This window comes from Lampetra fluviatilis, chromosome 14 (genome assembly GCF_964198595.1).
Source record: "Lampetra fluviatilis chromosome 14, kcLamFluv1.1, whole genome shotgun sequence".
Taxonomy (NCBI): Eukaryota; Metazoa; Chordata; class Hyperoartia; order Petromyzontiformes; family Petromyzontidae; genus Lampetra; species Lampetra fluviatilis.
Genome location: NC_136288.1, coordinates 14291129 through 14353834, shown reverse-complemented (window position 1 = coordinate 14353834; position 62706 = coordinate 14291129). Strand labels below are relative to the sequence as shown.

The following is a 62706-nucleotide window of genomic DNA, read 5'->3' as shown; positions in this document are numbered from 1 at the left end:
CAGCACCACGCCCGACCGCCTTTGTCTTCCAGTGGAGATGTTTACTAGGCACCGCACCAGGAACTCATTTGAGGCCGAGTCGACCGAGGGGAGGCGCAGGAGCGGTTCAGACAATCGTCGCTGGTTGTTGATGGCCGTGAGCGGGAATCGAACTCGGGTGTCCGGGTTCGTAGTAGCGCAGCGTGGCGCTAACCGCGGCGCCACCGTTCCCCCACACGCGAGACCCAGGGCGAGTGTGGGAATTCCTCTCCCGCAGCCTCGCGACGAGGACAAAACACCAGAGGAGGCATCACACGAAGGAGCTTTTGTTCCACTCCCTTCACTGTCATCGTCATTTTCGTCTCTCCCACGTCTCGGGCGCTCGCCGCCTCGGCCATCGCTCGCTCGTCCGTGCCGCCGTCTGTTTGGCCGAAGGAAATTGCACGCGGGAGAGCAAATGTTGACGCAGGAGGAGGAGGAGAGTCGGGCAAAGCGCAGGGCGCTTCCGTGGAGAGACGACGGGGATCGACGTGGAGACAGACGAGCTGCGGCTGTGTCGCCATGGCAACTGACGGAGCAGTGGAGCGATGAGCCACGGGCGCCACGTGGGAGCCACGGGGACACTGGTCCTCGGTAAACGACTGCCATTATTGTTGTTGTCATAGGGAGTATTAAAGTTTACATGGGCAAGCGTGCTGTCGTTCCGTCACCATGGAGCGGGCAATTTGCCTCCGGTAACCATGGAGAGGGTAAATTGCCTCCTGGTGCTGGCCACCCACCACCCCTCGTGTGCCGTGCCGGCCTTCATAGGTGCTGATACTCGCTAACAGCACTTGCCCCTACAGCCTGGTATGGCCATATGGGGGATCTTTGTCTTTTGTGCGTGTGTGTAAGAGTACGGATGTGTTTGGCAGTCAGTCAACACATGGCACCTGGGTGTGTCGTGTGACCTATCAGCGAGCGTTCCACACTTCACGTGGCCTTAGAGTGCACCTAGCCTGGCACAAGCGCTGTGATTATGTCACCGCCACGAGGCGAACGGCGGCTGCTGTTTACGCGAATATTATTTTTTGGGAATCCTGAATTTCGCGTCTCGGCCCGATACACACAGGCACGCCAGTTCTGGTGTGTGTGGGTTCATATATATTCGATTTGCTTAATCGCTGTACTTAATTTAGTTTTGCTTTTATCATTCTGGTGACCCCAGGTCGCTCTTGCAAATGAGGCTCCTATCCCGGTCTCTGTTGAGTTTTCACAACCAGCTAAACAGAATCCACGTGACATTCTCCGTCCTGCGAATACCACGATCAGTCACCGCTGCACATGAGCTGCACACCTCCCGTTACCATCATCATCATCACCACCACCACCACCCCCACACTACCCAGGTCACTCTTGCAAACAACTCATCGTGCGCACTCGAGTCCTCTCACCTGGCGAAACAAACTCGACTTGGAACGATGCCCGCAGCGGCGCAACGCGCACACCAAACTCCCCCCGTCACGCGCGACGCTCAACGCTTCACGGACGAGACAGAGTTTACCGAAGGCACTGCAGTCCTGCTCTCCCAACTCCTTTATTCGGCAACGCTGATCCTGGACCGCCTTCAACAGCTCCCCATCGGCGCGTACTTCTCGCGCGAGACCGTGGCTGTCAAGTCCACAACGTAGCTCCAGTCCGACAGGGCACAACAGCCCAGACTTGCACGCACACACTGACGCATTCTCCATCGGCAAGACTGACACACACCGCGCTGATAACAAGACACCCGACGCGGAATTTCCTCAATGTGCCGAATTTGATGCCACGTTAGTCGCTACAAACTATGAAGGTTGCACTACAGGACGATCCATTTTACAGGCAACCCACAAATGATACAATTGCTTCTCAATTATCATTCACTGATCCAGGAAATACACGCCGAGTCGTAGGGCTCATGTTTAGGAGGGTGCTGCTGCCACATTGGGGTTTTTATTTGGGAGTTATTTTCAGCCAATTAATTTATCATGCCACGTGCAAGGAAACTGGACCACCCGGAGAAAACCCACGCCTTGCGTGAGGGGGCAACGCCCTATCCCCCTCAACCCCCTCCCCCGTACAGATGGAAACCGATGGCGATCAGTCCACATTTGCTGCAGCGCCTCCGCCTGGCCAGCCAGGAGTACGGCACCTCCTCGACGTCTACGGCGTGGGAGCGTCACACGGTGAGCGCCGTGATCCACCAACCCTCACTGCTACGTCCACAGCGTTGGATCACCGCCGCCACCGCTCACCACCTGACTGAATATTGTGGACGAGATGGTGCAGTCGTCGAGCAGAGGAGTAGGCGGTGGGAGATTCAACGAGTCGCATTGAGATTGCTGGGAGACACGAGGATTTGAAACGGCACGTTGTGCTCTCTCCGTCTCACTCTTCACGCATGGAGCTGCCTCCATATTCTCCAACTATTCCGATAATCGATAATCGATGTGAATCTTCCGACCGATGCACGACTTCATGTTTCCGCTGGAAGTGCCGCCGCTTCCGCGCGTTCCTGCCAAAGCTCGCGCCACGTGGCGTCTGAGCCTGGCGTGTCACAGTGCAGATGTTGCGAAAATCCTAAAAAAACGTTGTACGCTGAACCTCACCCGCGATTATTTTAGTGGGGTATCTATAAACGGATCCGCCTGTATGAATGAGGTCATTCGTCAAATCTTGGGCGCGGAAAACAACAACAGATAAAACAATCATCAATCTGCTTTAGTTTCTCGTACTAATTGAGGGTTTTTGTGTTAATTTTGGGAGGGGGGTGAAACTGGAGAAGGGGAAAAAGATCCCGACACTTGCAGGGGTCCTTCAGGACGACAGAGTGTGCATATGACAAGACAAAGATCCCCCGTGTAGCCTGAGCGGACTGTTGGGGCAAGTGCTGTTAGCGAGCACCTATGAAGGCCGGCACGCTACACGAGTGGGTGGGTGGGTAGCAACTACGCCCAGCCGCCTTTGTCTCCCCAGTACTGGTGATTTTACACAACAGGTACTCATTTGAGGCCGAGTGAACCTAGGGGAGAGTCCAGGATCGATTCACATCGTCGTCACTGATGTTGGGTGGTGGCCGTGAGTGGGAATTGGAACTCGGGTGGGTCGGGTTCGTGGTGCCGTGTACTAACCATTGCGCCACCGTTCCCCATCACACACGCACGTACCTTCAAGTACACACACACACACTAACACGTATCCGCGTACCAGGGATGTGTTCCCGACATTAATTCAGAAAAATACTAAAATCGGCCACCGGAAGATTCTCCGCATTTTTTGTTGTCGTTTCACATTCATCCGGACTGGCGGCGTCACAAGAAGTGAAGTTTTAAATGCGCGCTGTTAGTTTACTGATGTGGAACTTTATGTTAAAATTACAATTTGATTATTTAATGTTCATCATTGTTACGACGAGTGCGTTTAGACTATAAACAATTAGTTATTCAAAGTGTAACATATTTGAATCCAATACAAAATAAATCCGACAACCGATATACAACAAAGTTATATCTGAAACCCATCCCGAATGCACTCACACAGACTCTACAACAGCTGCCACTCACCAACCCAGTGGCTGTCGTCACAGCGCTTGTGCCAGGTTAGGTGCACTTTGAGAGGTCAAAGTGCATCTCAAAATACGCACACGGGCACGCATACAAACTCAACAGACTGTTGGGGCAAGCGCTGTTAGCGAGCACCTATGAAGGCCGGCACGGCACACGAGGGGGTGGGTGGCCAGCACCACGCCCGACCGCCTTTATCTCCCGATGTTTACACATCACCACCACCACATTCTATAGACGTGTCACTCAATCTCGTCTCTATTCGGAGTCAGCAGCAATCCTTCCTCCTTGCGAGCATCCCCGTCCACGCGTTGAGCAGCAGGTGCTGTGGCGTCCTCCACTCGTGACCACAGCGTCCCAGGACACATTGCCAACGTTGGGACAACGTTGGGCCACCGCTGGCAATGGGACCATCAGCCCAATGTAGGGCCAACGTCCCATGTCGACTGGGAGCAACGTGACCAGGGCTGAGGTCAGCGACAGAGACGGAGTTGTCGGCGGGGTCAGGGGTCGAGTCTGGCCCGCAGCGAGCACGCGTGTTTGGGTGCAGCCCCGGCTACGGTTCGGGTCGCAGCGAGTGCCGGTGGTGGTTTGGGTGAACGTCTACAGAGAGACGTGAACGCGGACTGCCCAGTTCAACACATAGTAGGCTTCCGCGAACAATATCATCCACAATGCAGATTGTATTTGTGTTAGATCGAGTAAATATATAAATGTGTCGTTAACACCCCCCCACTTTGCGCAGGAAGAGCGCACAAGTGACGTCACCACGTCTACGCCTATGTTTAAGGAACGAAACAGGAGGACTTCTACACAAAACTGGCTGTCGCCTGATGAAGCTAGTTGTAATTACTGGCGAAACGTCGTACTCAGATTGTAAATGTTGTGGCTTGGCTCTCCAACACACCGGTGTGCTGTACTAGTGACGAATTAGCACGTTCTGTCCACGTGACAACCCTTACGAGTTGGCCGTGTCGTGTGGTGGCGGGTTTTAACGACACAATATTTATATATTTACGCGATTTAACCCAACAATAAACCTGCATTACGGAGTGGCCATTCGTGCGATAGGCTGCAATTGCAGGGCTCGTGGCTGTTCGTCAGGCCGAGCGTGCACGAGGCTCCTAGCGCCTTGAAGCGAGGCGTCGCCGTCTTTCACGTTGAGCCCAGCGTTCGTCTCGCGCGATGCGAGTAGTCCCGCAACCATCTGCAAGCGATGACCGTGTTTTAGAATCGACCAACGCAACACCCCCCCACCCCATTTCCCCTGTCCTGACTACCCCCTCCCCCCCTACAAATACACGGAATGGCCCAGTCCAGCCACACACGTGCGCAATCTGGCTGGTGGTGGGCATCTAGGTCCGCTTGGCCTGAAATGAACACCCTACGGTGCGATTCTGTGGCCGAAGCCGCTTTTACCTGGGTTTGACTCCTGGCCGCGAAACCATCACCGGCGGCAACGCGGTGTTCTGCGCCTTCGCGGGGTCTTACCCCTGGGTTGGCTCAGCCTCGAATGAGTACCACGGGGTGGTGTGTGGAGGCGGCCACACGGCAGTCGTACCGGCATTAACAGGAGCTCGCTAGCACGACTCGCACCCCGACACGCTCCAGGGCTTGTGTCTGTCGATCCGTCCGCTCAACGTTGGGGTCCGTTCCCCTGGGACACCTCAAGCAATCCCGGGGAGGTCTTTGTTAAACAAGAAAAATCTTCATCGGCTCCCTGGTTGTAAGGAATATTTTGGGACCAGATTCCCATCTCGACGAGCGACCGTTTCAGCCTGATTTTTGTTGACATCGTACCGAGATCTCCATCACCGAAACCTCTATCACCGAAACCTCCGACACCGAGACCTCCGTCACCGAGACCTCCGTCACCGAGATCTCCATCACCGAAACCTCCGACACCGAGACCTCCGTCACCGAGACCTCCGTCACCGAGACCTCCGTCACCGAGATCTCCGTCACCGAGACCTCCGTCACCGAGACCTCCGTCACCGAGACCTCCGTCACCGAGACCTCCGTCACCGAGATCTCCGTCACCGAGACCTCCGTCACCGAGACCTCCGTCACTGAGACCTCCGTCACCGAGACCTCCGTCACCGAGACCTCCGTCACCGAAACCTCCATCACCGAGATCTCATCACCGTGACCTCCATCACCGAGATCTCCATCATCGAGACCTCCATCACAGAGACCTCCATCACCGAGATCTCCATCACCGAAATCTCCATCACCGTGACTTCCATCACAGAGACCTCCATCACCGAGATCTCCATCACCGAGATCTCATCACCGTGACCTCCATCACAGAGACCTCCGTCACCGAGACCTCCGTCACCGAGATCTCTGTCACCGAGACCTCCATCACCGAGACCTCCATCACCGAGATCTCCATCACCGAATCTCCATCTCCGAGATCTCATCACCGTGACCTCCATCACAGAGACCTCCATCACAGAAACCTACATCACCGAGATCTCCATCATCGAGACCTCCATCACCGAGATCTCCATCACCGAGATCTCATCACCGAGATCTCCATCATCGAGACCTCCATCACAGAGACCTCCACCACCGAGATCTCCATCACCGAGATCTCATCACCGAGATCTCCATCATCGAGACCTCCATCACAGAGACCTCCATCACCGAGATCTCCATCACCGAGATCTCCATCACCGTGACTTCCATCACAGAGACCTCCATCACCGAGATCTCCATCACCGAGATCTCATCACCGTGACCTCCGTCACCGAGATCTCCGTCACCGAGACCTCCATCACCGAGACCTCCATCACCGAGATCTCCATCACCGAATCTCCATCTCCGAGATCTCATCACCGTGACCTCCATCACAGAGACCTCCATCACAGAAACCTCCATCACCGAGATCTCCATCATCGAGACCTCCATCACCGAGATCTCCATCACCGAGATCTCATCACCGAGATCTCCATCATCGAGACCTCCATCACAGAGACCTTCATCGCTGACAAAGCGACACATCAGCGGTAAACATGACATGGTTTAGCCGCGCTGCACTAGGGATTGTGAATTGGGCCCGAATCCCGAAGCCATTTCCCTCCAGCGACGCAAACGACGCAGTGAGATCCTTCATCTGCCCACGTGCGAGTCCGTGGGTCACGGCTCGAGTGGAGTTCATCATACCGAGTCGAGTGAGGCCCCATCCTGCCCCGAGGGAGCCAGGTACCTACGACGTCGACGATAATCTGCGGACTACCCTAACCTTTGACCTCGGTTCAAATAAAGAACGTCTCACGATATTAATCTCACGCGGTCTCGGTAATGTCCCAACCCTCTTCGCATTCCTTCACTTCGTCAAATGTTGGCGATGGCTCGGCTCAAACGCGACGTGGAGGAGATTCAAAACGGTCACATCTCATCGGCATTCACGACAAGGGAACTTAGGGCAAGGGGAATGTCCCGGCATCATCATCATCAATCGTCGTCGTCATCGTCACCAATCTCAGCAGCAAAGATAAAATGAGGCACTTTCTGACGGAGCGCGCTTTCGTGAATTCAGTGACGCGGCGCGCACATGCGCACACGCGCACACACACACACGCGCGCACACACACACGCGCACACACACACGCACACATGCACACACACGCACGTAAACACGCACACAAACACGCACATGCACACTCACGTACGCGCACGTACGCACACACACATGCACGCACACAGCCAATCACGGACACACACGCACGCACACACACACACACACGCACACACACACGCATATTATAACTGTACACAGGCAGTGCTGTCGTTTGACATAAATCACGGGCGACTCGTCCGAAGAACAACACAGCAACCCGATCGCCGTTCCATCGACGGAAGCGACGGTGGGCTCGTACCGATCGCCCCCACCCCACCCGCCCGCCGCCCCGTTGGGGATCATCAGCAAGCCGTCGTAGTTGCATATCACGTGACCACGTGCACACGGAGTTTCGCTGCGGCAATCGCCGGGTCGAACCCCTTCGCCCCCCCCACCGCTCGTACCGTTTCCGCGCCCAGCCGGGGGATGAGCTCACACCCTGCTGCGGCACTGTGCACAAAAGCGCGGTACAATGACACGAGCGTGTGTCAAGAAGCACACCGCCCCCCCCACCCCCCCAAAAACGAATTGGCCCCCTCTTCACTGCGCATGAACAAGGCTCATGGCCCGGAACGTCGTCTACCACTCATCACGTTTTTTTCCTCCTTTTAGGGCGGCAGCATTATTGACGAATGAGTTGCATCCTTGTTTGCCAAGTTATACTTTTGTTGTTGTTGCGGTTCTGTATTTACAATATAAATGTGTTTGGGGCGGAGTGGGTGGGTGGGGGGTTATATACAGATGCATGAGGGTGGAGGGGGGGGCAAGTAGTCATGGTGGGCCCATGGAGGGGGTCCAGGTAGCCAAGGGGAGTCCATGGAGGAGGGGACACAGAGGTGGGGGTTAGGGGGGGTTTGGTCCCCCACGGAGCAACAGTTGAAGGGGGGGGGGTGGGGAATTCGTCCGCTAGCACGACCCACGCTGGAATTGGCGGAATTAATTTTGCCAGATTCAGATGGTGCTCACGGTGGTGGTGGTGGTGGTGGTCATGGTGATCGTGGTGGTGGTGGTTGTGGTCATGGTGGTTGTGGTGGTGGTGGTCACGGTGATCGTGGTGGTGGTCATGGTGATCATAGAGATCGTGGTGGTCATGGTGATCGTGGTGGTGATCGTGGTGGTTGTGGTTGCGATCCAGCAATGCGGAGGCAAAGATTTTGTGAAACTCGAGGTGGCCGGGATGTGGCCACACAGCAGTGGGTTTTTGAACCCATCCGTGCGGACCTTTAAGTGCGATGCCCTCGTTTGCTTGCTGGGTTTTCTCTGGGGTTCTCCGGATTCCTTCCACGGCCCTCACTGAAAAAAATGGAATTGGCCGAACATCCAAATATAGCAGGACTCTCGTGAAACCAATATTCATCATCATCCATCACCAGCGCATCATTGCAGCCGGGGCTGTCCGGATCGCCGACCTTGAATATGATTCCACGCCCGGCACACCATATCTGGAGTGTCCCTCTCGCGATGAGCCGGGGCCACCACAGGCCCCGCACAGCCTTCGCCGGTCTCACCGGGCGAGAGAGAGAACCGCAGACCAATCTCCGGCCGTCACAACTTGGGCCTCCATCCTCCCACGAACTGCAGCACCTTCTTGGCCTGCAGCTTGCTGAGCCGGAAGTCCTGCAGCAGCATCTCCTCGGTGAGCTGCGCCAGCAGCGTGCCGTCGACGCACTCGCGTGCGAACAGCCCCACCGCGTCGTCCGAGAAGCCGATGAACCTCAGCGACCGGCAGACGCCCTGCACCGTGAGGCCCGCCAGGTCGGCCGGCGGCTGCCACGCCATGCCGTCGCCGCTCGACCTCCCCTCCGACCCCGCCGACGGGGTCGCGTCGCCTGCCGCCCGCGACTGGACCGGCGCCGCGACCGGCGCCGTGCGGAATCCCCCCGCGTCGCCGAAATCGAAGGGGAGGAAGGGGTTCCCGTTCTTGGCCGGAAGCGCCGGCGGCGCCGCGGGAGGCGCCGCCGGCGCCGGCGGCTCGGACGGAGGGAAGACGTCCGGGCTGAGTGGAGGGGAGCGCGCGGCAGGGGGGGTCGCGCCCCTCTCGCCGCACTCGCAGTGGATCGTGGGGGGCGTCCCCCCAAACCCGGGGCTGCCCCCTCCTCCCCCTCCCTTCCGCCTCCTCGAGTCGCACTCGCACGGCCGCGAGGCGCGCAGCGGGGACGCTGTCTCCGCAGCTTCCCTCGACGATGCGGCTTCTCCTGCTGATGATGCTTCTCCTGCTGCCGCCGCTTCTCCTGCTGCCGCTGGCGGCGGCGGCGACGGCGGCGGCGGCGAGGATGTGAAGGCGTCGCCACCGTTGCTCCTCCTCAGCGTAGGGCCCGGGCGAGCGGCCCCAGCCGCGTCCGGTCGCGGCGCATCGGCCGCGTCGCGCGACCCCGGCCGCGTCGAGCAGCCGCCGGTCGGCGCGCAGTGGCCGGGCGGCGGCGGCGTTTGCCGCTCCTCGTTCCCGCAGCCGGGCGCCGCCACCGCCGTCGCCACCGTCGACTCTGCCCGGTGGCCGCAGGGGTCGCGGGTCAACGGCACGTCGGGGTCGGCGGAGAACGCTCGGCTCAGCTCGCACCAGGAGCGCCGGGCGGAGGACGAGGAGGAGGAGGATGATGAGGAGGTGGACGAGGTGGATGAGCAGGAGGGGGGGCGGCCGGTGTGGGGAGGCGCGGAGGTGCGCGGGACGGGGCGAGGAGGAGACGGCGCCTCTCCCACCGACACGGGGCGGCTCGCGAGCTTCCTGCTGCTGCTGCTGCTGCTGCGGTGGTGCACGGGGACAGCGAGAGAACACGGTGGTGATGATGATGGAGGTGGTGGTGGTGGTGAGGATGGTGTGGTGTTAGTAGTGCCCATACTATAGAGAACGCGATGACGAAAACAATAAAATCTGCTTCCTGTAAACTCTGAACTTGCATCACCTACATGGAACACATAATTAAGTTCTTCATCATCATCAAGATCATCATCAACCATGTTCTATCCACTGCAGTGAATATGTGTGTGGGTTCATGTTGCCTTGAATGCCATAGTGTACGTGACATTGAGTAAAGTCGTGCAAAGGGAGCCCGGTTGGAAGAGAATGAATGAACGAACGGATGAATGATATAATTATTGGTCGACGTCTGAATGAAACAGGGACACGTGGTCTTGTGGTGAACGGATATAAGCCACCCGGGCCTCATCCAGCAGTGGATTGAGAGTGGCTGTACATGCACATGTAGCTTAATAAACGATCATACTAATTAAATTAATAGTGATCGCACAGACAGACAGACCAGGAGCCTTTACTACATAAAACAAAACCAGAGTGATATCCAACAATTGAAAACAACATTACATAATCTGATGGGGCTATGGGAATATTAAATCAATCCTCCGCCACCTCCACCCTCCACACGGAAATGAGCTGCTCCACTCGCCCTGTCTCTCTTCACTGCCTACTGCAGTTGGAATGGTCCACTTTCAGCTTTATTTGATGCGGGGGGGGGGGCGGTAGATTTGTGAATAACAGCGAAGACATTCTGTGGTGAGGGCGAGTGGAAACGCGAATACAAATGAGGGTGAATGGGGACGCGGGGGGAGCAGAGGGGGGAGGGAGTCAGGGGATGGGGGATGAGTTGGCCATGTGGGTGGGGGGGGGGATCAATGGTGAGGATGAGAGAGTGGGAGGGGCAGGGAGGGGGGTGGCGGGGAGGGGGTGAGGGGGATGCTGCAGTGTGAATGTGGATGGGGAGGCGAGCGGAAGGTGGTGGACATGATGATGTCGTCTTGAAAATGATGATGGTGGTGATGATGATGATAACGATGGATAGTGAATTATTAAGGATGTTGCTGTTTAGGGCAATGTTACAAATGTTGTTCATGACGATGTCGGTAAGGTGATGATGTCGCTGACGATGCTGTTGGCAATGTAGGTGACGACGTTTTAATGTTTAATGTTGATGATGTTGACCGTGACTTTGACAATAACGATAATGACGATGTAGTTGATGATAATGATGTTGATGAAGCTAACGATGACCATGAAGTTATAGATAATGAAGATGTTGATGAAGTTAACGATGATGGTGGAGTTGATGATGAAGATGTAGTTGATGATGACAATTTAGTTGATGATGCTGACGGTGATGACAATGTCGATGACCACGATGATGATGACGATGATGCTGACAATGACGACGATGTCGATGACCACAAAGACGCCGATGACGAAGATGACGGCGTGTGCTCACAGGCGATGCAGGCCGGAGGAGTAGAAGGAGAGATTGGGGCTCTGTGCCCAGGCGGGGGGTTCCTGTGGGGGCGCGCCCAGCAGGAGCCGCGTGCCGGCGCCACCGCGGGGGGGCACGGGGGGGCTGGGGGCGGCAGCGGGCTTCGTGCTCCGGGGGGGCACGGGGGGCGCGTTCAGCAGACGGCACTCCTCCCGCACCTCAGAGACAAACAGCAGCAGCAGCGTCATCATCAGCAGCAGCGTCATCATCATCATGATCAGCAGCGTCATCATCATCAGCAGCAGCGTCATCATCATCAGCAGCAGCAACGTCATCATCAGCAGCAGCAGCGTCATCATCAGCAGCATCATCAGCAGCAGCAGCAGCAGCATCATCATCAGCAGCGTCATCGTCATCAACAGCAGCAGCATCAGTATAAGCATCATCATCATCAGTAGATGGCACTCCTCATGCACTACAGAGACTGACATCATCAGCAGTCGACATCATCATCATCATCAGCAGCAGCATGCGCATCGTCGTCGTCGTCGTCGCCATGAGTGACGGCCACAGCGATGTCCGTCTCGGCACTGCAACCCGAGCGCCGGCCACCGTGACCCTCTCCCCGCTACTCACGGCCTCGGACTTGGGCGGCACGGGGGGCGGCGGGGAGACCCCCCTTTCGGGGGGGGGCTCGGGCTCCGGGGAGACCCCCCCGGTTCGCTCGGGGGTGCCGCGACCGCCGCCGCCGCCGCAGCCCCCCGCAGACGCCGCCCTCGCCAGGGGTCGCAGTCCCCCCCCTCCTCCCCCCCCTCCTCCACCCGCTCCGCTACCCCCCACGGCGGTGGTGCCGGAGGGGTTCGGGGGGCAGCTGGGAGCTGCGGGGGGCACGCCCAGGGGGGTGTGCACCCCCCAAGCGTCCGCGTTGCGGGGGTTTGGTTCCGACCACAGGACCTCGTACGGGAAATCGGGGGGCCTGTGAAAGGGGGAGGGGGGGACGGGGGGGGGGGATGGGGGGACGAGGGGGGAGGTCACATTGCAGACACTGCCACGCTACGTCGCGCCGAACACGCTGGTGCTGCACCACCGCAATGTCCCGTGGTGTTGTACTGTACTGCTTTCTCACACGGGGTCCCAGCGATCTCCGCCGCTCTAACGAGCATCGGCGCTTATCTCCCGTTTACTTTCCACGTTCCTGTAGCAGGGCCGAGTCTGTTTCATGCTGAGGACAAACGCTGCCGACTGCACCACACAAAGCAGTACTAATTTTATCGTCCCCGGAGCAATGATGGGCCGACTCAAGAGCCCAAACCAGGGGTTGGACTTCCGACGCATCCCTACGGTTTGCGGTTTGGGATCCCACAGGTCGCCATGTTTCACAACCGCGGTGGCGGTGGCGGCGGTGTTGGCGGTGGTGGCGGTGGTGGTGGTGGTGGCGGTGGTGGTGGTGGCGGTGGTGTGCGTGGACCGTGTGTAAACACGCCGCTCGTGAGCCCGGCGCCGGGTCACCCCGTGCTGCACAGGGACAACTGCCACCGGGGGCGGCCCTTTCAAATGGGGCCGGGGGTTGGGGTACCAGGGGCGGCTCCTCCATCGCACTGCACGGATCGCTCCGACGACGACGGTGCGCTCGCCGCCCTCCTCACCTCCCGGTGGGCGCCTCCTGCGACCGCGAGTGCTCCCCCCCCCTCCTCCTCCTCCGCCGCCGCCGCCGCCGCCGCCGCCCCCTTGGCACCCCCCTTGGCACCCCCCTTTGCGCCCCCCCCCGCACTCCCGCGGGGTCCTCGCCGATCGCTCTCGGGCGGCCGAGGGGCTGCTCGACTGCCCGCGCTCGGCAGCGGCGGCGTCGAGGTCCGAGACCCCGGCCGCCCCGAGCCCGACATTCCCGGACATCGGCGCCGTCCCCGGCGCCGCCGGCGCTCCCGGCTCGGCGGAACCGCCGGGCGGGCCGGCCGCGCCGGCGGCGGCGGCCCCGGCGGCGACCCCGGTGTTGGTGCCGGCGGTGGTGCCGGCGTGCAGGCTGCCTCCATAGACGCACACGGAGAGGCGGTGGAAAGAGCGCGTGAGCTCGTCGCGCGCGTAGTGCAGGGACGTCGGCACGGAGGCGGAACCCGATCCGGAGCGCCCGCACGCGCGCTGCATGCGTTGTCGTCGTTGTCGTGCGTGACGGGGAGAGGGGGAGAGGGAGAGAGACAAAGACGGACGGGAGAAGGAGTGGCACAGGAATGGTAAGCGAGGGCAGCAGTGTTGACTCCCCATGAATAATGCACATTCGTTCATTCATCACGGCCAAATGAGTGAGTGAGTGAATCAATAAATTAGCGAGCGAGTAAGTAAAATGAGTGGCCGAGTGCGTGGGTGAGCGAGTGAGCGAGCGAGCGAGCCAGCGAGTGGGCGCCCGTGTGTGTGCGTGCGTGCGTGTGTGCGTGCGTGTGTGCGTGCGTGTGTGCGTGTGTGTGTGCGTGCGTGCGTGCGTGTGTGTGTGCGTGTGTGCGTGCGTGTGTGTGTGCGTGTGCGTGTGTGTGTGCGTGTGTGCGTGCGTGCGTGCGTGTGTGTGTGCGTGTGTGCGTGTGTGTGTGTGTGCGTGTGTGCGTGTGTGCGTGTGTGCATGCGTGTGTGTGTGCGTGCGTGTGTGTGTGTGCGTGTGTGTGTGCGTGTGTGTGTGTACGTGTGTGTGTGCGTGTGTGTGTGCGTGTGTGTGTGTACGTGTGTGTGTGCGTGTGTGCGTGCGTGTGTGTGTGCGTGCGTGTGTGCGTGCGTGTGTGTGTGCGTGCGTGCGTGTGTGCGTGTGTGTGTGTGTGCGTGTGTGCGTGTGTGCGTGGCCTCACCTGCCGGGGGCTGGCGCCGGGCTCCGCGGCCTCGCCGGCGCTGTCGGGCCGCACCTCGCGCACGGCGCGCGAGTACTCGTCCACGTCGAAGCGCTGCTGCAGCCACGCCAGCCGCTCCAGCACCAGCGCCTCGTAGGCCCGCTCGCCTGCACCGCCAAACACAGAGACCCCCCCCCCCACGTGGAGCCTTGACAGCCCGTCGGGCGAGCGCCGCTTAGCGAGCGGCGGCGCCGGTGAAGGCCGGCACGGCACACGAGGCGGGTGGCGATGTTTACGCACCGCACCAGGTACTTATTTGAGGTTGAGGCGACTTAGGGGAGGCCCAGGAGCGGTTCAGATAGTCGTTATCGGTGTTGGCCGTGAGCGGGAATCTAACTCGGGTCGCCAGGTTGGTAGTGCAGCGTAGCGCTCACCGCTACACCAACGCTCCCCACCACCGTCAACGCCAACTCCACCACCATCAACACCACCACCACCATCATCAACACCACCACCACCGTCAACACCACCACCACCATCATCAACACCACCACCACCATCAACGCCACCACCGCCATCATCAACACCACCACCACCGTCAACACCACCACCACCATCATCAACACCACCACCACCATCAACGCCACCTCCACCATCATCAACACCACCACCACCATCAACACCACCACCACCACCACCATCAACACCACCTCCACCATCATCAACACCACCACCACCACCATCAACATCATCAACACCACCATCAACATCATCAACACCACCACCACTATCAACACTATTTTATTGTTGTTGTGGTATTAGTTGTTGTTGTGGTGGTATTGTTGTTGTTGTGGTATTGTTGTTTTAGTTGTGGTATTGTTGTGGTGGTATTAGTTGTTGTGGTGGTATTGTTGTTGTTGTGGTATTGTTGTTTTAGTTGTGGTATTGTTGTGGTGGTATTAGTTGTTGTGGTGGTATTGTTGTTGTTCACGGCGCCCCCTGCTCACCCTTGATGAGGCCTTCAGGCAGGTTGAACCTGGGGAGGGGGGCGCCCCCCCCCAGCGTGAAGTGGAGAGGCACCACCACCACCAGGGTGGAGGGGTCGACGAGAGTGGGGGGCGGCCCCCCACACCCCGACGGGCCCCCGCAGCCCCCCGAGAACACCGGGCAGGGACCTGCAGCCCCAACACACATCCATCAGCACACACACACAATGATCAACACACACACAACGATCAACACACACACACACATCAACACACACACAAATATCAACACGCAAAGACCAACACACACACAAAGATCAGCACGCAAAGATCATCACACACACAAAGATCATCACACACAAAGATCAACACACAAACAAAGACCAACACACACACAAAGATCAACACGCAAAGATCAACACACGCACAAATATCAACACACAAAGACCAACACACAAAGATCATCACACACAAAGATCAACACACACACAAAGATCATCACACACACAAAGATCAACACACACACAAAGATCAACACACACACAAATATCAACACACACACAAATATCAACACACAAAGACCAACACACAAAGATCATCACACACAAAGATCAACACACACACAAAGATCAACACACACACAAATATCAACACACAAAGACCAACACACACACAAAGATCAACACACACACAAAGATCAACACACACACAAAGATCATCACACACAAAGATCAACACACACACAAATATCAACACACAAAGACCAACACACAAAGATCATCACACACAAAGATCAGCACACACACAAAGACCAACACACACACAAAGATCAACACGCAAAGATCAACACACGCACAAAGATGAACACACAAAGACCAACACACACAAAGATCAACACACACACAAAGATGAACACACAAAGATCAACACGCAAAGATCAACGCACGCACACACAAAGATCAACACACACACAAAGATCAACACACAAAGATCAACACACACACACACGCAAAGATCAACACACAAAGATCAACGCACAAAGATCAACACACACACACGCAAAGATCAACACACACACAAAGATCATCACACAAAGATCATCACACACACAAAGATCATCACACACACACACAAAGATCAACACACAAAGATCAACACACAAAGATCAACACACACACACACGCAAAGATCAACACACAAAGATCAACACACACAAAGATCATCACACAAAGATCAACACACAAAGATCATCACACACACACAAAGATCAACACACAAAGATCATCACACACACAAAGATCAACACACAAAGATCATCACACAAAGATCATCACACACACAAAGATCATCACACAAATATCAACACACAAAGATCATCACACACACACACAAAGATCAACACACAAAGATCATCACACACACACACAAAGATCAACACACAAAGATCATCACACACACACACAAAGATCAACACACAAAGATCATCACACACACACACACAAAGATCATCACACAAAGATCATCACACACACACACAAAGATCAACACACAAAGATCATCACACACACACACAAAGATCAACACACAAAGATCATCACACACACAAAGATCATCACACAAAGATCAACACACAAAGATCATCACACACACACACAAAGATCAACACACAAAGATCATCACACAAAGATCATCACACAAAGATCATCACACATAGATCAACACACAAAGATCATCACACACACACACAAAGATCAACACACAAAGATCATCACACAAAGATCATCACGCAAAGATCATCACACAAAGATCATCACACACACAAAGATCATCACACACACACACAAAGATCAACACACAAAGATCATCACACACACAAAGATCATCACACAAAGATCATCACACAAAGATCATCACACACACAAAGATCATCACACAAAGATCATCACACACACAAAGATCATCACACAAAGATCATCACACACACAAAGATCATCACACAAAGATCATCACACAAAGATCATCACACACACAAAGATCAACACACAAAGATCATCACACACACAAAGATCAACACACAAAGATCAACACACAAAGATCATCACACACACAAAGATCATCACACAAAGATCATCACACACACACACAAAGATCAACACACAAAGATCATCACACACACACACAAAGATCAACACACACACAAAGATCATCACACAAAGATCATCACACACACACACAAAGATCAACACACAAAGATCATCACACACACACACAAAGATCAACACACAAAGATCATCACACACACACACAAAGATCAACACACACACAAAGATCATCACACAAAGATCATCACACACACACACAAAGATCATCACACAAAGATCATCACACACACACACAAAGATCATCACACACACAAAGATCAACACACAAAGATCATCACACACACAAAGATCAACACACAAAGATCAACACACAAAGATCATCACACACACAAAGATCATCACACAAAGATCATCACACACACAAAGATCAACACACAAAGATCAACACACAAAGATCATCACACACACAAAGATCAACACACAAAGATCAACACACAAAGATCATCACACACACAAAGATCATCACACAAAGATCATCACACACACAAAGATCAACACACAAAGATCAACACACAAAGATCATCACACACACAAAGATCATCACACAAAGATCATCACACACACAAAGATCATCACACAAAGATCATCACACACACAAAGATCAACACACAAAGATCATCACACAAAGATCATCACACACACACACAAAGATCAACACACAAAGATCAACACACAAAGATCAACACACACACACACACGCAAAGATCAACACACAAAGATCAACACACAAAGATCAACACACACACACGCAAAGATCAACACACACACAAAGATCAACACACACACAAAGATCATCACACAAAGATCATCACACACACAAAGATCATCACACAAAGATCAACACACACACAAAGATCAACACACAAAGATCATCACACACACAAAGATCATCACACACACACACACAAAGATCAACACACAAAGATCATCACACAAAGATCATCACACAAAGATCATCACACAAAGATCATCACACACACAAAGATCATCACACACACACACAACGATCAACACACACACAAAGATCCCCAGTGTAGTCTTAACAAACCAAGTGCTGATAGCGAGCACCTACGAGGCCTGGCAAGGCACACAAAGGGATGGGTGGCCAGCACCACGCCCAGCCACCTTTGCCTTCCCAGTGCCGATGTTCACACACCGCACCAGGTACTCATTCGAGGCCAAGCCGACCTAGCGAGACACGCAAACTCCCAAATATACAGCAGCAGCAGCAGCAGGCGTCGGGGTCAGGGTCGGGATAGAACCCATGACCTCCTGCACACCAGGCGAGGTAGTCAACATCCCCTAGCCACCGCGGCTCCGTGCCCCGTCACCACGCGAGCGCACTCACCGTTGGCGTCACCGCCCGCGTCGCCGCCCGGGGCGGCCGCCGGCCCCCCCGCGCCGCCGCCGCCGCGGTTGCCGAGGCCGGCGCAGGCGGCGGGCTCGGCGGGGCGCAGGGCGCAGCAGAGGGCCACGGTGCGGGCGCGCAGGCCCACGAGTTTGTAGCGGTGGCCCTCGCGCACCACGTGCTGGTCGTGAGGGTTGCGCGGGGGGGGGGGCGCCGCGCGACGGCACCACCACGCTCACGGGCAGGCGGGCACGCTCCACTATGGCCCTGCGGCGGAGAGGGGGAAAGAGCGGGGGAGAGGGGGGGATAGGGGAGGAGTGGGTGAGAGGGGGGGGAGAGGGGGGGAGAGGGGGGAAAGGGGGGGGAGAGGGTGGGCGACAGGGGGGGAGGGTGGGGTAGTGAGTGAGCAGGTCAATAGGTGAGTGGGCAAGTGATCGTGTAAGGGGGTGAGCAGGTTAGTCAGTGGTTGAATGGGTGAGTGAGTGAGCGAGCGAGCGAGTGAGTGAGCGAAGTGAGCGAAGTGAGCGAGTGAGTGAGTGAGCGAGTGAGCGAGTGAGTGAGTGAGCGAGTGAGTGAGCGAGCGTAGCGCTCACCGCAGCGTGTGCTCTCCGTCACGCAGCTGCGCCTCTGCGGGGCTCCGCGTGCTGAAGCGGCCGCGGCACTGGAAGGGCAAACTGAGGCTCTCGTTGGTGCGGTGGTTCATGCAGATGAGGCACGGCATCTTCCCCCCCCGGGGAGACGAGGACGAGGAGGAGGACGATGAGGATGACGACGAGGAGGCGGTCGGCGGCGTCGGCGTCGGCACAGCCATGCCGAGCCCCGGCGACGCCAGCCCGAAGCTCGCGCCGCCGGCGATACCGCCGCCGCCGCTCACGCCGGCCGCACCCACGAAGCTCGGCGACCCTCCGGCACCGCCGCCGCCGGCGTGCTGGCCGGCGCCCCTGTGGTATCTCCCGCCGCCGCCGCCGCCGTTGTTGTTGTTGTTGTTGACGCGATCGGACGAGGAGGAGACGCCGAGCTGCAGGCGGCCGCCGAACTTGCGGAGCAGCGCGGCGAGGCGCGTGCGCTCCTTGGGCGCCTTGCCGCAGATCAGCTCCGCCTGGCCCATGAGCGTGAGCTCGTCGCCCGCGTTCAGCGTGAAGTTGTACACCTCCGAGTCCTCGTTGTACTCGCCCGACGCCACCTGGCACGGACGAGGGGCGGGGTGTGGGGGCGAGGTGTGGGGGGGGGTGTGGGGGGGGGGTGTGGGGGGGGGTTTGAGGTGTGGGAGACGAGGTGGGGGGGGTGAGGTGCGGGGAACGAGGTGTGGGGGCCGAGGTGTGGGTGGGGGGTGTGGGGGGTGAGGTGTGGGGGGCGAGGTGCGGGGGGGGATGGTGGAGCGGGGATCGACAGCAAGGCCAGGCACAGACAAGGAAGAAAGACCACGCACACGCATGTCTTCCCTAAAGCGTTCCAAACGGCACGCTTCTCCACGAGTGCACCACACGGAGTTGAAGATCGCCGCCCCGGAGCGGACTTCAACCGAACCGCCCAGCAGACGACCAGCCTCCTTGCCAGAGCTGCCCCAACGTTGGCCCGACGTTGGCCACGTTTCACGTTTACTGGCCCGGGGCCACCAGCACGACGAGAGCGAAACAAACGAAAGTACTGCACAGCAAACGAGGCGAAAATAAATTCGTGACTTAGAACGCGGAGTTAGAATTCGGACTTAGAACTCGGATTGAGAACCAGAGTTAGAAACCAGAGTTAGAACTCGGATTTAGAACGTGGAGTTAGAACGTGGAGGAGCTATAATGCGGAGGCGTAAGACCGTGGTGCTGGTGGTGGTGGTGCTGGTGGTGGTGCTGGTGGTGCTGGTGGTGGTGCTGGTGGTGCTGGTGGTGGTGGTGGTGGTGCTGGTGGTGCTGGTGGTGGTGCTGCTGGTGGTGGTGGTGGTGCTGGTGGTGCTGGTGGTGCTGCTGGTGGTGGTGGTGGTGCTGGTGGTGGTGGTGCTGGTGGTGGTGGTGCTGGTGGTGGTGGTGGTGCTGGTGGTGGTGCTGCTGGTGGTGGTAGTGGTGCTGGTGGTGGTGCTGGTGGTGCTGGTGGTGGTGGTGCTGGTGGTGGTGCTGGTGGTGGTGCTGCTGGTGGTGGTAGTGGTGCTGGTGGTGGTGCTGGTGGTGCTGGTGGTGCTGGTGGTGGTGCTGCTGGTGGTGGTGGTGGTGGTGCTGGTGGTGCTGCTGGTGGTGGTGGTGGTGCTGGTGGTGGTGGTGCTGGTGGTGGTGGTGCTGGTGGTGGTGCTGCTGGTGGTGGTAGTGGTGCTGGTGGTGGTGCTGGTGGTGCTGGTGGTGGTGGTGCTGGTGGTGGTGCTGGTGGTGGTGCTGCTGGTGGTGGTAGTGGTGCTGGTGGTGGGTGCTGGTGGTGGTGGTGGTGCTGGTGGTGCTGGTGGTGGTGGTGCTGGTGGTGGTGGTGGTGCTGCTGGTGGTGGTGGTGCTGGTGGTGGTGCTGGTGCTGCTGGTGCTGGTGGTGGTGCTGGTGGTGCTGGTGCTGGTGGTGGTGCTGGTGGTGCTGGTGGTGGTGCTGGTGGTGGTGGTGCTGGTGGTGCTGGTGGTGGTGGTGGTGGTGCTGCTGGTGGTGCTGGTGGTGCTGGTGGTGGTGGTGGTGCTGGTGTTGCTGGTGGTGGTGCTGGTGGTGGTGCTGGTGGTGCTGGTGGTGGTGGTGCTGGTGGTGCTGGTGGTGGTGGTGGTGCTGGTGGTGGTGGTGTGGACGCTGTCCCCGCGTCGTGGTGGCCACCTTGACGCTGAAGGAGATGTCCTCCATGACGAAGACGCGGTCGGGGAAGGCCTTGGCCACCTCCTCCACGCTGCCGAAGAACTGCACGGGCTCCTTGGCATCGCGCTCCTGCTCCAGCAGCTTGAACTTACCTGGGGGGCGGGGGGGGCACGCGTATGTACGGCCACAACAACATAAACACATGCACAGCACAACAACAATACACCACACAACAACAACAACAAAAGACAACACACAGCACCAACAACATCCAGGGCGTTATCAACACACCCTGAGAGAGACATCGACCCACTGTCATACGGACAAAGACAAAGATCCCCCTATAGCCTTGACAGCTGTTGGGGGCAAGTGCTGTTAGCGAGCACCTATGAAGGCCGGCACAGCACACGAGGGGGTGGGCTGCCAGCACCACGCCTGGCCGCCTTTGTCTCCCCAGTGCTGATGTTTGCACGCCCCAACAGCGCGCACACTCAGACAGACGTCGTACGTACACACCGACACACGCGCACACACACACACACTCTCCCTCCCCCACTACTTGTCTTTGTAAAATATAACCCTGGCTGGCAGACAGAGAGAGAGAGCGCTTGGGAGTGGTGAGGAGTGATGGGGGCGTCAGGGGTTGAAGTGTTAGGGGTTGGGGTGTTAGGGGTTGGGGTGTTAGGGGTTGGGGTGTTAGGGGTGGAGTTGGGTGTGAGGCTGTGGGTAAGGGGTGTTTGATGTAAATTAAGATGTGATAATAGGGACCATGGATTGCACGTACAAAGGTACGGACAAATATCCCCCTTATAGCCTTTAACAGACTGTGGGGGCAAGTGCTGCTAGCGAGTAACACCGATGAGAGCCGGCACGGCGCACAAAGGGTTGGGTGGCCAACACTAAGCCCGGCCGCCTTTGTCTCCCCAGTGCTTCTGTTTACACACCACACCAAGTATTATTTTTCAGGCTGTATCGACCTAGAGGACGCCCGGGACCGGTTCAGAATATTTGTCACAAATGTTGATCACGAGCGGGGATCGAATTCGGTTAGCTGCGTTCGCGACCACACACGTGACCACACACGTGGCCACACACGTGACCACACGGGTGACCACACGGGTGACCACACACGTGACCACCCATGTGACCACCCACGTGACCACATGGGTGACCACACACGTGGCCACACGGGTGACCACACACGTGACCACACACGTGACCACACACGTGACCACACACGTGACCACACGGGTGACCACACACGTGGCCACACGTTTGGCCACACACGTGACCACACACGTGACCACATGGGTGACCACACACGTGACCACCCATGTGACCACCCACGTGACCACATGGGTGACCACACACGTGGCCACACGTTTGGCCACACACGTGACCACACACGTGACCACCCACGTGACCACACACGTGACCACACGGGTGACCACACACGTGGTCACACACGTGACACACACGTGACCACACGGGTGACCACACACGTGACCACTAACTCGCATTGTAGAATGAACTGGAGCCATTGTAGGAAGCTGTCGATGTAGAGACGGTGTTGACGATCATGATGGAGGTGGTGGTGATGATGGAGCTGCAGAGACGGTGACCACGTGGTGATGACAACGCGGCTGCAGAGACGAGGATGATGATGATGATGGGGCTGCGGAGACGAGGATGATGATGATGGGGCTGGCTGGAACTGTATACAGAGCTCCCCTTTGTGTGAGAGCTGGCGGCAGTGAAAGGCGCACTGAGTGGTGGAGGGAAGTGGGGGGGGAGGTGGGGGGGGAGCCCCCACTCCGGGATGAATGAATGAGCGCGGCTCCATTCACGCGCCGCGCATTCTGATTACAACTCTGGGCGCCTCCGCTTTGTGAACACGGGGGAGGGAGGGAGGGGTGGGGGGGGTCGAGTGAGACGGCAAATTTATGGAGGGGGTGGTGGGGGGGGGCGGTGTGGGTCGTCTTGGTGGGGGCTGTTTACATCGCGGAATCGTGAGAGAAGGCGACGGCCCCCCGAGAGGGCCTCATCCAGCAGTGGATCGGTCGTGGATGACGCTGCTGATGACGCTGCTGCTGATGATGATGAAGAGTTCGGTGTGCGGGGGGAGTGTGCGGCGGGGTGAGATCCTAGCGGCTCAGGAAGATTGTCGGGAGGGGTGGGGGGGGGGCTTGATGGGCGGAAGGGGTTCGGGATGGCGAGCGAGTCGGGAGGGGAACCATCGTGAGCGGCTCACAGGGTGGAGATGTTGGAGGGGGGGGGGGTTGAGATGATTGATGGGGGGACATTGGGTTGGGGCGGGGGGGGTAGCTGGTGGTGGAGTCCAAGGTTGGAGGAGGGCAAGGGGGGGGGGAAGAGGGGGGGGGTGATTATTGGGGCCAAAAGAGGGGGGTAGTAGGTGGTGGTGGGGGGGCGTTTGGTGATTTGTAGGAGGGAAGGGGGGAGGTTGTGAGGGGGGAGGGGAGGGGTTGGTGGGGGGCATCGCGCGGTGGGACAGCCCCCCCCCCCGCCGTGAGTGTTGAGTAATTGCCACGCCGCGTTAGGGGGAGCGGTGGCGCCGCGGTTAGCGTGTCGCGTTAGGGGGAGTGGTGGCGCCGCGGTTAGCGTGTCGCGTTAGGGGGAGCGGTGGTGCCGCGGTTAGCGTGTCGCGTTAGGAGGAGCGGTGGCGCCGCGGTTAGCGTGTCGCGTTAGGGGGAGCTGTGGGGCCGCGGTTAGCGTGTCGCGTTAGGGGGAGCTGTGAGTAGCTGGTGGAAGTGGTAGAAGGTGGTAGTTAATGGTCGATAGTGGTGGTAGTTAGTGCTAGTTAGTGTAATGGTAGATCGTGGTGGTTACTAGTGGTTACCACAGTGATAGTTGGTGGTGGCTAGTGTAGTACTTGTTAGTTGCTAGTGTAGTGGTGGTTAGTGCTAGTTAGTGGCGAGCGTGACACTAGTTAGTGGTAGTTAGTGACACTAGTTAGTGGTGAGTGTGGCGCTAGTTAGTGGTAGTTAGTGCTAGTTAGTGGTAGTTAGTGGTGAGTGTGGCACTAGTTAGTGGTAGTTAGTGACACTAGTTAGTGGTAGTTAGTGGTGAGTGTGGCACTAGTTAGTGGTAGTTAGTGGTGAGTGTGGTGCTAGTTAGTGGTAGTTAGTGCTAGTTAGTGGTAGTTAGTGGCGAGCGTGACACTAGTTAGTGGTAGTTAGTGACACTAGTTAGTGGTAGTTAGTGGTGAGTGTGGCACTAGTTAGTGGTAGTTAGTGGTAGTTAGTGGCGAGCGTGACACTAGTTAGTGGTAGTTAGTGACACTAGTTAGTGGTAGTTAGTGGTGAGTGTGGCGCTAGTTAGTGGTGGTTAGTGCTAGTTAGTGGCGAGCGTGACACTAGTTAGTGGTAGTTAGTGACACTAGTTAGTGGTAGTTAGTGGTGAGTGTGGCACTAGTTAGTGGTGGTTAGTGCTAGTTAGTGGCGAGCGTGACACTAGTTAGTGGTAGTTAGTGACACTAGTTAGTGGTAGTTAGTGGTGAGTGTGGCACTAGTTAGTGGTAGTTAGTGGTGAGTGTGGCACTAGTTAGTGGTAGTTAGTGGTGAGTGTGGCACTAGTTAGTGGTAGTTAGTGGTGAGTGTGGCACTAGTTAGTGACACTAGTTAGTGGTAGTTAGTGGTGAGTGTGGCACTAGTTCGTGCTAGTTAGTGGTGAGTGTGGCGCTAGTTAGTGGTAGTTCGTGGTAGTTAGTGCTAGTTAGTGGTGAGTGTGGTGCTAGTTAGTGGTAGTTAGTGGTAGTTAGTGCTAGTTAGTGGTGAGTGTGGCGCTAGTTAGTGGTAGTTCGTGGTAGTTAGTGCTAGTTAGTGGTGAGTGTGGTGCTAGTTGGTGGTGAGCGTGGCGGTAGTTTGTGGTGGTTACCGCCGTAGTGGACGGGGATCTCGATGCGGGGCCCGATCACGTAGTGGCCCTCCTCCAGGCTGTGTGCGCACACGGCGCTCCACTGGCGGCACGAGTGCACCAGCACCACCTCGCCGCTCCGCACGCTCTCCAGCGGGTGGCCTGCACCGCCACCACCATCAGCACCACCACCACCACCATCATCAGCACCACCACCACCACCATCAGCACCACCACCACCACCATCATCAGCACCACCACCACCACCATCATCAGCAGCACCAGTACCACCTCGCCACTCCGCACGCTCTCCAGCGGGTGGCCTGCACCATCACCACCACCATCAGCACCATCATCATTAGCACCACCACCACCATCATCAGCAGCAGCACCACCACCATCATCAGCAGCACCACCACCATCATCATCATCACCACCACCATCATCATCATCAGCAGCACCACCACCACCATCATCATCAGCACCACCATCATCAGCACCACCACCACCATCATCATCATGAGCACCACCACCATCATCAGTAGCACCACCACCACCATCAGCAGCAGCACCACCATCATTATCATCAGCAGCACCATCGTCACTAGCACCAGTACCACCTCCTCGCTCCACATCCTCTCCAGCGAGTGGCCTGCACCACGACCACCATCAGTACCATCATTATCAGCACCAGCACCATCAGCACCATTATTATCAGCACCAGCATCATCAGCATAATTATAATAGGATCATCATCAGCAGCAGCATTATCATCATCAGCACCATCAGCAGCAACATCATGAGCATCAACATTATCATGAACAGTAGAAGCAGATCAGCAGTGACCTCATCATCAGCAGCAGCACACACGCACATCCATAAAAACACATGCAGCCACACGTCGAGCAGCCGACCAAACTTCGCCAAGCGGTGTGTGCCAGGCTAGGTGCACTTTATATGCATTTCCTGCACAGTAAACAGGCAGCTGTGCCAGACGCAGCGCGCGTGAAAATGAGGGTGGGATGGTCACAGACTCAATACCAACCACAACCACCAACACAACCGCCACAACCACCATCAATACCGATATCAGCACTACCACCACCACTAAACACTATATCACTCACATCACTACCACCACTACCACCACTACCACCACCACAATGAATCACCACCACCACACTCACTTCCCCTCACCTACCCCCAACCACTATCACCACCAAAGACAAAGATTCCCCGTGCAGCCTTAACAGACTGTAGGAGCAAGTGTTGTTAGCGAGCAGGACCTATGAAGGCCGGCACAGCACACGAGGGGGTGGGTGGCCAGCACCACGCCCGGCCGCCTTTGTCTCCCCAGTGGCGATGTTTACTACACACCGCACCAGATACTCATTTGAGGCTGAGTCGACCTAGGGGAGGCCCAGGACCGGTTCAGGTGTTCGTCACTGGCGTTATCCGTGAACGAACTCGGACAGCCGGGTTCGTAGCGCAGCGCGCTAACCGCTACACCACCGCGCCCCACTAACACCACCATCACCAACATGACCACCATCACCGAAAACAACCACACAATCCATTCTCACCACCACCATCACCACCACCACACTCGCTCTCCCTCCCACCCCCAGCCTTGCCCCCTCCCTCCAGCCCCCCCCCCTCCAGTCCTCCCCCTCCAGTCCCCTCCCTCTAGCCCCCCCCCCCAGTCGCAGCTCTGCAAGCCCCCACCCCCGCACCTGTTGCTCCGATCCTGCATCCGGAGCCGTCGCCACGTGGGGGCCGCGCGCGGTGTCAGCCTGAGCCATCCCCGTTCACACCCCCCCCCTCTCTCTTCCTCCACTCTCCTCCACTCTCGCTCTCTAGCCCCCACCCTCTCTAGCCAGCTCCCCCCTCTCTTCCTCCACTCTCTCTCTAGCCCCCCCCTCCCTCTCTTCCTCCACTTTCTCTCTCTAGCCAGCCCCCCCCCCCTCTAGCCAGCCCCCCCCCCCTCTCTCTTCCTCCACTCTCCTCCACTCTCTCTCTAGCCAGTCCCCTCTAGCCAGCACCCCCCCCCCTCTAGCCGCCCCCCCCCCCCTCTAGCCAGCCCCCCCCCTCTCTCTTCCTCCACTCTCCTCCACTCTCTCTCTAGCCAGTCCCCTCTAGCCAGCACCCCCCCCCCCCTCTAGCCGCCCCCCCCCCCTCTAGCCAGCCCCCCCTCTCTCTTCTCCACTCTCCTCCACTGTTTTTCTCTTGCCAGCCCCCCCCCCCCGTCTAGCCAGCCCCTCCCTCTCCCTCTAGCCAGCCCCCCCTCTCTCTCTAGCCCCCACCCCTCTCTCTCACACAGCCGTCAGCTCGTCGACATCATCCTCGTGCCAATCCACTACTCGATGCAGTGGCGGAGCCCGGGGAGCGGGCGGGGGGGGGGGCGATGATGAACCTTGAGGACATCAAAACGTCTCGCCGCCGATGTTCACCGGGGTAGAGAAGTGCGCTAACCACTGCGCCACCGCTCCCCCCCCCCCCCCTCACATCTGTAGGTTGTCTGGATAATGTGAAGAGGTGGATTGAACTCTGCTGTCTCTCCTGACTCTTAGGCAAAGTGCTCACGGCTCCAAGGAATGCCGGGGTCGAGACTGACGACAGAGCAGCAGTCAACGGAGGGAACGCGCCCGAGAGGACGTCCCCCGCGGAGACGGAGCGACGGCATCGGCTCGCGTGCACGGAGCGGGCGGACCGCTCGTCCCATGAGAGGCGGCGTCGGCTAGGGGAGGCCTTCTTCCAGCAGTGGATACATCAAGGATGATGATGATGGTGGTGCACATGGTGGTGCCATGCAAAGTGCAATCGAACAAGCAATCCCCCACGGAGTATTTATCCGGGAGAATGTCAACGAGTCTCAAGACGCTCCTCATGGGTTCCTGCCACGCTGGGATATTTGACGAGGAATTCCATTCACACATTGAGTGCGGGTGAGTTTGTGCCAGTACACCGGATAACCCCGGGGGGGGGGGGGGGTGACACGCAGAGATCCACACGGGAACACGAACCCAATTTGCTGCGCTACAATCTCCTGGGCCACCTCGCACACAGCCCAGGAGAGGTGGGGGCAGGAGGAGGGGGGGGAGATTTACAAATCTTTGCGTGATCCACCAACCCTCGCCTCCACGCCCGGCGTGTGCGTTCGGATGTGGCGCTAATGACGGCGATGGCGGAGATTGTTTTACATTGTGTTAATTAACTGGGAGGCTACAACCCAATTAAGGGAGGGTAGGGAAGTGGGGGGGGAGGTGGGGGGGGGGGAGGTGGGGGGGAAGGAGAGGCGTGGTGGGGGGGAGGTGTGGGGGAGGTAGGTGGTGTGGGGGGGGAGGTTTTGGGGATAGGGGGGGAGGTGGGGAGGTGGCGGGGGGGGTAGCGGGGGGTTAGTGGGGGGGAGGTGGGGGGGGAGGCGTGGTGTTGGTTGGGAGGGTGCGGCACTACATCGTCGACATTGGCATCGAGCTCCGAGAGATATTGATGATGATGATGCTGCTGCCATCGTGCGCAATAACGTACTGTACGTTGAACTTCTTTCGCACCGTACGTAGCCAACCGTGCTAATCGGAGGTGCGGGGGAAGGACAAGTCGGTTCCACGTGCTCACCACTGCCACTGCATAATCGACATCGTTACAACAGCCACGATCATCAGCAGCAGCAGCAGCACCGTTGTAATCATCATTGCTACCACCACCACATCAAAGACAAAGACCCCCCGTATAGCCTGTCACAGACTGTTGGGGCAAGTGCGAGCGAGCGCCTATGAAGGCCGGAAGTGCACTCCCACGCCTTTGTGACAGCAGTGGCGACGTTTAGGCACCGCACCAGGTGCTCATTTAAAGCTGAGTCGACCTTGGGGAAGCCCAGGACCGGTTCAGATCATCGTCACTGATGTTGGCCGTGAGCGGGAATCTAACTCGGGTGGCCGGGTTCGTAGCGCAGCGCGCTAACCACGACACTACTGTTCCCCACATGAACACACACGGTCTTTCATACACACACACAGCCGTACAAGCACACACACAGTAGCGAACTGTATAAGCGAACACACACAATAACATTCTCTCACTCACACATAAAGACAAAGATCCCCCCGATAGCCTAAAGAGATTGTTAGGGCAAGTGCTGTTATCGAGCACCTATGAAGGCCGGGGCAGTACACGAGGGGGTGTCCAGCCAACACCACGCCAGGCCGGCCGGCACCACGACGGGCCCCATCTGTTTCCCCAGTGGCGATGTTTACACACCGCACCAGGTACTCATTTGAGGCCGAGTCGACCTAGGGGAGGCCTAGGACCGGTTCACTCACACACGCACTCACATTCACAAACACAATCACTCACACCATGACACTCACACACACACGTGATCACTCACACAACAACAACAACCACCGCCATTCACCACTAAGTGGCGGTGACGTCACCACGGCGCTTGTGCCAGGCTAGGTGCACGTTGAGGCCACGTGAAGTGTCGAAGGCTCGCTGGCAGGAGGTCACGGGGCAGACGCAGGTGCCACGGGTCGACTGAGAGCACTGGCAGATGCACCACCTGTGCTCCCCACCGTGCTAATTTTCTGCGTTTTATCCGTCCGGCGCTCCGCTCGTTGTTGTGAGCGTCGTTCCTCTGCCCTCCGTAGTAGCTGGAAGGCGACTGCCTCCAACTTCCCAGCAGCGTTCTTCACTTACACACTCACAAACCTCTACAGTCACACAGTGATACAAAGACTCACACCTACACTCACTCTCGCCCACACACACCTACATCATCACACACAGTGACACACGCACACCGCTATATACACACAGTGTGATGCACACTCACACAAAGTGACACACGCACACACAGTCACACTCACAGTGACACTCACAGTGACACACTAAAACAATACGAAGACACATGCACCTCGACACATTCGCAGTGCCACACACACGATGTGATAGGGTGACACACACACACAGTGTGATAGGGTGACACACACACAGTGACACTCACAGTGACACACACTCATGATACGCGCACACACTGCGACACGCACACAGTGACACACAGTGACACACGAGTGACACACACAATCAGTGACACACACGCACTCGGGATGACATCAAAGCCAGGTCGCCGCGTCCCCCGCCTGACCCCCCCCTCCCTCATCCCCGTAGATCGCGACACGCATCGCGATGATGTCGCGCCCGATGTCGCGACCGACCTGGGTCTGGCCTCACGATCAGCGGCAGGCGGAACTTGTTGAGGATGAGGTCGAGCGGCCAAGACACGCAGCTCCATCGCAGCTGCTGCCCGGGATCCATCGCCTCTCCCCGCGCGGGGTGGGTGGGTGGGGGAGCAGCAGCAGCAGCGGGCAGCACAGCGGCGGTGGTGGTGGTTGTGGTGGTTGTGGGCAACGATGATGGTGGTGGTGGGCAGCGTTGGGCAGCAGCTGCGTCTCACGGTCGGCCCCCTCTCGCCGGGGTCTCTGCGGCGGCCCCCGTCACCCCCCTCGCACCCCCAGGGGTCGCGCCGTCGCCTCTGCAGAATCCGTGCGCGTGACGGTTCGCCATGTTTCTCGTCTATCCACGCTGTCTCGCTCTCTCCTCCCTCTCCTGTCCTCTCGCCCTTCTCTCTCGCTCGTTCGCTCGCTCCCTGCCTCTCCTCGGCCGCTCCTCCCCCTGCCTCTCTCCACTCTCCGCTCCCTGTTCTGAACGCTCCCGCCCACGCGATTCCTCTCTCTCCCGCGCTCTCTCTCGATCGCTCCGCACTCTCCCCGCGATGGCCGTAGTGATGCTAAATGAGGGTCATCGCGAACGGAGGGGGTGGGGGGGGGTTTGGTGGGAGAGGGGTTTGGTGGGAGAGGGTGGGAGTTGGAATGGGAGAGATGTAAGAGAGGGGGAGGGAGAGAGTGGTGTGAGAAAGGGAGAGAGAGAGAGCGGGGGAGAGGGTTAGAGGGAGAGGCGAAGGCGAGAATAAGAGATAGTGGTGGTGGTGGGGGGAGGAGGGAGAGAGAGGCCATGGGAGAAATGTAAGAGAGGGAGAGAGAGAGTGGTGTGAGAAAGTGAGGGGCGAGGGTGGGAGGGAAAGGCTCGGGGAGCGTCAGGGAGAGAGAGAGCACGCGAGAGGGGGGAGCGTGGAGAGAGAGGGAGGGCAGTGAATGGAGAGACAGGGGTTGGAGGCAGAGGGAGTGCGACAGGAGAAAGGAGAGAATATGAGATAGGAGCTGGGGAGTTATGGAGGAGGGAGTTGAGAGAGTGGAAGATAAATGAAGGGAGAGGGTGTTACATCTTTCATTTAAAAAGGGGGGGGGGTTACATGAAGCAAAGCATTAAAAAAACTAAATGATGAACGAAGCAAAGTGCCGACTACACCGAGCATCTTCTTCTTGTTTCCTCTGATTGTAAAAGAGAGTGAGGGAGGGTGGAGGGATGACCCGAGCATATGAGCGCTGATCTCCCACGTGATGATAGCTCTATAACAGTGGCCCTTATTGACGCATCAAAAAAAAGCCTCTCCGAGTCTCAAGACGTATTGTTCAGGAGGCTGCTGCTGCTGCGATGTTTGGCCAATTCGTGTAGGAAGTAGTCTGGGAGCACGGAGAACATCGATCACGCCTGCGAGGGGAGGGGGGGGAGTCGCGACCTCGCCGGGCGCGGTGCCCTCGTCTTGTCAACGAGTCCCTCTCTCCGTGTCTCTCCGCGCCATTTCCAAGGTGGCGCCGCAATCGTCTCGCGCTTTCAACTGGGCACCTCGCGGTCTCGCTTCAATCGCAGTCTCACTTCCCCTTCGTCGGTTGTGGAGGACCGCGTCCTTGCGGACCACGTGGTCACGCGGCAGGTAAGCGATGGGCACGTGGTGGTCACGCGGTGGGCACGCTCTTCTTAATCCGCGATGTTTGGGTTTCATGACCGAAGTGATAAAACAATTAAAAACACGACGAACTATTTTTTTAAATGATACCAGGTGAAGCCCCACTGAGCTTTCCATAGCTCTTATTCTGCAGCGACCTGGCAATGACAAACGAGAGCTCAACGAAGTGACGTATCGTCACGTGCACATGTATAGCAGCCAAATATTCTAAACGGGTGATGTTGATTCTAAATGTGGAGGGGAAAACCGGGAGGACCCGGTTAAAAATCTACGCGACCGCGGGGGGAGAGACACGCAAACTTCAGATATACAACAGGCGTCGTCAGGGTCGTGATTGAACCCAACCCACGACCTCCTGTATACCAGGAGAAGTGGTTAACATCTCGCTACCGTGGCGCCCCCTAATCGTTCGCGTCTTCGTGGAAAATATAGCGAACAAACTAAATCACGTGTCCGTTACCCGTCTCGCGACATCAAATATAATTTTACTAAACAAAAATCTGTACCTACAAATCACATCAGCCGCACGGCCTTCTGGGAGTACGTTCCACCAGCGGCGTTGTTTCAAGACAAGCAACAGTCTGGACGCGGCTTCAACACGCAGCGTCTCATCAGCAGCGGCAGAGCCAGGCTTGGCTGAATCAACGCTGCAGGTGAACTGCTGATCTTAGAGACAGGAAGGGAATCCTCTCTCTCACTCACTCCTCTATCGGGGTCCTCCCTGGCTCGATACGCAAACCCAGATCGCAACTCAAGGCAATCGTGAGCGCCCTTCGTGGCGAATCTAAATACTAAAAGAGCATCAGACAACGTGTCTCCTTCACAGCACCACCTCCTGCCACCACCCCGTCTCCATCCTCGCCCCGACGCTTCGTCTGCCTCTTGTGGCGGCCGCTCCCACGGCTGTCTGCCTCTCCCCGCTGGTTTGGCGATCTTGTGTCTGCGTGTTTGTCGAACTTCTTTCGCACCGTACGTAGCCAACCGTGCGGAGTTGTTAAAACGAGCCCCTCCGTTTCTCGTGGTTCATCCCGAGCCTGCAGGCTCTCGACCAATTCTCGCGACGTCCCTGAAGGTGCCGGCTGCGAGGGCGTAGCGAGACGGCAACGGCAGTGAAACGATTGGCCACCGCTGCCCGTCACGTGACAACTCATTCGATTGGCCGTGTCGGGTGGAGGAAGATTCATGACACACATTCTGTCGACGTGGTCAGTTCACCCAACACATCAATCGCGAATCTCCTCCATGAAGTTGGCGCAACACCCCCAGCCCCTCCGCGTGTTATGTAGCCAAAGACAAAGATCGCTTGCATAGCCTTTAGCAGACTTTTGGAGCAAGTGCTGTTTGCGAGCGCCTATGAAGGCCGGCACAGCACACGAGGGGGTGGGGTGGCGAGCACCACGGCAGGCCGCCTTTGTCTCCCCAGTACTGAGGTTTACACATCGCACCGGGTACTCATTTAAGGCCCAGTCGACCTAGAGGACGAGGCTCGCGACGGGTTCGATATTCACCACAGCGTGCGTAGCGCTCCCTCTGCGCGTGATGATGGTTGGGTGATCTCACGCGGTTAACCACGTGTCCCACCCCCTCATAGTCTTGACGATCCAGACCCCACATTCCTCCAATCCAACCCTCGTCGAATCGCGTCCTCGTCTGTCCGTGTCGTGTGTTGTCGAGGTTTAGCGTCAAACTGAGACGCACATCTCACAGAGCCGGGGCCCGAGCCCGTCAACAATCTGGCAGTTCGCCACCATTGGCTCCAGCGAGCTGATGAGACGCTCAGTGTCGAAGCCAGTCCTTGCCGATTAATCATCTGGCAAGCAAAGGGCAGCCCTCTTGCTGCCGATGATGACGAGAAACCGACTGTCGATACCAGTCCAGAGGTTTGCTTGTGATGCACAAATGCCGCTGATAACGAAGGTGCCCTCCTCCCAGAGGGCCGAGCGGCTGATGGGATGGGTCAAAAAGAAGCCCTCCACGTGTAGACACGAGAGAGAAAGGGGCGCGTTGCACGCCCGCTGGTGTCGTCGCTTGCGCGAATTCCACACTGCGCCCGCGACTCCAGCGAGCGCCTCTCACGTGGGGGGCTCTCACGTAGGGGGCGTCACGTGGGGGGGGGGGGTCGTCACGTGGGGGGGGGGGGGGTCACGTTGGGGGGCTCTCACGTGGGGGGCATCTCACGTGGGGGAGCGTCATCACGGTCGGGACGCGACGCGCGGTGACGTCGCAGCGAAGAGGGGAGGCGGGGCGCGGGGAGGGGCGATCGGGAGGGAGTGGTGAGAGGGTGGGGGCCATGAGGGGTTGTGTGGGGGATTGGGGGGGGCTGACCCTGGTGTCGATGTAGAAATCTCATTGGTTATTCCACCTTTCAGCAAACAGTGCAGTGGGTGTAATAATTAATCGATTAATCGATAAATATTGATGACAGTATTGAGTTGCATGCATGCATCGAATGTCAAGTGTAAGAATCGAGTATTTCATGTCCCTATGCTGAATGCAATGGGTTAACGTCTCCCCTACAGCCACTAGAGGCGCTAATATTCACTGCAGAGCTGTTACATTGAGCGGCATTCGTGCATCACGCGCCACGTGCGAGACGTGACAAGACAAGAGCTCTCTCTCTCTTTGGTTCGTTCGGCAAAGTCACGTAGAAATAAATTAAATTAAATAATAATAGAACACGACGTTTCGATTGCAACACAAGCAGCCATCATCAGGTACAAATGAATGAGAAAACAAATATCGTAAACTTGGGAATATAATTATGCAACACAGAGAGTCGGTGAACGAGGTGGGGTGTTGACTGTTGTGTTGGCCGACCCTGTGATGTGTTGTATTGCATTGTATTTACAAGTTTGCTATGTTTAAAATAAAAAAATAAAACAATAAATTCTCACGACGTTTCGGCCACAGCGCAAGCAGCCGTCGTGAGAATTGTTATTATGTTTCATTTTTATTATTTTATTATTTCCCTTCTACGTGACTTTACCGAAAGAACCAAGAATATGCATCCCTGCAGTCACGAAAGCTTGAAATCAAAATTTTCTATGTTTGTTTTCTCATTCATTCGTACCTGATGATGGCTGCTTGTGTTGCAATCGAAACGTCGTATTCTATTATTATTTAATTTATTTCTACGTGACTTTGCCGAAAGAACCAAAGAGTAATTCCTGCAGTCGCGAACGCTTCGAATCTAAGGGAAGAGCTGTTTGAGTTGTCGACTGCCTTCAACAACACTAATCAGTCGGAACCAAAAACCATAACGGAAAACCAGAATTAACCGCTATATTTTCTTGAACCGAAATTAAAAACATAACCCCACCACCCCTCCAATAAAATATCAATCGGTTAACGCTTTAACCGGTTCAATGTATCGTTAAAAGTAAATACACATTATTTTGTTGCTTACTCAAGAAAGCTTCACTGAGTCTCAAGACTCCCTCCTCAGGAGGGTCTTGCTGCAGTTTGATGTTCGGCCATGAATTGTGGTCATGGAGAGAAAACACCAGCCGCACGCGCCAGCGAGTAACACGCAGAAGGTCCGCACAGATGGATTTCCCAACTCCCAAGCTGTACCGCCATAGATTGCCCTGGCCACATCGCATCTCAAATACCCCCCCCCCTCCACCACCTCCACCCCTGCTGCCCATGTAGCCCCCCCCCCACACACACCACGTGGTGATAGCGCCCCCTCGTGGTCTCCGTGGGGCCCCAACCAGCGCCCCCCCCTGCCTCCCCCCGCAGAAGAGGCTCACTGAGTCCCATGGCTCCTGTTCAGGGGGTCCTGCTCACGTGAGTTCGGCAATTTTCATGGTTTGATTTTTGGTTTCGTGTGGAAGGAATTCAGAGTAGCCGGAGAAAAACACTCAAAGCTCCGCACAGATGGATTCACGAGTCCACATGCTGCGCTGCCATATGCTGGTCACCTCGCACACAGCCCAGTGGAGAGCAACCCCGATGCTGTATCTGGAACACATTCCTGATGTGTTCCACGTCTACCGTAGACACGACCGCTGCTCGGGTCACCAGCCTCACGTTAGAGACAACCGCTTGTTCACAGCGGCAGGCTGAAGCGGACACGTGGTCACCCGGGTAGCCACGCGATTCTCAGGACAAAAACCACAAAACCCACGTCTGGGGAGGTGCACGGTGGGCAGACCTGCCGAGACCATCGGGCCTGGTTGGGTTTACCATCCTCGACTCTTGCACAAAACGCTTCCCGTTTCACCAGCCTCGATTTATATGCGGGGGCAACAAGTCAAGACCCAGAGCAATGTGAAATGAAACGCATTTATGAAATTAATAATAAAAAAATATTATTGTTATTCATAATTCATTTTTGGAGTTTTGAGCCTAAACCCAAAAATCAGCTATTAATCATATTGGCTGCGAAAACCTACGGGTTAAAACATGATAATCAATGATTGATCATATGATTACAGAGCACCGTACTGTATAACGTGTATCAGAGCTAAATGTGGTCAGATTCATGACGCTGCTGTTCGCCAACATTGGGAGGTGGTGGGGGCGGGGGTCAGGTGGACGCGTTGGCAATCAGTGGGAGGGGAGAGCGAGGGGGGAGAGCGAGGAGATGAGAGAGTGCAGAGCGAGCGTGGAACGAGAGAGTTGGAGGGAGAGCGAAGAGGGAGGGAGAGAGAGATAGGTGGGAGTGTAGGGAGAGTGTGCGGAGGGAGATGTCAGCGAGACAGTGCACGGGCAGAGAGAGAGAGTGGCGTGCAGGGAGCGGGGCTCGCGATACGGGAGTGTGATGCGAGCGAGGGGAGAGCGCGCGAGAGGGAATGGGGAGAGCGCAGGGATGGGGGGGGGTGACCCGTTCACTTATCGCTTCCTGCCGAATGACTCACCACAACCACAACCACCATCGCCACGAGTCGCGCCTTGAAATGCCCCCCCCCCTCGCTCCTCGAACCCCGCGCGGGGGGAAAGCAGCCACTGCAATTATACTGCGACATTAAAACACGCGGGCCCCACCGCTCAGGTCTCGGCACAGACCCAGCAGGTGCCACGGGTTGGCTGACTGAGATGACTGGTAGAAGGACCAGCTGTACCCCCTACTATGCCAACTTGCTCCATTTAATCCACCTGGCGCTCCGCTCGTTGTTGTGAGCGTCACTCCTCTGCCCTCCGTTGTTGTTGGAGAGCGACTGCCTCTAACTGCTCAGTAGCGTCCTTCACGAGCCTCTTCCATATAGGGCGATCTTGTCACCGCTGGTACCAGTCGTCGGCAAGTCCACTCAGCTCCACGCCCTCCTGTACCACATCACTCCACCTCTTCTCTAGCCCGTGTCTCGCCTGTTTAGCCCCCTCGATCCGGCAAAACAGAAGCTGCCTGGGCATGCGGTGGCTGGGCATGCGGGCTACATGACCCAGCCAACGCAGCCTTGCCTGCCGGAGGAGCTCACTGATGGGAATGTGTCCAATCTTTCAAGGATTTGTGAGCTCCTCACACAATCCAGCCTGGTTAAACCCAGGATGGATCGTAGGCATGCCATTCTGAATGTTTCTAACCGGCGCAGACGTTCCATTAGAGGGGTCCACGTGTCGCAAGCATAAAGGGAGGGAATGACTGTGGCCGTGAAGACCTGAAGCTTCGTGCAGAGCGACAGACCAGGTAGCTCCCACAGAGCGTTGCACAGCTGATGAAAAGAAAAAAATCGGATGGTCATAATCACACTGCCCAGGTATGGGAAACTATCCACTCTCTTCACAACCGCTCTATCACCAATTGGGAGCTGAGGGGTGGAGTGTATGATGGCACAAAATACCCAGGCAGGTGCTTAGTTTTGGTGGGACTGATAAGACCCCATCTCTTAGTGGCACACTCCAGGTTCAGCAGCAGCGCCTCCAACTTCTCCTCCGAGTAAACAGCAATCACCAGATTATCAGCGTACGTAACATTGTTGACCAATAGGGAGCCATCCCTCGACTCGGGCATCGATCAGCCTCCCGTTGTCAACCACAACCACCGCTGGATACTTGAGATCTCAAAACATCAAAGATCCACCCCACCCCTCCCTCCCCCAGCTGCCTTGAGCCAACGCTTGGGGAACGTGCTGTGGAGGAGACTCTCATTCAGGCCAGAACGGCACGCCAGGGGGTGGTGTTGGGGGGGTGGTGTTGGTAACACCACTCACGGCCGCCTTCGTCTCCCAAATGATGTTTACAAAACCGCACCAGGTACTGCTCTTTAATGCTGAGTCAACCTACGGGAGGCCGAGGACCGGTTCACGTATTCGCCACCGGTTTTGGTCGTGAGTGGGGATGGGATTCGGGTCGCCTGGTTCGTGGCGCAGTGAGCTAACCACTGCAACACCACTCCCCCGCATCATCAACAACCACCGTTTGCCACCAAGTGGCGGTGACGGCGCTTGTGCCAGGCTAGGTGCACCTTGAAGCTACGTGAAGTGTCGACGGCTCGCCAGCGGGACAACGGGGCAGACCCAGGTGCCGTGGCTTGACGGACCCGAGATGACTGTCAGGATGCACCACTGTGCCAACATCAGCACCACCACCACCATCACAATCACCACCACCATCACAACCATCACCACCACCATCACAATCACCACCACCACCATCACAATCACCACCACCATCACAATCAATCACCATCACCACCACCATCACCACCACCATCACAATCACCACCACATCACAATCACCACCACATCACAATCACCACCACCATCACAACCACCACCACCACCACATTGCGGAGAGCAAGGTTAGAACGTAAAACCGGGTTTATTGAAAACAACAAAAGTTTAAACGTGTTCATGTCACCTTAGATTGTAGCGGTGTTTAATGCGGCGCGTGCCTCCATCACACACACTCTCTCTCTCTCTGGACGTTGACCTCTCCACGGGGTGTGCCGAATGCAGCGAACGCGAACAGAAGCATTCCAGGGGCGATGAGAATTGAGCAACATCGACTTGGATTCCTCGCTGGGTATCAACACCATCATCATCATGATCGTCTTCTTCGTCATCGCGGTCTCTCGCCGTGACGGGATGCACGCGCGCGTGGCGAGAAGACAACTCACGTCGCCAGCATCACCATCGAGGGTTAATTTTAGCTGGAGCTGTCCGGGGCAGAGCTCCGGAAAATTACATGCCCCCCCCCCCCTTCCCGCCATCCACCCCCTCCTCCTTTCCGCTGTCGGAGGGAGGGGGTCCAGCCAACATTCCATAAGAAATTAAGCCGTGGATCATGTTCAATAGGCGACGTTTCGAGCAGTGGCCCTTCTTCATAGTGAACGTCAAAGCGAGCAGTGAGACGGTGCTCAACTCGTTGACAACCCCTTGAGCCAGTGGTGACAATTCCACATTCTTATGGCGGGGGGGGGGGGGGGGGAGTTTCTGCCAAATAAAAACTGCTGTCGACTTCCCCCTGAAATGATACAGGATTTTATAGACCCCGGAGAGATGATGGGCCGAGTTAACCGTCAACCCCCCCCCCCCCCCCCAACAAACGAGGATTTGAAACTCGCAACCTGCTGACTGCGAGGCCCGCTCTGCCCGAGCGCAGAGCGGGATTCACAGTGGGAGGAGCGGGGGGAGGGGTCACCACTCACAACCCCATCGCGGCCCCAGTGCTTCTTGCGAAGCGACGCCGGGCATCAGAGCCCCCAGGTGAATTGCGGCCCGCAGCCAAACGACACAGAGCTAGACTATAATGAGACACACGCACGCGTATGCACCCCCCAAACCCCTCGCACGAATAAAAGACAAAAACCAAGACATAACAGCATTTAAATCGCCATGTTTGTACACATCAACTGAACTGTTGCTCGCTGTGGAAGCGGGGCGTGGAGGCTGGCGACACGACAGGGCGGGGATTCCGCGGTGGAACAGCTCATGGGTTGGAGTTGCCCATCGCTTGGTGGTGCTGCTGCATCACTCACGGGCCGTCACACAGCGGCCTATTGGAAGCTTCGTTCGTGACAACAGACGACTTTCACGGTGACTTGGTGGAGCGTGCGTGCGACAAGCCCTCGGCTGGACAATGCCGTCGATAACGCCGCTTAGAAGTTGACCCTCAGGGTCCGCGTTGCATCGCATCGGGCAAGGGCTGCCTGAGCCAATGTGGCCGAGTGTTATGACTGAACGTGAATTGGTAACGCAAACCCCCTACGATGCCACACGATGTGGTTTTGGGCACGTCCTCGGTGTGAGCAAGTTTGTTGAAGTTCTGGAAAGGAGGTTAGGGATGTCGGTTGGCTGGGTAAAGATGACAAATTAGAAGACGCTGCTGCTGCTGCTTGCCGACGTGCCGGTGAAAAACGACTCAAGGTCCGAATAGGGTGTAAGGTGGGAACTCGAGCTAAAGACCTGGCACTCGGGAGGAGGAAATAATATCTGAACCCCGTAGCCCCAACAATGTCAAAACAAAACCTACCAACTCACGAATCGCGACCCAATTCAGAACCTAATCGATTGCACCGCAAGGAGCGCCAATTGTCACAGCGTCCAGTTCTCGTGACGCCACCAGACTAAACATCACCTTCCATTGTTTAATGGTGGTGGGAGGGAACGGGGAATCCTTGACGAAGCTGACAGGTGGCGTGTGACGGCCCGGGTGTGTCGCAACAGAGAGAAGCCGATTGCCGTTCGGGCGTCTTCATCGGAGCCAGAACGGTGCGTGGTGTTGACACCCATCTCACGCAGCCAACTTCAACCCTCAGCCGGCACGCAGCGCACTGCGCCCACCACACGAGGGGGCTCATCAGCCAAACAGGGGAGGTCCCGGGGGGGGGGGCGGGGGTGGGGGCGGACACGCAAAACGGAAGTCGTAGAGCCATTCATTTATTCCACGTTATACCAGAGCGTAGTTTTCATACGGCGCGCGCACACACACACCCAGTAGTAGACTATGCGTCTGTCTGGCCACGAGGCCAACATTATCGTTTCGTTTTGCTTTACAAAGTGGGATTTCCTCTCCGTCTCACACGCATACACAACTGGTTACCTTAAAATGGGATGGGCGTACAGGCAGGGGAGGTGGTGGTGGTGGTCGCTGTTGGGAGAGGAGGATGGGGGTGGTGCAGGGGAGCGAGGGGGTGGTGGGGGGACCCGGATTGGTCGTGGTACCCACCCCCCCACACCGAGACGCGACTTTCCACACCGCCCCGCCGGCATCTCGCGCACGCGCCGGCCGCTCTCGCGAGGGCACAGGCGACCGAGCGCGCACTCGGCGCTACCTCGACACGGCCCCGTCACGGCGACATCGTCACGGCGACATCGTCACGCTCCCACACACACACCCACCTCTTCACCGCCCCCCCATCCTCCTCGTCCTAACAAGCAAAGCATTGCCAGTGCTTGGCAGCGGTTGTGGCGAAGGAGACGCGCACGGCCAGGGCTTAATCGCTCTCGACATGGAATTGGTGGCACGTGGCTTTCGAGTGCCGGGCGGGGAGTTATTTTGGCCGCGGCACGAAACTTGCGGAGCCGCCACATCCGCAGCAAGAGTTTACCGTGGACGTGGTGTGCCAGGAGCTGAAAATATATCCCGGCTCGCTGGCGAGACCGGCGCAGCTGGCGCGCGAGTGGGACGGGACCCGTGCGGCCATTGCGAGCGTAACGCTCCCTCTGGATGTGGTGTGCCGGGGGCGTCAATATTTAATCAGAAGACGCGGCTGCAATTAAGCCCTGGACATGGACGTACGCGGAACACACACACACACACAAATGTACGCACGCGGGAACACGCACAGTTTAGAGTTTGCCGTTCTTCCCCCACACCTTCGATTAGCACGGTTGGCCAAGTACAGTGCGAAAAGAAGTTCAACATACAGACATGCACACGGGAACATACCCACGGATGCGCGCACGCACGCGGGAACACGCGCGGCCACCGGCAGTTGAAGGTTGCGGCAGGGCACCGACGAGCAAACTCCCTCCTCCACCTCGGGCAAGAATGACGAGGCCGAGAAACGGACTCCGCCGGCAAAGCCTCCCCCACCACCACGTGCAGCAGGGGTCGCCGCTGCGTGGAGACGGGACGCCACCGAGACGCCGCTACCCTCCTGCGCGGCAATCGCCGGCCAACAAAAACAACACAACGGGCCTGGAACGATTTCACATATCCCCCTGCGAACTGTCACGATTCGCGGACGGGGAAGTGGGGGGCGGGCGATGGGAGTCGCGGCGACGATTCGATTTTAAGGGTCAACAAATCGCGTTGCGTCGTCAAGTTCGGCGTCGTACTGCGTCCGTCGCCAACGATCGCGGCGCCTTCACGCCGCCCCATTTGAAATCGCCGAATCGAAGCTGCGCTTACAGGCCCCGGTGTACAATCGGGGAAGGGGGGGGGGGTTCTCTTCTGTTTGTTTAAATTGTATTCATCCCTGGGGACCGCGTTAGAAATCCACTCGTCGCTCCCTGCACGAGGTAGGGTGGGGGGAGGCGGCTGGCTGTGGGGGAGGGGGGGGGGTCTGGGTGCAGCCAGGGCTTAATTTCTCACCGAATACCTGACGAGTCACTGCTAGAATGGAGCCGTAGCCACAGCGAGAGGGTACACCCTTCTCTGGACGTGGTGTGCCGGGCACGGAAATACTTTCTAGGTCGCCGCTCGACTGGATTAAATGGCACGTGACTGAGCGACAGCCGTAGCCAGGCGCGGTGGTGCTCTGGACTCGGTGTGCCGGAGACTGAACCGGCTGAAACTAAGCCCTGCGTGCAACGGAAACGCGTGCCGCGGCAAAAATGCTGGACTCGTATTTTACTTCGATCGGCCTTTCGGCAAGAACGCCACTCGCCACGCACCCTCCCCCCCCCACCACGAACACACGGATGCGATCGTACGGAGTCAACATCGACCCGTGGCGACACTTGGGGGACTCATGCTGCTGCTTCCAGTGCCCAAAAGCCGACACAGACCTCGCTGGATTGGATTCACGGGTGGGGGGGGGGGACGACACACTGTGGGTTGCTGCTGCGCGGTGGTCCGCTCCGGTGTGCCGCTGAGCCAGGCCGGATTTTGCCCGAGGGCCTCGGCACACGATGCATAACTCCGTCTGGCGCTCCGATCGACCGCATGCTTTAAGGTCACTCGACAACAATCATCATCATCATTATTATTGTCGTCGCTATGCACATCGAGTACTGTGACGAGTAATGATAAACAGGAATAAAAATATTGACGATCAAATAATAATAAGAACGGTGGCGACGCCTTAGCCGATGGTATTACCGGAGCCTTTTCCTTCCGTTCACACATCGCGGTCGCGTCCCACGCGCGGTTTAAGTACAAATCAACGGTAGGAGAGGGCGGATGTGCGAGTAGCAGACACCGATGGGTAGCTTGAGAGGGAGGGGAGGGCGGGGGTCGTCAGCGGCCGGGTTCAGGGGTCACAGGGCAGGGGTTCGGGAGGGTTGCAGGGGGAGGAGGGAAGAGGAGGAGTCGCAGTGGGAGGGGAGGGGGGGCAGCAGCGATGGCCCCGCTCAGGCGCAGCACTTGCTCTTGATGCCCATCACGCCGCTCGAGCTGGTCGTGTCTACAACGTCCTTCCTCTCCGGCTCCTTCACTGGCGTCTGTGAGCGGGACACGGCGAGACAGAGACAGTGAGTGAGTGACACAGAGACAGTGAACAGTGAGTGAGTGACAAAGAGACAGTGAGCAGTGAGTGAGACAGCAAGCAGTGAGTGACACAGTGAGCGGTGAGTGAGACAGTGAGCGGTGAGTGACACAGTGAGTGGTGAGACAGTGAGCGGTGAGTGATACAGCGAGCGGTGAGCGAGACAGCGAGCGGCGAGTGACACAGCGAGTGGCGAGTGAGACAGCGAGCGGTGAGTAAGACAGCGAGCGGTGAGAGAGACAGCGAGCGGTGAGTGACAGTGAGCGGTGAGTGACACAGTGAGTGGTGAGACAGTGAGCGGTGAGTGATACAGCGAGCGGTGAGCGAGACAGCGAGCGGCGAGTGACACAGCGAGTGGCGAGTGAGACAGCGAGCGGTGAGTAAGACAGCGAGCGGTGAGAGAGACAGCGAGCGGTGAGTGACAGCGAGCGGTGAGTGACAGTGAGATAGTGAGACAGTGAGTGAGACAGCGAGTGAGACAGCGAGTGAGACAGCGAGTGAGACAGCGAGTGAGACAGCGAGTGAGACAGCGAGTGAGACAGCGAGTGAGACAGCGAGTGAGACAGCGAGTGAGACAGCGAGTGAGACAGCGAGTGAGACAGCGAGTGAGACAGCGAGAGAGACAGTGAGCATGCGAGTCCAGCGACCGTCACCTTTTTGAGGATGTCCTCGGCGAGTGTGAAGAAGGCCTTCTCGATGTTGATGTTGGACTTTGCGCTCGTCTCAAAAAATCTGATGTTGTGCTCCCTCGAGATCTGCAAATGGAACACGCGAGCGGGTGGGCGATGAGGGGTGCGATCGGGGGGGGGGGGGGGAATGGCGATGGGCTTACTCGTCGCGAGCTGTCGGACCGCCTGTGGCTGCAGGCGTCGCCGTGAACCCTTTACGCACAACGCATTGGTAGCATCGTCGTCGTCAACCGTGGCCTATCAACAGCTGGATTAAGGCCTTCAGAAGCCGTCGCCATCCCTCGGTCACACGACAATCCATCTGACGCCGGCACGCCCACTTGATGCACAGTTCCATGCGTGCGACTAAGGACCTCTCTCTCTCTGGGGCGTTCCGTCATTAAGATGTGACCGTCGTTAGCGGCCTACAAAACATTGACGTTATGAATATATTTCTCTAAATCCAGTCATTTACAGAATTATCACTTTCCATAACCCGTGTGGTTGTTGCGGTTGTTGTTGTAGTTCAAGTTGTGGGAGCGAAGAGGCTTGTACCTGCTCGCCCTTCTCCTTGGGCACCACGCGCTTGTCCTCCATGTCGCACTTGTTCCCCAGCAGCATCCGCTCCACGTCCTCGCTCGCGTGCTGCTCACATGGGGGGTGGAGGAGGGAGGTCAACCAGCCTCATCGGCAACAACTCTCCCCCCACGACATCTCCGTGCCCAATGACTCGCACTCCCTACATCTTCCTGCCCAACGACTCGCACACTCGACATCTCTCTGTGGTTCACCTGTAAGATGAGTGACTCTCAATCGGAAAAGTGCGAGTTCAAATCCTTGTTCGGGATAGTGGGGGAGGGTTGACTCAGCCCATCATCCCTCCCTCAGAGGTGAATAAAAAAGGTACCACTTTGTGGGGAAGTCAAGAGTCCTATGGGTAGACTCGCTCCCCGCCGCTACATGAACGTGGCATGTCCACACCACTGACTGGCGGCCGCACACAGGAGATGTGCACCAGAAGGAACTCGCCCGTGGCTTGTGTTTTCACCAGGGTGTCCGCGGGGCTCGCACAGCCAACGCGCTGCCGCAGGGGCCGTGTTAGCGTAACCGACCGTCTTTATCGTAAAGCTAGGCGAGAGAAGCCAAAGCAACAACAAAAAAAACTAAGCTTCTGTTGCGAGGAAAGAAAATTACACGGAAACTGCACAAACAGGTTCCTCATTGCAAGAGAAAACAAAAATAAAATCGCAACAACAAAAAACCCCAGGCACTCAAACCAGACGCAGGGGCGAAACCAGAGCGTGGAACAAAATAACATCGTGGAACGGAGCGAGGATTTGATTTTTCAGACCGTCACATTTTAACCGCAAGGACATCATCATGCTGCGATTCATATTTGTCATTGGGTTTGGCCACATGGTAGTAGCAGCAGCAGTGGTAGTAGTCTTATCCCGATGTTCTGGTCACTAACGCCGCACCACACGTTTACGCCGATTCTATTTCTACGTGCCAATGTCTCGATTAGATTCTGACCGACAGAGTTGCTACTTCTCCTCCGCCTCAGCCACCCCTGGGGGCTTTTTCATGACCGGGGCATGACGCGAAACAGCCTTGTACTGATCGTCCCACGCCAGAAAAGCACGCAGCCTTAGAGAGCAGACGGGAAACCCCCGTCAGCCGTCCTCCTCGGACCACGACTCGAGAGAGAGCCCGGTGAGAAAACCCAGCGTGGTGTTGCAAGATGAAGAGGGGAGGGGGCGGAGTGCCATCAGACGAGACGTGGGGAAACTCGAGCCGAGGATCGGACCTTAGCGAGGCTGCACAGATCATCACGATCCATGGGCTGATGGCCTGTAGGTGTCCACTGCACATGTTGCCACGTTTCCACTTTCCTGTCTTGTGCCAATATGCTCACACTCGCATATATGCCTTCCCTTAATTGTGCTCCTTCGCTGGATGTGGCCGAATTCCAGCTCTGAGAATTAAAAATATCGGTTTGACTGTCACGTGATCAGCATCACCCTGCGGCAGGGTGGGTGGGACAGTGCTGCCCTCTACTGTGTGCACCGGAGGTCACTTGACAAAGCCCTTTCAGAGACAGCTCTGCCATGTGCGCTTCTGTGGGCCACGCTCGATGAACAAGTCCTCCGACCCGCGATGTGACGCCGATGATGGCACAATTGGGATGAGAACAGGGGTAAGGGTGCAGCCCTGCGATTGCTTGCTCAGGTCACTGCTGGCAGAAGGGCCTCACTTAGGAGGCATCTATAGAGGATATCTTGGCCTAATCTTCCACACCGGCCAGACCCTTTTTCAAGAGGCGGGAGTATCCACCCCACAAACAACACCGCAAGCCAGTTCAAAAGCCAATAGTTGGATTCAAGCAAATGTCCGGTAGGTGCGTGCTCATAGCTGCTAAAAATAGGGGACACCACCCCCACACACCCACCCCCCTCTCTACCCTCTCCACTTGACAAACGGTGGCGACAGGGCTGTCCGTCTCAGCACATTCACCGGCGCCGAGGGGACAAAGGCAGCCGGGCGAGATTACGGGAGAGGCGGCTCGGGGTTTGGGGACGGCCAACGTCACACACCGGGCGTTCCAGCCAAACCCCAAAATAGTGCGCGGGCGCCCAGTCGCCGCGCTAGCCGCCGCTGCCAGGAGACCGCACGAAGTACAGTACAACGATTGACCTGGCTGTGGTGCCCTCTTGCTGCCCGACACACAGGGCACCCCCCCCCCCCCCCACCACGCCCGCAGCAGCCTACAACATCCTGCTTCTTACACACGGGGTGGGGGGCCCATGAGAGCGCGAGCCAGGCGTGACCCCCGCTTGGCTTTCCGATCCGGCGAGAGATCGTGGCACGTTGCGGGCGATTTGGCCGCAGGGAGACACCCGTACACAGTACAACGTTGCGCATATTCGACAAGGCTGGGAACTATTGGGGTATGGGCGGCGTGAATATGTGGGATCAGCGAACGCCTACATAAGAGGTTAGTTCCGGAACACGCGTGTACGTTACTGGACCAAAATCAAGCGGGAAAACACTTCGCCGAGCTTGGGACGAAGCTTTGCGGGGGACCCACACGAGGTTAAGAATAACGTTGCGGCTGCGTGCGTGAAGAGCGCACATTTGCGAACGCCCACAGAGGACAACAGCTGCGCCGAGCCCACAAACGCCGCGCTCGGGCGTTGGTGGCAGACAACCGGCCCGGGCCGGACAGGCGACAGTTGGACGCCCGGGACGCCGCACGGCGTCGCGTCGCCAAATTTCGGACCGCGTCGGTGAGCGACGACCACGGCGGGGCCACTCGCCTCGTCAATGTTGCGCAGCCACTTGCTGATGTTCTCGAAGCTCTTGGCGTTGGTGATGTCGTACACCAGCATGATGCCCATGGCGCCGCGGTAGTACGAGGTGGTGATGGTGTGGAAGCGCTCCTGCCCGGCCGTGTCCCTGCGTACAGACAAAGAAAACAAAGACACCCCCCCCCGCCGTATAGCCTTTAACGGACCGTTGGGGCAAGTGCTGCAGCACCTCCGAAGGCCGTCACGGAGCACGAGAGGGTGGGTAGGTCGGTGGCCAGCACCACGACGACGCTTCAATGATAATGTATTACTTCAGAGAGCTTGGCATTGAACGATGACCCATTTACAAACAATGAGGGATTGTGCGCACTTAAATATTGGGCAGTTCACCAGCATTGGTTTAAGTAAGCATGACTCAATCTCTCTTTAGACTTGAGGAATCCGATGAGCTATGAAGCTCTATTTCACAGATGAGACGCTGAATGTCAAAACAGGCCCAGAGTTGTTGCTTGCGTTGAACCAATGCTGCCGAAAAGATGCATTCCCAGAAGGATGAGCGACCGATGTGCAAATCACATCTGAATATTATATGCTGAGACACGAATATGGGAAGCGGACGTTACATCCGCTTGCTCGTCCTAAAAGTAACAAACAGAAGGTAACAGAGGAGGCCTTTGCCCAGCAGTGGGAAGTTAAAGACTGGCAGCAAGATCAGAGATATGACAAACTGCCGTGACATTGGGGGTTGTCAGTCCTCGAAGGAATCGATGACGGAAGTCGTTCCTTAAACGCGTGGCGGTCTTCACAATACAACTCGGGAACATTTTCCGCACAATGCAGGCCATTATAACGCCGAAGGCTCGCCGTTATAATGCTGAACGCAGGCCGTGAGAACGCTGAACGCAGGCAGTTATAACGTGGTTTCTGAGCAGTCGACGACGAACTACTTTCTTGATCTGGGCGGCTCAGGTGTGATACAGTACGCGGAGTGATACAGTACCGTGGCATACCCTCATCTGCGGCCCGATTTTACAGTGCACACATGATCTAGTACAGTAACTCATCGCTTAACGCGGTCCATTGCAGGAAGGCACCACCTACTACTATTACTACGACTCGCGCGTCAAACGAGAGATGACTCCTGTCCTGCGTTCCCAAGTAGCTGGACAGTCACGCAGGGTCAGGGTGGCTATTCCACACTCCGCTCCTGCAGCTGAGATGACGAGCCCGTCGGGATGAGTCCACCGGGATGAGCCCGTCGGGACGATTCTTCGTGGACAGTTGTGGTCGACCGCTCTTTTGTCCGTTCGATGACTCGGGCCCCTTTAAATCTGGCAGCCGCCTGACATCCTGCCTCCCAAAGATGGGAAAACCTCCTACAAGCCACACCCGGCCTGACGGGGCCGATGACGCCGCCGATGACGCCACCGAGCCCTGACCATCACCTCCCGTCCAGCGGCACGGGGCTGCAGTGCACTGCACCAACCGCTACGACGCTCGCACACAAGCAACAAGGTTCCACGTGTAGCCGTGTAGACTGCTGGGGGCAGGTGCTGTTAGCGAGCAACTATTGAGGCAGGCACGTCACACGAGGTCGTTGTGGCAAGTACCACGCCTAGCCACCTTCATCTCTCTCGTGCGGTGTTCCCACACCAAATTATTTACACATTTTTTAACTCTGCGTCAACCTAGCAGAGGGTCCTGAACACATTGATACGTCACTCGCGACCAAAATCACAGAGGGATTCGAACCCAGATCGCTGGGTTTGTCTTTGTGTATGCACCGAAGTACAAAGATCCCCCATATAGCCTTAAACAGACTGTTTGGGCAAGTGCTGTTAGCGAGCACCTATGATGACTGGCACGGCAAGGGGTGGTTGGCCAACATTTCGCCTGGCCACCTTTGTTTTCCCAGTGGCTACACAACACACCAGGTACTCAATTGAGGCCGAGTCAACCTAGGGGAGGCCCACAACCGATTCAGATAATCGTCACTGGTATTGGCCGTGAGCAGGAATCGAACTCGGGTTGCCAGGCACACCACCACACGAGAGGCAACCACGCAGGCATGCAGATGGAAATATGTACGGACACGGCTCAACAGCCGCGTACAAGGCCCTTTTTTTTCTCTTCCTGTAAACCCGTTGAGTCGCTAGCGCCCCAATCTCGCATGTTGCAATAAATTCAATGGAACGCTGCCCCGGGGCGGGTTCAGCACTCCACCACTGGCAGGAGGGAGGGGGGCGGGAGGTTGGGGGTGGGGGAGGGGCGGTGGGATTCCAATGCGGACCTCAGCCAACCAAATAATGCACACGCAGGGCCCACTCTTGTAACGATCGGCAGGCCCCTGAACGTGAATACAGCAGCTCAGGATCAGCAGCCAAGTGTGTATCGATTAACTCCTGTTTTATGTGGTCAAATGGTTTCTGGAAAATAAAAATAATAATAAACAGAGCCTCTTCATTTATCCGGGAAAGTCTCGTTGAGTCTCAAGGCTCCTTTACAGGAGGGTCCTACAATGCTTGGCCAATGCGATTCGTGAGTGTTGCGTTCAACACTTGAATACGTCCTGTTGAAAACATCATTCTGATCCGTCATTTCAAGAATAAAATTCGCTTCCACAGCCTCCTTATTAAAATCTCACGAGAAAGACACACATATTCGTAGAAATCTTATTTCGCACCGTACATAGCCATCCATGCTAATCGGAGGTGCGGGGGAAGGACAACAAACTATGTATGTAGAACAAACTATGTATGCATTGCACGTGAAAAAGAAAAACGAGTCTTCGGATTTCCTGGACTTGTATCCCACCATGAAAATGAGGAAATTCCACTGCTGGCTCAAGGCCAGCGATGGAAAGGGACGCCACTATAATTACACTCTCACACCGCACAAACGTTCTCAAGTGCGCAACTCAAAATCCGACGCTCGCTCATTTGCCAGATTTCCATTCCCAAAAATCGAACCGCGTTCAAAGAAATCCACCCAACTCCCTCGCGCAAGTTGGGATTGCACCGTCAACGTCGGCCGGGCCGATATCAAACGACGCCAGCAGCAGCCGGCAACACTATAGCACTCAATTCAGTTCCTGAAAATGCTCGCGGCACCTAGAGCGAAACGTTGGACAGAGGGCAGTTGTTCACGCAGATGCTCCACCGTTTGAAGTAGATGGACGCATTCGCACGGTCGCTGGAGGGTGGAGTTGTCTCCATTTGTGCACGAGTTGTGAGCAAAGACGCGCGGTGGTCTGCGGGTGTGCGAGTGAGTGACTGTGTGAGCGAGTGGGTGGGTGTGTGCGAGTGGGTGTGTGTACTTCACGTGGCCTCAAGGTGCACATTGCCTGGCACAAGCGTCGTGGTGACGTCACCGCCACTTAGTGACGAATGGCGGTTGTTGTTGTAAGCGGTGTTGCGTAGCGTTTAGCGTACCTTGCTACAAATCCGACAACCCAAGTTCGATTCTCTCTCATGGCCAACACCAGAAACGATTATCTGAACCGGCCCTGGGCCTCCTCTAGGTCAACTCAGCCTCATTAGAACCTGGTACGGTGTGTCAACATCGCCACTGAGGAGACAAACGTGGCCGGGTGAGGTTCCGGCCACCCACAGAATCGGCCTTCATAGGCGCTACTCATTCACAGCACTTGCCTCAACAGTCTGTTAAAGCTATATGGGGGATATTTGTCCCGTGGGTGTACACGTGTGAGGGAGTCCATGTGTGAATACGTGTGTTCATTGAGCGAGTGTGTCCGTGTGCGAGAGTGTGAATGAATGGTTGTAAATGGGCGAGTGAGTGACAAGTTGAGGCACCATCAGTCATATTTTAAGAAAACGATTCACTGGAAAACTCTGCCGTAGAGAGTTAACCGTCCTGCTGCACCCTAACGGCCTTCACTTGCGGTTGGGACAGGGCTCTTAGCCCACGTAGCGTCGTCACCTCCACAGGTAACATTTAAACAACGCCCACACAGTGCGGAGCCAAGCGCTTGCGGGAATCTCCGTGTCAGTCAGGCTGACACAAGCAAGACAAGCCCTGGGGCGCAGGTGAGCTCACCCAACGGAAAGGAGACACACACCCACACACACACATACACGCATGCATGCACAGAAAGATCCCCTGTGTGTAGCCTATTACAGACTGTTGGGGGAAGTTTTGTTATAGCCAGCATATATTAAGACCAGCATGGACATTGGTGAGGTGGCAGAACCACCACCCGCGACCTTTGTCTTCCCAATGCTGATGCTTGCATGTCGCACCAGGTACTCATTTCAGAGCGAGTCGACCTTGGGAAGGCCTGGAACCAGTTCAGATAATCGTCACCCATGTTGGCCGCGAGCGAGAATCAATCTCGGGTCACAGGGTTCGAAGCGCAGTGTGCCAACCATTGCACCGCCGCTCCACACACACACGTGCACACATGCGACCGCAAGCACGCATAGTCTGCTTTGCGACATGCTCTAAACATGTCCCAACGACGCATCCTTGCGATGCGCCACTGCTGCGTGACAGCACTGAGGCTACAATAATTCCTCATTATCATAGCCATCAGCCACTTTTAATCCACTGCTAAAAGCCCCCCCCTCCACTAAAGTCGTCAGCATCCCTCATGACTCTGCGACGTAATAAGGATTGTGAGATGGCGATAGCGTCAATTATTATTGCCTGATATTTAGCCAGGAAAGGCTTGACGAGTGCTTGTGTAAGAAGCGTGCTGCCACACTGGAATGACCCCACGCCATGTTAACGAGCGTCTGACTGCGTGTGGTAGGAAACTGGAGAAATTGCCACTGGCGTTAAACCGTGGCCGGGAATTGAACTCTGGCGGCCGGGTTCACAGCGTAATGCGTGAACTACTGCTCCGTCTGCTACACCCAAGTATGTGTGTATATATTTCAAATATATAAACATTATTTTAAACGCACACTACAAGGAACATGACAACATTGCACAATTGGTCAGTGCTGCTTTAAGTTGACAGGATGTGGCCAGGTGGCTCTGCGGCTCGCAATCGCAAGGACATTAGTTCAATTCCCAGCCAGGGACCAACCAAGACCATCATCATATCACCATCGTTACCATCGCTGTGGAGTCAATAAATACTGCTTGTATATAGTATTTTTTCCTCTCATATAAGGCTTGTTCCCAGCATATGAATGTGGAATCTTTACCAATGCCTCATCTGCTGCTCCCATAGTCTGGAACTCCCCCTTACCCAAGCCATGTGCTGTTGACTCCCTGCCTCAAGTAAATGCGCAAGACCTTTCTCACCGCCTCTGCCGAAGACCGCCTGCCTCTATCTATCGGTAAAATAAAACATCTACGTTTCTGTACAGCGTCTTGACATTCCATCGCATTTAGGCGGTATGTAAATTTACATTGCGTTCGACTGTGCCGGGTTTCCAATTGAACTGTATAATAAAACATGCCCCCTTTTAAATGGAATGAAAGTTGTTTGGAAAATCAATAGGACGGCTACAAATGTACACGTGCTTGCAAGAATCTCTCCCTGCTCGGGCACAGGACGCAGATGAACACGTCCTTTAGGTTTGGTTGAATAAATGTGTTTCGGACGCAGTTAACAGGGTTTTCAGTCCAATCACGGTTAATATTAAGAACAAAATATACAATCAAAGCATGAACTGCAATACAGGACTCGGGCAGTGACCGTTTAAGAGAAACTATAACAATTTAGAAATCTGTTAATTAACCCAACTTATTTGAAGAAAAAAAAGCAACAGAGCAATTTTTATTCGAATAGGTTTAGTTCTGGGGCAAAAAGGTTTAGTGGTACGCACAACACGCCCCAAAGCTGGCGTGCAAAGTTAAACTCCAGCCACAGCTAATATCAGCACCAAACCGCATTGACCAGAACAGAAAATTTCGGTCTCAGCACCAACAAAGCGCGAGGAGGCCTTCATCCAGCAGCTGGTTAACAAAGGACTGACAACGTTTCTTGTTGTTGTTAGCTGGTAACTTCCCACTGCAGGGTAAAAGCATCCCTCCCCCCCCCCCAGTTTCTTCTATTCCTTCCTTTCGTGAGGTGTTCATGTCCAGCAACAGCCTCCGAACTCATGGATTTCACGACAATTACTTATTTCCATTCTAATTTCAGCTATCGTATTTCTCCTGCTTCAGCCTGGAGACTCGGTGAAGGTCGTCAACGGAAATGAACGAGGAAATGCACGTCAGCAGCGGGACACTTTGACGTGACTCAAGTTGACATAGAACACTATATTAAGCACGAGCTTTTTATATTATTATTTATTTTTAAAGGGAGACGCGACGCTACCTACAAACCAATAGGCCAAAGGGCCATGGCGGAACTTGTGGAATAGCCCAGGTCTCACTGCACCAACGGCAACATGCGGAGGTTGTGATCCACCCGCATTTGCACATTTAGAGACACGACATTGATAGTTAGGCGGGCGGTGGTCGAGGCAAAGGAGAAAAACACGCCCCGAGATGACATCCACCGTGGAGATAAAGCGATGGGATCAACTCGAGTGCAGGAGCTAGATCAGTGGTGGGCATCGGGCAGGCCGTAGGCTGCATGCGTTCTATGGAACCCCTTGTGATGGCCTGGTCTTAGTGCCTCCAGGGTGATGCGTGGCAGTCGTGCTGAGTGCACAAGCAAAGATGTCAAGCCTGCGGCCCACTCAGGTGGAGGAGGGCCGCTCATGCGGCCCGCTAACTCGTCTGGGTCGCCCGTCACGAATGTTTGTTGCATCGCAAGACTGTCATAGAAGGCAACGGCTTGGGGAAGCCTTAATCTAGTAGTGAACAGATCATGGCTGGTGGTTATGATGATGAAACCATCCACATCCAACTCCCTTTCAACACACTTACCATATCTGCAGCTTAATCTTCTTCCCACCCAGTTCTATTGTCTTGATCTTGAAATCAATTCCTGTGAAGAAACCACAAACGCGTCGCTGTTATTTACAAGCAAAATGAATAGAAATTCATGGTCGAGATTTATGGTAACATCCATGTATTCGGAAAATGCCAAAACACTTCATCATTCCTGCCAATTTCCCTGCAGTTAGCGATGGAGATATTGGTATGGCTACACCATAAATCAGACAAACATTGACGCTTAAATTGTGATCTTTAAAATAAATTCCCTCTAACTTTAAACTATATTACCTTTTCAATGTGGACACGTCTTGCAAGATTTCACTTCTACGAGCAATTTTTGCTGCTAGCTATTAACCACCTTGCGTCAAAAAAGTGGACCCAGATGATTAAATATAATAACTTGTTCCCAAGTCACCTGAAATAGGCCTCGATCCACGTTAGTGACAGAGCTTTATATGCCCTTCAGAGTGTTCAATGCGTTTTTTGCTCGTTTCTGAGAGCTGGAATATGCGAAAATAAAAAAAATCGATGGCTTTTATTGTGCAGCCATTGGTGACCGGGCTGAGATCATCAATTTGCTACTTGAGACCTCGCTTTAATCATAAGTGGCCGAAACATGAACTCAAGCCCAGGATCTTCGTGGTACCAACCCAGGTGTCTCGGATCGCATTTGATTCCTAAACCACTGCGGCTACTCAATTTAGTAGTTTTAGATGCGACACATTTTGAAAGAGTTCCAAAACTTGCATGCAACCGAAACTTTAAAATCACCTCGAAGAAATACAGGATTAGGGCGTGTTTCATTTTCCTTCTCGTCTTGGACATGTCATGAACCCAGTGTCGGGGTTAATGGAAGTGCCGTGAGGCAGGGACGCATTACCCACCGTCTCACAATGAGCCATTAAGCACAGAAACTACATGCACGGATATATGCTGTGTGTAATCGTCAGCCGTTTGTCGACCCGCTGCCCCCACTCCAATCAAATCCGCTGTGGGAATGTATTCGAGTGGTTATAAGCCCCACGACCGGAGTTTGATTCCTGGCCACCAAACTCCTTCACCAACCCTGCAACTCACAAGGGTGGCGAGATTATGGAGCAACAACCCCCACGACCGACTTGGCGTGGGGGAATCCATCCTCCATCCCGCAGTGGATTGACAAAGGGCTGTAAAATGTTATGATTGTAATTTCCCCTATTTTTATGTACGCGTGTACATAGTTGCTGAATGAGTTTTTTTATGTAGAAGTGACCGTTTTGCAAAATGTGTTGACACGTACGCATGAAAAATGTGAACCAGCCCTATCCTACAATGGCCAACGCGCGTGAAGCAGAGCGGAGTATCCGCAAACACATCGGACAAGGTTCCTCTACTTCCACAGCTCATAATTCAGGGCCGTTGACCACAACATTCACTTACCAAAGCTGCGTATATTTAAGATGATAATCGAATTTCTAAGGCCGTGGTAAAGCACACTGTACTTGTCAGTCTCCGGTATGTATTTGTGTGGTAATGTTTGAGAAATTACTGAAAAATAAAACCACAAATTTATTTCATCACCTTCCATGGCAAACACGCACACACACCGCCCCCTTTCTCTTGCATCACCAGCCATTGCCTATACACTGCTGGATGAAAGCCTTCCCAAGCATTCGCTGTCATCCAACAATCGCCACGAAGTGGCGGTGACAACACTCCGCTTGTGCCAGACTAGGTGCACCTTGAGGCAACGTGAACTGCCGGTTGACCGAGATGACGGACCTGTGCTCCCCACTGTGTCAACGTGCTGCGTTTTAGCCTCCCGGTGTTCTGCTCGTTGTTGTGAGCGTCTCTCCTCCACCCTCTGTTAATGCTGGAGGGCGACTGCCTCCAACTGCCCAGTAGCAGCGTCATTCCCAGAGGCCGATCTTGACACCGCTGTTACCAATCATCAGCAAGTCCACTCCTGTACCGCATCACTCCATCTCTTCTCCAGCCCGTGCCGCGCCCGTTTAGCCCTCCTCTATCCGGCCAAACAGAAGCGACTTTCGGCATGCGGTGGATGCGCATCTATACATCTCAATCCTGGCCATGAGAACCAGTCTTATCGCTCCATCTCTGCGGTGGCCGTCCTGAGGCTGCCATTCCGTTACCAGTCTCGTCCATCGATCTTCATCCCGTCTCGCGACGTACCCTGCCCAAGGCTCATTTACTTTTTGCTAACAATCTGACAACGATTTCTCTGATGTGCTCATTCCCCGACTTCACGTCTCGGTGTGAATACAATAATAACTGCACAGACCTCTCAAATTATTCTTTGTACGACTGCACAAACCAGCCATCGTCAATATTCGCGTTATAATAGTTCCACCAATTCAGACAATTTTAGCCCTGAACGGAGAACATAGGAGTTGCGGTAACAAACAAAAAACAGCACCGTCACGCTCACGAACTGTTAACACAGAAGCACACAAGACATCAACATCATCACGAGCGCCCCCATCCCACCCGTGGCACCGTGGCAGTCCCCCCACCTCCTGGCCATGGCCGATCTCAAAAAACCACTAAACACCAGCCATTGTCTTGTGTCGCCACATCGGCGACACTTTAACAACATCCACGTCGGATAAAACTCGGATCAAGAGGGGCGGACAGACCGAGGGACGAGCGCCGCTAGAGATTCGCGTGTCACGCCGTTGCCATCTTGAGAGGAGGAAATTCACGGACTGGCGGCCAACGCCTACATTTGGGCCATCTCGCTCCTCAAAAAGCCCCACAAACTACGCTCGGCCGCGCCTCGCAGCACCGAAACGCGTTCACGGAGCCACATCGAATCGAAAAAAAACCCGCGTTCATCGGCCAAAACAGCAAACAATATCGCCATAAACCCGGCCATCGCCACCGAGGCCTACAGTCAGCCCTGCGGCCTAGGCGTTTTCCTGAGCCGCCGGCCGGGCTCGGTTGAAGTCGGCCCGGCAAAGTCGGCCACCACCACCACCTGGGTGGACCACCCCTTACCCACCCGCCCCCCACCCCCGACCTTCCGCTGCCTGTCGGCGCCCCCTGCAGCCCGCCCGAGGCCCCACCGATGGTGGAGATGAAGGTGGTGTTGAAGGCGTCGTCCGAGAAGCGGAATAGGATGCACGTCTTGCCCACGCCCGAGTCTCCGATGAGCAGCAGCTTGAAGAGGAGGTCGTACGTCTTCTTAGCCATGGCCGCGCTCAAAATGGCTTCCCCTTGCTCTCCCTGTGTCCGTCTCTCTCCGTCCCCTCGTCTCCACTATGTGTCTCCCTGTCTCCCGATGTTGTCCCTCTGTCTGCCTGTCCCCGTGTCCTCTGTAGCTCGCCTCTCGTATGTCTCCCTGTCTTCCCTATTCGTCTATGTCTCCTTGTCTGTCTCCCTTTGCTCCTTGTCGGTGTCTTGATTGTCCACGTTTCCTCGTCTGTCTGCAACCTTGCCGGTCTTTCTACCCTTGTCTGTGCGTCTCCCGATCGTCTCCCCAAACCCCTTGGCTGCCTTCCCTGTCTACGAGCTCGTCTCTCTTACCTCCCTTGTACCTTCCCTCTCTATCTTCCCCGATCCTACTCTGCCTCTTCTTCCTCCCGTCCCTCTTCGTGTCTCTCCCTCTCCCGCTCTGTGTATACGTGCTGACTATATCAGTTGTCGGTAGTCCCAGCACAAAAGAGCCGCCGGCTTGCCCTCACATTGCCCGGTACGCGGACGCCGGCATCGCGGCGAACAGCTTGCTGGTAGTGTGGATCTCACGCAGAACAAGTCGGCACGCTCTGCCCCGTACTTCTCGGGCCTTCCCCGCGTGTCCCTTGATCGCGTCTGAGCCGTGAGCTATCGAGGCGTTCGCCGCTATCGCTTCCCCCTTTCACCCTCGTCGCCTCGCCCCTGCAATGGCGAGAGGCAGACGGACGAGTTCGGGCCGGGCCGGAGGGCGGCGCTGCTCAAAACAAAAACCACACGGGGTGGGTGCGGGGTGGGGGAGAGGGGTGGGGGGGAGGCCACGAGGGGTGGGGGCGGGGCTAGTGGGGGTGGGGGGGAGGCCACGAGGGTTGGGGGCGGGGCTAGTGGGGGAGGAGCCGGGAGGGATTTGGGGGAGGAGCCAGGAGGGATTTGGGGGAGGAGCCTGGAGGGTGGGGGAGGAGCCGGGAGGGATTTGGGGGAGGAGCCGGGAGGGATTTGGGGGAGGAGCCGGGAGGGATTTGGGGGGGGGGTAGAGGAGGGGCTGGAGAAGCCACGACGGCGGGCGGGCGGGAGGGATGGAGGAGGGGCCATGAGGAAAGGGGGAGGGGCTGGAATGGGAGCGGGAGGGGCTGGGAAGGGTGGGGGAGGAGCCAGAAAAGACGGGGGAGGGGTCATATACTCTCAGTTCTTTCGGTAAAGTCACGTAGGTAAAAAATTAAATTAATAAATTAATAAAAATAAAATGGCAGGCGGAGGGGCCGGAAAGGATAGGGGAGGGGCGGAGAGGAGGGAGGAGCCTGGAGGGATGGAGGAGGAGTCTGGAGGGATGTGGGAGGGGTCTGGAGGGATGGAGGAGGAGTCTGAAGGGATGAGGGAGGAGCCGGCGTGGATGGGGGCGTGGCCGGGGTGGAGGGGTCGGGGGCTCCTCCCACCAAGTCGTTGCGACTAAAGTCGCACACTGCGCGTCTTCCTTCAGCACGGGGGCTGTCACGTGACCAACACTAAGAGTGACACGAGGAGAGGGCACTGTTGTAGTTCCACTGCTGGATGAAGGCCTCTCTAAGCCTCGGGGCTATTTGACGCTCGCTGTGGCCAGGAATCGAACTCGGTTCATGTCCTGGCCCCTCCCGCTCCATAATAATTATAACAACCCAATGTCAGTAGTGATTCTAGCTCAAATTAGTTTGACAGCCCTGGGCTAGTGGTGGACATTACAAACGTATACGACGGGAGCCTAATCTGACCATTGATCAGATTATGTTTCCTTTTAAAAAAAGTGGTACTACTCGAGATGTATCATTTTACCGACCACGGGGCTGGATGATGGGCTGAGTCGACCCTTAGCCGTAATTCGTGATGGGGACCCCGCTGGAGTGCATCAATGCATCGATTTCCTCCGATGAATATCGGTGACGTGCGTGTCCCGCTACTCGCGGACAGGACACGTGTTGGCTAGAAGGGGCTATGGTCGAGACTGAGAGCGGAGTGGCAGCCGAAGGCGGCGCACACGCCCGAGAAGACGACCGCCGTGGGGGATGGAGCGATGGGACAAACTCCATGCGCAGAAACGAGATGGAGTGTTACATCGCGTGAGCGTCAATGGACGGCGACGGCCTCGGGGAAGCGTTCATCCAGCAGTGGAGGAACCCCATGCGGAACGGGGAGGGGAGGGGGGAGAGGAACACACGCCCCACGTGGAAGGCCCTTCTTGCACCGCTCCCCCCACGCCGCCGTCGGCGAACGATGGCCCCGTGCGGGACGCGACTCCTACATCCACCAGAGGGCAGAGTGCGCCCTGCTAACAACGGCACAGACAAAGATCTCCCCCCGTAGGCTACACGGACTGTTGGGGCAAGTGCTGTTTGCGAGCGCCTATTAGCGCCGATGGTGTGGTAAAGCAGCACGCCCGACCGCCTTTGTCTTCCCAGCGCTGATGTGTACCCGCCGCATCAGGGTGCTCATTTAAGGCCGAGTCGATCTCGGGGGGACAAGTTCAGAGTTCCACCTGCCACTTTACTCGGCAGGGAAACGTCGCGCGCACACACACACATGAACACATACATGACACACACACACACATGACACACATACATGACACACACACATGACACACATACATGACACACACACATGATACACACATACATGGCACACACACATGACACACACTCATTACACACACACATAATACACACACACACGACACACACATATGACACACACACAGGTCTTGTCGTCACCACTGCTCGCATCTTTGATGAAAAGAACCGGGAGTATTTAATTATTTAATTACAAAATCTGAGCGCGTCGTTCGCTGAGGTTTCACTTGGGCAGGCGCGCGACGACACCGCATCTCCTACCCCGCAGGGGGAGGGGTCTCCCCCCCCCAGCCCCCCAGCCCCCCTCCCCCTTCCCCCCACGATCAATTGTCACGAGTCAAGTTCACGAGTCGATTAAACCATCACGTCACGTGCTGCCTTGTTTATATTGGCTGACTCGTTTGTGCCGTCTCGTGTGTACGCATTGCCCCTCTCGTGGGCTTCTGTGTCGATTGTGCGGTCCCGTTTTGTATTGTCTCGTTCGTAAATAATGCGCAGGTAAGTCACTCGTGTACTACAGCACGTATCAGTCACCTGCATAGGACAGGCACGTGCCCGGCATGCACAGGTAAGTCACTTGTACACCATCGCATGGTTAAGTCACCTGTGGACATAGGTACGTTACCTGCACAGTATAATACAGGCAGCCTATTGGGGAGGTAAGTCACCTGTACAGAGAGGTGTAGTCTTGGATCGGTAACTCATATTTCTATTACAGCAGAGTTAAGTCACCGGCATATGCAGATAACTCACCTGTGCATTATATAATGGTAAAGGTGACGGTCATCGATTGAGTCTGTGACGCAGAAACCATTGCACATGCATGCCGAGATAATTAACATCATCACCATCGCCAGCATCATCGTCACCACCATCGTCATCGTCGTCATCATGGGAAGAGCACCGTGAATTGTCCACGATGATGAATATTTCAAGGTGCAGTTCTGGGTTCTCGAGGTGATCCAATTGGCCACGAGGTGGCCGGCTGGCTCATTGGGTCATTATGGCCGTGCCAGGGATGCCGAGCCGTTACCCCCGAGCACCTGGGTTCGATTCCAGATTTCAGCTGCCGAACCACAGGGATTAAACCAGGGTCGTCGCCTCAGCCCCGTCACCAATGACTTACACAGAGATCCATAGACTCACATAGAGACCCATAGACTCACATAGAGACCCATAGACTCACATAGAGACCCATAGACTCACATAGAGACCCATAGACTCAGATAGAGACCCATAGACTCACATAGAGACCCATAGACTCACATACATAGAGACCCATAGACTCACACAGAGACCCATAGACTCACAAAGAGACCCATAGACTCACACAGAGACCCATAGACTCACATAGAGACCCATAGACTCACATAGACCGAGTTGTGATTAAACCGGGGGCTCAAGTGTCGCAAGTTGATTGGTCTCAGCCCGGTCACCGATGGCTGCACACACAAAAAAACGCAATCATGTTAAATTCCATTTGTCAATTTTCACTACAAAAGGGAATCGGTTTCGTTGACATTGGCATGGAGACAGCTGTCTGTGCCCATGCTCACCAGCACAGGGCGTTACAAAACACAACACGCCCAGAAAGAGAGAGAGAGACAGAGAGAGCAGCATCTGTACAAGGAATTAAGTGGCTCGCTCGCATGCGTGTATGTATACCCAGTGGTAGAGGCCAGTGACAGCTCAGCCGACCCATGGTCGTCACATCCAGAGTTCAAATCCTAAACAGGGTCGCCTCCTTCCCACAATCATCATCATGTTCATCATTATCATCACTGGATGCATTGTCATCATCTTCTGATCCGTTGTCATCATCATCGTGGTGGTTGTCAGCATCTTCAGAATCATTGTCTATCATTAGCAACATCTTGATGATAATCAATATCATCTGATTCATTGAAATCCTCACCGTCATTTCCATCATCATTATCAGCATCATCATAATCGTCATAATCTTCTGATTCATTTCCACCACCATCATCATCGTCATCTCTCTGGGGTGGATACAATGAGAACGACGCCTGCTGAGCAGTTTATTGTTAAGAAAGTCAGTATTGGCCGCTGTAAGAAAGGACTTGTCCCCGCCATATGAACGTGGAATGTCCAGAACCGCCGCTGGCGATGAACCTCGTGCAGTGCTCGTTGAAGGGTGTCGCCTGGCAGCTCGACTCGATATGAACGAGTGAAGGAACGAGGGAACGAACGAGTGAAGGAACGAGTGAACGGACGAGGGAACGAGTGAAGGAATCAATCCTGATGGGGCCTCCACTTGCAGTCGGTGCACGAGTTATTAAGCCAGCTCGTCACGTGGTGGGGTATGACATGGTGT

The 62706-nt window shown here is 55.9% G+C and overlaps 2 protein-coding genes across 2 annotated transcripts; both read right to left on the bottom strand.

Annotated features, from left to right (window-relative positions):
- Nucleotides 1-8032: 8032 nt before the first annotated feature.
- Nucleotides 8033-31066, bottom strand: LOC144935781 (GRB2-associated and regulator of MAPK protein 1-like). Its single transcript, XM_078862523.1, is given in 12 exon segments — nucleotides 8033-9925; nucleotides 11400-11596; nucleotides 12015-12207; nucleotides 13126-13514; nucleotides 14207-14352; nucleotides 15193-15360; nucleotides 18682-18890; nucleotides 18892-18948; nucleotides 19275-19864; nucleotides 21451-21581; nucleotides 25324-25464; nucleotides 30519-31066. Coding segments are annotated over 12 exon segments (3516 nt in total). The 5' UTR covers nucleotides 30619-31066; the 3' UTR covers nucleotides 8033-8730.
- A 7844-nt stretch (nucleotides 31067-38910) lies between these two features.
- Nucleotides 38911-58540, bottom strand: LOC144935907 (ras-related protein Rab-10). The gene is made up of 6 exons (XM_078862772.1): nucleotides 57666-58540; nucleotides 54589-54649; nucleotides 47749-47887; nucleotides 44987-45076; nucleotides 44417-44518; nucleotides 38911-43719 (listed from the first exon to the last, which is right to left on the bottom strand). The coding sequence occupies exons 1-6, from the start codon at nucleotides 57790-57792 to the stop codon at nucleotides 43630-43632; spliced, it is 609 nt and encodes a 202-aa protein (XP_078718898.1). The 5' UTR covers nucleotides 57793-58540; the 3' UTR covers nucleotides 38911-43629.
- Nucleotides 58541-62706: the final 4166 nt, after the last annotated feature.

Bases quoted from the DNA above. Each gene is read 5' to 3' on its own strand.
- LOC144935907 (XM_078862772.1), bottom strand. From the start codon at position 57,792: ATGGCTAAGAAGACGTACGACCTCCTCTTCAAGCTGCTGCTCATCGGA. The intron at 54,650-57,665 runs GTGGGGCCTCGG...GTTTCTTCACAG, and splicing joins CACCTTCATCTCCACCATCG to GAATTGATTTCAAGATCAAG. The intron at 47,888-54,588 runs GTAAGTGTGTTG...GTCTGTACGCAG, and splicing joins AAGATTAAGCTGCAGATATG to GGACACGGCCGGGCAGGAGC.